General features: G+C 45.8%; 1 long non-coding RNA gene across 1 annotated transcript; it reads left to right on the forward strand.

Moving 5' to 3' along the window:
* Positions 1-25,732: 25,732 nt before the first annotated feature.
* LOC138366597 (uncharacterized) lies at positions 25,733-53,610 on the forward strand. Its single transcript, XR_011229172.1, has 3 exons — positions 25,733-25,945; positions 30,430-30,657; positions 52,535-53,610. It is a non-coding gene; the product is annotated as an uncharacterized lncRNA (long non-coding RNA).
* Positions 53,611-72,089: the final 18,479 nt, after the last annotated feature.

Below are 72,089 nucleotides of genomic sequence, written 5' to 3' on the forward strand. Positions count from 1 at the left end.
CGAACGGATCAATTTCCGAGGCATAATCCGGGTCACGCAGGAGGTAAGCTGCAAAGGCCGCCCGTACCACACCAGGTTGGATGCGATAAGCCGAAAACCTCTGGAAAGATGGAACCGACATACCCGGGGGAACACGGAACCGAACCCGAGGAAGGGCCGACACCAAATCCAACTCGTACGCAGAGGGAGGAAAAGAAAACCCCACTCCTTGTAACAATAAGCCCTACTCAGAGGGAAGAAAAACCTAGGCGGGGTCCAGCGGGGCCCAAGGCCCCCAAGTCAGCCCCTCCCCAGCCTCGAGGTCCTTCACCACAGGATCCGAGGCCGAGTCCTCTCCCCAAGCCCCGACCCTACAAGACAAGGACGGTGCAGCCGTAGAAGCTGGAGGAAGGGGAAGCCCACTAGTCAGACCCAGAAGCTTCGACTGGGAGACAAGACTTGAATGCCTCTGCCGCTGCCCCCCCTGGAAGGGGCACCCCCCGAAGCTGCCTGAGTCTCGAGATCAAGTAACCCCCGCTCCGACCCCGAAACCCTTAGACGCTTCGGGGCCGGAAGCAGGGGGGGGGGGGGAGGACCAGAACGAACAGAAGGGGAAGGACGAGGAGGTGCGGACTGAACCAGGATCGAAGCGACCCCCACCCCCAAGTCCGGGTCTCGAAAAGCAAAGCGGGGCAGCCCCGGGGCATCCGGGTGAGCAACCAACCGAGCGCGTTGCAACAGACGAAACCTAGACTGCAACGCACGTGCCGCCTGTACCCAAATAGAATCATCAGAGGATTGGGTAAATTGAGTCACAAGCAAGCAGCAACACTCACAGGACTCAGGGTCGAAAGTATCACTGACCCAACAGGCAGTGTGGCAGAGGCAAAAACAATGAGGGGTCACCCAGAGACAAGGGGACCGAGCAACCCTCAAACTCGCACACAGCGAGCGGGGACTCCGGGGCCACATCCATCGGACCTACGCGCCCCCTAGGGGATTCCCAGGGTCCTGAGCGTTTACTTTAAGAGGACTCACGCTCAGGTAGTCCCAGGCAGGGCGCTGCTAACCGGCGCCCAAAAAAAACGGTTTTTGCTCTACCAGGCAAAAACAAAAAGAAAAACAAAACCCCGCAAGAGGACAGCGAACCCCAAGGAACAGAGCCAGCCGCTATGTCGGGAATACAAGCTGTGCAGCACCCTGCGCCCCTACCAGTGCAAAAACCGCCTCTTACCTGCTGGTACCAAGGGAAAACAGAACACCCAAGAGCACAACAGGCGGCCGAAAAACCAAAAAGGTAGAACGGACCAGCAGAGGCAGACCCCGAGGAGCCTGTGGAAGGTGTCCCCAAGCCCCAAGGGCAGAACTTACAGGGCACCTAGGAAAAGAAGCCCTAGGCGCATGCAGCCCGAGTACTGAAGATAACTCCTGGCTCTCGCACCCACAAAAACAAACACCACACGCAAAGCACAGGGCTGTAGCGACACTGGAGCCAGAGCACACGACCTTCGCCTGTAGCATCAGCCTCAAGAACTGAGGTGTGGGTAGCCAGCGTGGAGGGTCTGGGGCTCCCCCTTCCCCCTCCCAGGGAGGGGGGAGCTGCGCAGACAGCGGTGCGTTTGCTTGTTTTTCTGTTGGGGAGTTCTATCCACTAGTTCGGCTTTTGGTAGCAATTTTAATCAGAATAGAGGTTTGTTTTGAGGCGCTAACCTTTCTGGGTGCCTGTTCCGGTCGATGGCAGACATAGAATGCTTCCAACCACACAGGGGTTGCTATAGGCTATTGCTCCCCTTGCCTCTCTGAGGGGGCCCGGTTCTGGCCGTGGTCCCCGGTAAGCCTAAGAACTCCATACACATGACTGATGCCAAAGTTTGACATTTGCATATCAGCCTGGGAAAGGTCCGGAGAGCCAACGGGGGTCCCTCCAGAAAAATTTATACCAAAACAGAGGTGCAGAACTAGGAAACAGGATTGGTTCAATAGAAATTGCGAGAGGGCCAGAGACCAAAAGACACAAAAATGGAACCAATACAGGAAGAGGCCAAACCCTCAAACATACCAGCGATACAAAGATGCAAGAAAGAACTGCACGGCAGTGAGGAGAGAGGCAGAAAGAAATTTTGAAAAAGGGATTGCAAACAAATGTAAAACAGAACCAGGTCTATTCTATAAATTCATAAACAATAAATTGCAGGTAAAGGATAATATTCAGAGGTTGAAAATGGGAAACAGATTCACGGAAAATGAAAAGGAAATGTGTGAAACACAAAACGAAAAGTTCCAAAGTGTGTTTGTACAAAATGAAATCTTTAGGGAACCAGACACAAAAGGAATTCCAGAGAACAACATTGAGCACATAGAGGTGTCTAGAGAAGAAGTGGAGAAAATGCTCAAGGAGCTATTAACCCTTCAATTGCGCATCGCACCATATGATGCTTTGACCGACTTGCAGTAAATTGTGCATCGCATCATGTGATGCTTTGGAGTACTACGCAAGATTTAAACGGCCCGCGGATACACAGGGTTCATCACACCTTCATCAGGGCTCTTGTAAACAGACGCCATTTTTTAAAAAAATCGTGGGCCAAACTCTTGGGTGTTAGGGGCCTCAGTATTGAGTGAGCTACCAAGCCTGGCGCATGCAGCATGAGCTCACAGCACTGCTGTTCAGCTTGTGACCACAGCATCGCCTAAAAATGCCATAATATACTTGTTCATGCTATTATGTAGCGATGATATTATTACAGAAGACCCCTGACTGTGATAAAACTGACCACAGGGTTCTGATAATAGCAGGATTGTGGTGATATTTAGCGCTGTGCGCCATGGAGGGAGGAGTAATGCTGTGGGAGGGAGGATGGTGGCGTTGTCTTTTGAGTGTGTGTGGCCACCTTTTATTGACTGCACTCACCATACCAGCTTAATGGTTCGCTATGGTGAATACAAAGGTAGATACTTATATATAACGTGTGTATAGTGTGAGATAACAGTGAGAGTAGGAGGTTGGGAGCCGCCATTTTGGTGAGGGAGGAGCGTCGTCTGCAAGACTTATCATGTTGTTTACTGATGACCACGATGGTCTTTGGGCACCATACCAGTTTACTTGTACAAGTATGGTGAATAAAACAGGTAGATATTTATATATAATGTGTGTATATAGCGTAATAACACCACAAACAGTATTGTTGTAGGAGAAATATTAGTGCGTCTGGCCTTGAGGGTGGCCGCCACCAGCTGTGTGTGAGAGTAGCTACGTCTCTGTGCCTTTACTCACCATACAAGCTTAGATGTACAGTTATGGTGAACAAAACATGTAAATACTTATATATAACGTCTGTATATAAAAGCAACAACAGTATGGTAGGTGGAGAATGGTGGCAAGTCAGGTGAGGTGAGGTGAGGGAGGGAGTGGCAGCCAGTGGCAGCCAGTCACTGCCTGTTATTGCCACTCAGCATACCAACTTAGTGGTTTGTCATGGTGAACAAAACATGCAGATACTTATATATAACCTGTGTATATAGTGTAATAACCGACAAAGTATTTGTTCTCTGTTTGATGAACATAATTGAATCAACAATATGCACACCATATTTTTGAGTACAGCGATGATTCACTCATTTTATTATATAAATATATCACACTATACACACTATTGAATAATATTACAGCAAAAAAAACTACGAAAAATCAATCAGAGACATTGAAATAATTAGGTAATTATCTCTTTGTGGAAACTCTGGCCTGACAGCTGGCGATCAACAGACCGCCTGGGACGCACGCTCAGTCAGCGCCTGATTTTTGCCATATTTCCCCGCCCAATAGTTGGCAATATATGCCACTTACGATTTTTTTATTATTTTTCCCGTGATCAGTGAACACAAATTAACAGGTTAGGAAGAAAAAATAATTTTTTTTTTTTTTTTTTTTGGTATGCGCCTGTGGGTGTCAAATGGTATATAGCTATGCGCCATTTAAGGGTTAAATAAGAACAAAGCAGTTGGTCCAGATGGAGTTTCACCATGGGTTCTGAGAGAATGTGCACCTGAGCTCAGCATTCCACTTCAACTGTATTTTCAGGCATCCCTGTGTACAGGAGTTGTAGCTGATGTGTGGAAAAAGGCTAAAATAATTCCAGTCTACAAAAGTGGAAGCAGGGAAGACCCCCTTAACCCTCAAACCGCTAGGGGCCCAAATGGAATTCACACCCACAGGCGCAACAAAAAAAAAAATTCCAAAAAATTCTTTCGTCTTATAGAAGTATTCATTTTTGTTCCCTGATCACGGAAAAAATAACAAAAAAATCGTAGGTGGCATATTTTAGCCGCAATAGGGTAGGAAAGTGTGGCAAAAAAGGGGCGTTGGCAGAGCCTTCGCCAGATGAGGTCTACTCCGCCCGAGCTGTCAGACGGCAGTTGCCACAAATATATTATTACCTAATTATTTCAATGTCTCTGATTGATTTTTTCTTAGTTTTTTTGCAGTAATATTATTCCATACAGTGAATTGTGGTATATTTATATTATAAAATGTGTGAACCATTGCTGTACTCAAAATTATGGTGTGCATATTAGTGATTCAATTATTATGTTCATAAAACAATAAACAAATAGTTTTGCTGTTGTTACACTATATACACAGGTTATATATAAGTATTTGCATGTTTTGTACACCATAACGAACTACTAAGTTGGTCTTGTCAGTCAAAAAGCAACGAGGAGTGACCGCCAAACACCAGCGAGCCACTCCCTCCCTCAACACCACCTCACTCACCCTCATTCACCTCCTACAATACTCTTTCTGTATTTATTCACTATACACAGACGTTATATATACGTATTTACATGTTTTGTTCACCATAACTGTACATCTAAGCTTGTATGGTGAGTAAAGGCCACAAAGACGTAGCTACTCACACAGTCAGCTGATCGGCGGCCACCCTCAAGGCCAGACGCACTAATATTTGTCCTTCAACAATATTGTTTGTGGTGTTATTACGCTATATGCACATATTATATATAAGTATCTACCTGTTTTATTCACCATACCTGAACAAATAAGCTGGTATGGTGCCCAAAGACCATAGTGGCCATCAGTAAACACCATGCCAAGACGTGCAGACGACGCTCTTCCCTCACCAAAATGGCGGCTCCCAACCTACTCCTCTCGCTGTTATCACACTCTATACACACGTTATATATAAGTATCTACATTTGTGTTCACCATATCGAACCACTAAGCTGGTATGGTGAGTGCAGTCAATAAATGGTGGCCACACACAGTCAGAAGACGACGCCACAACCCTCCCTCGCACAGCCTTACGCCTCCCTCCACGGAGCACAGCGCTAAATATCACCAAAATCCTGCTATTATCAGAATCCTGGTCAGTTTTATCACAGTCAGGGGGCTTCAGTAATACTATCACTGCTAAATAATAGCAGTATCATATATATTATGGTATTTGTAGGCGATGCTGTGGTCACAAGCTGAACAGCGGTGCTGTGAGCTCGTGCTGCGTGCGCCAGCCTTGGTGGCTTGCTCAATACTGATGCTGTAACACCCAAGAATGATGGCCTGGATTTTTTTTCTAGGTGGCATCTGGCAACTATCGGTCGTGGCTGTACTATAGCTGCCCTTATCCCAGGCGGGGAGTTTAAATTATAGCGCTAGACACGAAATCATATATAAATGGTGTGCGCGGTTTCGGTTTTGTCACTGATATCATTTATATATGATATGCGCGGTTTTAAGGGTTAATTATAGATCTGTATCATTGACAAGTGTAATAGTCAAAATATTGGAAAAAATAATTAAAACTAAATGGGTAGAACACCTGGAGGAAAACGATATAATATCAGACAGACAGTGTGGTTTTTGATCTGGAAGATCCTATGTAACGAGCTTACTCAGTTTTTATGATCGAGCCACAAAGATTTTACAGGAAAGAGATGTTTGGGTTGACTGCATCTATCTGGACCTAAAAAACCAGCGTTGAATGTAATGAAACGCCATTTTCTGGGTGAGCCCCGGAGGCTCCCTGGAGCTTATCGGGCTAATGTATGTTATGTTAGACCGGGACATTAGCTAAGGAGTTCAGACCTACCAGGGACCAGCGCCAGAACCTGGCCCCTTCAGAGAGGTTTCAGGGAGCAATGGCCCTGGAAAACCCCATATGGTTGGGGGTTTTCCTTATCTGCCATCGACCGGGGTTAGGCACCCAGAAAGGTAGGCATAACAAAACAAACCCCACATGGTAAGAAACTACAACAAAAACCGAACAGAGAGGTAGAAAACTCCCTACAATCCCAAGGAAACAAGCACACAAGCAAACATCACACTTTACTGCCGCGCCGATCGTCCGCGCAGCCCTCCCCACCCCGGGAGGGGGAGGGGGGAGCCCCGGACCTACCGCGCCGGCTACCAAGCTCTAGTTCGGCAGCTAAGCTTCAACCAACGCGAAAAAACCGCCGACCGGTGGGAGGGAGGGTTTCCAGGGAGCCTCCGGGGCTCACCCAGAAAATGGCGTTTCATTACATTCAACGCTGGTTTTCTGTGGGGAGCCCCTACGGCTCCCTGGAGCTTCATACCCAAAGAGAAGGAAAAGAAAGGGCTAACCCGGGAGGCGGCCGCCACAAACTCTGCAACGCAAAGCCAAGACAACCGGTCGCAAACCTGCGACCCAAGGCAACAAGAACGCCCAAGAACAGACGCACATATGGATGGGCGGCCAAAAACCTGTGCGACCCACAAATCCCTGCGCCCGAAACGAGCCCGAGACGTCACCAACACAGCAGCAAATGCTGCAAACGTCTGAACAGCACGGGCGCAAAGACAGACCGCAGGAAGAAGGAAAACACTGCGGACGACCTGGGAGACCCGAGCCCTGAAAACAGGAAACAAAGGAACCGGATCAACCACAGCGCATCCCCAGGCACGGTACGCCGGCAACAGCAAAAAGCACAACCGGACAACACAGGACGCACCCCCCGGCCAAACCAAACAAGTACCAATACCCCAAGAACCCCTCCGGAAAGCAGCCGTCTCGACCGTCGCCAGGACAGAGAAAGGCTGCACACCAATAAAGCTACCACCAGTACCAAAGAGGAGGAAACTGAAACTGAAGGGGCTACCACAAACTGAGGGGAAGATAAGGCACCCTGAACAGGGACCAGGATGGCTCAGGCGACTCACGAGCAGGCCGGAGGGGAAACAAAACGCGAGAAAACGTAATAAACGTCATACTGTCTCCAAGACGAAGCTCGCAGGTGGGACACCATCAACAAAGCCACCTGAACACCATAGAGATGGTGATACCTGCGTCAAAATACCAGACGCGAAGAGCCAAAGAGAAGGCTGAACCAGTCACGGACAGGACCGATTCGGCCTGCTGAAAGAGGCGAAGCCTCAGGAAAAACGCCCCGGGTACGGACACCTATCAAGCAGCGTCTGAAAAGAAGGCCGGGCCGGCCACCGTGGAACCATAAGGACTGTTCTCGTGGGAATGGGCTACAACCGAGCCAGAACCCGAAGCAACAGCTGGACCGGGAGAAGAGGTACAGGTACCCCCCACCTCGACCAGGCCTGCCGAAAGCCTCCACCGTGAAGTCCTCGCAGGTGGGAAGGGCGCCACAAAACGGGCGACGCCTAGACCACGCCGACCCGAAGACGTCCATGGCCAGGAGTCCATAAGCCCAACAGAGCCAACAAAACGAATCGGCGACGACTGGCCAACCCACGAAGAGGAATGAACCGAGACAGCTGTCCTCCAGGACGCAGGACACACCCCGGACACGAACCACACGGTTAACCAAACCCCCTGTGGTTCCGGCAAGAACCACCAGAGAACAGTCCAAACAGAGCTGAATGGTAGAGTACCTAGTGACCCAAACCCTCCGAAGCGCAAACCAGACAGCCATGAACACCTGAACCGGGCTGTGAGCCCGACGGACAGACAGACTCCATCAACCTCGGCCGACCTGGTGAGCACTGGTCACAAAGCCCCAGCCGAGAGACGACCCGTCCGTGAACACATTGAGCGAAGGCTCGGGGAGGTGCCAAGGAACGGAACCCCGAAAACCCCAAAGAGGAAGCTGGTGACGCAGCACCAACACCAGATCCCCAGAGGAACCCAAGGAATGCAAGAGGCGGAAGGGGAGTCTCCGTAGGAACCAACCGACGCCGGAGCCAAACCCAACTCCGCGGGCAGACAAGCATGCCGAAGTGCAAACTCCCGCACAACCGCCCAAGCAACCGCTGAGCAACCCGGGACCCCCTCCTGAACAGCCAAAGGCGGGACCACAGCCGCAGTAACACTTCTGGAGGGAAGACAATGAGGGGCCCAAGAGCCTGAAACAAGGCCCAGGTCCGAACCCGGGACGGAAACAGAAGGTAAAACCTCCAGATCACCAGGAAACCAAACCCAGCGATCTGGAAAGAACCATCCCCTGGCGAGCAGACAAGCGGACTGACTGGGAGCCCACTCCAGCCAGTCGTCGAGGTAGGCCAGACACCGAATCTCAGACGCAGACAGGGCACTAAGATCCGGTAAAGATGCAAAGAGTATACAAAGTGCCCTTCACAAAATAGGGAAGGCAATAAAAACAGCAAACCTGAAGCCCCACCACCAAAGCATTATATGACAATCATATTAAGACATATTATGACATATGACAATCATTATATGACAATATGACAATTATAATCAAAGCATTATATGACAAAGAGTGCTGGGAAGACGGGACACCACGAGAGTAGCTCTCATCCTGTAACTACACTTAGGTAAGTACACATAGGTAATTACCAACCGTGCTAGCCCCAGAAAAACTGGAGAGGAACGTGCCAAGAAGTGACCTGGAGGTCCAGGTCCACCATCCATGCACCCGGCCCTAACAGAATCCGAACAGGAGACAACAGTCCTCCAAGCAGGGCAGAGGATCCAGGGCGCAGACTGAAGTAGTCCAGAAGAACTGCAGACTGGAAAAGCTCATGACTGCAAAGAGCAGACGGGAGACGCTCATGACTGCAAAGAGCAGACGGGAAGCCCAGAAGGATGGGGCGGATCGACCACGCCCCACGCACCCACGAAGAGGAAATGACGAAGCGCAGGGGAAGAAGCCCACCCCGCCAGCTCTGAACCCCCCCCAAGGGGGAGAAGCCGTCCTCCGACGCCAGCAGAGGCCGGAAGACAACCCAAAGCGCCCACCAACAGCGGGACCAAGCGAGAGGCAACAGAGCAAGCTGCTCCCCCAGCGCCCAGTCAACAGAGAAGGGAACAGAACCCCTTCAGAAAGAAAAAGTACACTACCGAAGTCATGAGGAGAGACTACGGGAATGAAACCACACTTTGCTGGAAGAGGAAGTGAGGGGAGACCTGATCACCACATACAAGATACCCAAGGGAATCGACAGGGTTGATAAGGACAGGCTATGTAACACAAGGGGCACACGCACTAGGGGACACAGGTGGAAACTGAGTACCCAAAAGAGCCACAGATAGAATTAATTTTTTTTTTTTTTTTTTTTTTTTTTTTTTTTTTTAAGTGTCAGAATGGGAACGGGAAAGCACTAAGAAGTAATGTGGCGACTCCTCACACAAGTAACGAGGCTGACCCCCATACAATATCACATGTAGACATGACAGAGCCCAAGAGGCACAGGAACCGATACACCTGGGTTTCAAAAGGTGACACCCCTAGGGTCAACACTTGCAGCAGAGGAGCTCCAGCATATTTCAACAATCCTAAGTATTGTAGTACAGGTTGATGGTAGTGAGTGGTGTCCCAGAGAACATAAAGGTATAGTGCTCTTGAAAAATAGGTGAGATAACAGGAAAGTGCTAAGGGAAGTGAAAAATCGGATGAGAAAAAGTTGCCCTAGTGTTTACAGTGCAGAGAAGAACATTCAAGATGGCCACTGGCAAGGGGAAAAACAAAACAGAGCTTGATTTTGAGGGATTCAATGAAGAAAGCATTGATATTAGCAGTCTACATAACAAGTTGGTAAATTTAGATACTATAGTGAACTCTCATGTAGAAATAATTAGTAAATTGAAAGAAAGTAATGACCATTTGAATAGCAAAGTTTTATGTCTTGAGGGTTTAGTGAAAGACTTGCGCAAGGATAAGAATCAATTGGAAACAAATTGCAAAGCCATGGAAGAAGAAAATAAACTCTTAAAAATAGCTTTGGAAGAAGTTAAAGTAAATTTAAACATAAATGACTACAATAGGTTAGGCAAGGAAATTCAACAGGAGAAACAGCTTTTGTCAGCACAGATGGAGGAAGTTACACAGGAAATAGAACAGTGCAAGAAAGATATGCAACTCACTTATGCACAAGTGGCCAAGGAGAAGGAAAAAATAGAAGAAGCAGTAAAGGAAGTCAAACACTGCAGCAACCAAGATAAAACAAACATTAGGCTAGAAGTGAGGAAAGAATTGGCATCTAACCCGAAGTTGGTGCAAAACACAGTTGATCGGAGTAAGTCCCTGATCATTTTTGGCTGCAAAGAAAAGGCGATAACATCTAGGTCAGAAAGAGCTGTAGAAGAAGCTAAAGTAGTAGATAAAATTGTTGGCCTCGTGGAAGGTCTTACAAACAGAGAGAATGTGTGCGACTACAGGAGAATAGGCAGGTACGTAAAAGGGAAAGATCGACCTTTGAGGATCACCCTAAACGGTGCCAAACAGATGGAAGAAGTACTAAGGAATGCTAGAAAATTGCAAAGGGATGAGGATGGGAAAGGGTGGTCGTTAAGACGAGATCTTTCAAAAGAAGATAGAGAGAAGCTGAAACTGAACCTCGCCGAGGCAAAACATTTAAATGAGAGCAGGAATGAAGAAGAAATAAATTCTTTTTTCTACAAAGTGATAGGGGTAGGCAAACCAGTAAAGTGGTACATAAAGGCAAACCAACAAAATCAATAGAGAGAGGGGGAGTGAAGAATAAGGAGAGGGGGAACAAGTTCCTGAAGATTGCATACACCAACATAGATGGAGTGAGATCGAAGATACTGGAGTTAAGTGATGTAATACAGCTGCAGACACCAGACATTGTTGCACTCACGGAGACAAAACTTGAAGATGTAATTTTAAATGAGGTCATATTCCCAAGGGGCTACTCAATTTGGAGACGGGACAGAAAAATTAGGAAAGGCGGTGGCGTTGCTGTGCTGGTAAAAGAACACCTAAAGGTGAAGGAAATAATGACTGCCAATCCACAAGAAGTTGACATAATAGCACTAGAGATCTGCTATGAGGATGATAAACTAATGATGATAAATGCATATAGTCCACCGCCAAGCAGCACATGGTCAAAGGAGGAGCTAGATAGTAAACGTGAAGGTCTTATAACAATAATGAGAGAGATTATAGCGAGAGCGGATAACGATAGATCACGACTGTTGATAGTCGGTGACTTCAACTTGAAATCCATAGACTGGGAAGCATATGAAGCTAAAACAGAAGATTTTTGGACCTGTAAATTTGTAGACCTCATCCTGGAAACATTCTTGTATCAACATGTTAAACAAGCTACGAGGATGAGGGAAGGGGACGTTCCCTCCATGCTAGATTTGATATTTACCAGGAAGGAGGAAGAGATATTTGACATTCAGTACCTTCCTCCCTTGGGTAAAAGTGACCATGTCTTTTTGGGAATAAAGTATGCAATGCGTTATAAGCTGGAAGAAAATAAGGAGGTTGAAGCAGTTGAAAAACCAGACTTCAGGAGAGGACATTATGGTGACCTTAGAAATTTTTTTAGTGAGTATAATTGGACAGACTTGATGCTAGGCAAGGAAGTGAATGAGATGTATGGCAAGTTTTGTGAAATATATGATAAAGGCACAAAAAAATTTATACCAAAACAGAGATGCAGAACTAGGAAACAGGATTGGTTCAATAGAAATTGCGAGAGGGCTAGAGACCGAAAGACACAAAAATGGAATCAATACAGGAAGAGGCCGAACCCCCAAACATACCAGCGATACAAAGATGCGAGAAACAACTACACGGCAGTGAGGAGAGAGGCAGAAAGAAATTTTGAAAAAGGGATTGCGGACAAATGTAAAACAGAACCAGGTCTATTCTATAAATTCATAAACAACAAATTGCAGGTAAAGGATAATATTCAGAGGTTGAAAATGGGAAATAGATTCACGGAAGATGAAAAGGAAATGTGTGAAACACTAAACGAAAAGTTCCAAAGTGTGTTTGTACAAAATGAAATCTTTAGGGAACCAGATACAATAAGAATTCCAGAGAACAACATAGAACACATAGAGGTGTCTAGAGACGAAGTGGAAAAAATGCTCAAGGAGCTCGGTAAGAACAAAGCAGCTGGCCCAGATGGCGTTTCACCATGGGTTCTGAGAGAATGTGCATCTGAGCTCAGCATTCCACTTCACCTGATCTTTCAGGCATCCCTGTGTACAGGAATCGTAGCAGACGGGTGGAAACAGGCTAACATAGTTCCAATCTACAAAAGTGGCAGCAGGGAAGACCCCCTCAATTATAGACCTGTATCATTGACAAGTGTAATAGTGAAAGTATTGGAAAAACTAATCAAAACTAAATGGGTAGAACACCTAGAGAGAAATGATATAATATCAGACAGACAGTATGGTTTTCGATCTGGAAGATCCTGTGTATCGAATTTACTCAGTTTCTATGATCGAGCCACAGAGATATTACAGGAAAGAGATGGTTGGGTTGACTGCATCTATCTGGACCTAAAAAAGGCTTTCGACAGAGTTCCCCATAAGAGGTTGTTCTGGAAACTGGAAAATATTGGAGGGGTGACAGGTAAGCTTCTATCATGGATGAAAAATTTTCTGACTGATAGAAAAATGAGGGCAGTAATCAGAGGCAATGTATCAGAATGGAGAAATGTCACAAGTGGAGTACCACAGGGTTCAGTTCTTGCACCAGTGATGTTTATTGTGTACATAAATGATCTACCAGTTGGTATACAGAATTATATGAACATGTTTGCTGATGATGCTAAGATAATAGGAAGGATAAGAAATTTAGATGACTGTCATGCCCTTCAAGAAGACCTGGACAAAATAAGTATATGGAGCACCACTTGGCAAATGGAATTTAATGTTAATAAATGTCATGTTATGGAATGTGGAATAGGAGAACATAGACCCCACACAACCTATATATTATGTGAGAAATCTTTAAAGAATTCTGATAAAGAAAGAGATCTAGGAGTGGTTCTAGATAGAAAACTATCACCTGAGGACCACATAAAGAATATTGTGCAAGGAGCCTATGCTATGCTTTCTAACTTCAGAATTGCATTTAAATACATGGATGGTGATATACTAAAGAAATTGTTCATGACTTTTGTTAGGCCAAAGCTAGAATATGCAGCTGTTGTGTGGTGCCCATATCTTAAGAAGCACATCAACAAACTGGAAAAGGTGCAAAGACATGCTACTAAGTGGCTCCCAGAACTGAAGGGCAAGAGCTACGAGGAGAGGTTAGAAGCATTAAATATGCCAAAACTAGAAGACAGAAGAAAAAGAGGTGATATGATCACTACATACAAAATAGTAACAGGAATTGATAAAATCGACAGGGAAGACTTCCTGAGACCTGGAATTTCAAGAACAAGAGGTCATAGATTTAAACTAGCTAAACACAGATGCCGAAGAAATATAAGAAAATTCACCTTCGCAAATAGAGTGGTAGACGGTTGGAACAAGTTAAGTGAGAAGGTGGTGGAGGCCAAGACCGTCAGTAGTTTCAAAGCGTTATATGACAAAGAGTGCTGGGAAGACGGGACACCACGAGCGTAGCTCTCATCCTGTAACTACACTTAGGTAATTACACTTAGGTAATTATTACCTGTTGATGGACGGTTGAGAGGCAGGACCAAGGAGCCAGAGCTCAACCCCCACAAGCACAACTAGGTGAGGACATATATTGTAAAAGCACAAGCAGCTGACTAGTGGCAGAGAGCACTACGCCGGCCAGGCAAAGAAGGCACAAAACTGCATCAAAAGGCCCACCTCGACAGCAAAACCACAAAGTCCCAGCACAACCACAACATGTGCCAAGACCCAAAAAGCTCAGTCTGCAAGCCAGGAAGACCCCGGAACCCCAAAAGGCAGAACGGGGTCACACGAGGAAACAAAGTCCCCTGAACCCACAAAAGGGGGCCCAAGAGGAAGAAACCTCCAGAACGAAACCAAGGAACCCAAAGGAACCCAGAATCGAACCAGGGGGAGCCCAAACCACCACATTTGCCGGCGGAGAACACCACTGAAAGGCAAAGCACAGACCCCAGCAGAACGCCCTGGGAAAACGGTCCCAACAGACCGAAAACCAAGGGGCAAGGTGTGGGAGCAAGCATACCAGCCAGGGGCACTGAGCCTAAACCCATAGGCTCAGACCCAAAATCAACACCCAAACGTTCCCAGAGGAACAGGCAACGGCAAGAAAACACCAGAAAAACAAAGAAACGACAACAGGAGAACAAAAACCCTGAAAATTTTTTGAAAACTCACCAGAGACGCTCGCACGCACACCCAGACGCATGTAAACAAACCGCAACGCTGGCGTGGCCACCAGGAAACCGGCAGACGAAAATGGCCGCCAGCAGGGGCTGTGACTGACGCTTAATACACAAAAACACGCCAGCAAATGTGGGAAGCTAGCAGACTGGAAGGGCAAAAAACGCCGCCCAACAGCAGAAAAAAGCCTGAAGGGGCAAAACCGCCCCAGAACTGCTATCAGGCAACCCCCACAGCCCCGGGAACCAACAACAGAGGCCCCGGGGCAGAGCCGTCCTCCAAGCCCTCCGCCCTTAAAGAAAAGCAAGAGCCCATGGGAAAGGCAACAAGAAAGGGCCGCTGGTAAAACCCAGAAGCCTTGGCAGGAGGCACAGGCTCAAACCTCCGTCTCCAACCTGAACGGGGTATCCCCCGAAAACCGCCCGAGTCTCTGCCGCAACTAAACCCCGCCCCGACCCCGAAACCCGCAGACGGTCCGGAGCCGGGAACATGGAGAGAAAGGGGCGAGCAGCACCTAACCAAACGGGGCGGCCACGGGGCATTCGAGTGGGAAACCAACCTAGCATGTTGCAGCAACCTAACCTAGCTTGCAACATGGATGCTGCCTGTACTCTGAACAGTAATAACATCAGGAGAGTACTGGAGAACAAGCAGAGAAACACTCGCAAGACTCCGGGTCAAGGTGTCAGTGACCCAACAGGCAGCACGACGGAGGTAAAATTGGCGACTGTCACCCGGAGACAAGGGAACAGCAACCAACGATCCCGTACAAGACGGGTTGGAACCCGGAAGACACATTCAATGGTCCCCCGAGCCCAGACAGGGGTTTCCAGGGCCCGTAGGGTAACAACTACGGGAAGCCCGGGCAAGGTGTTGCTAACCGGTTAAGAAACCCAAACATAACAAGAGGGTAGATTATAGCACTGAAAACCCCTGAGACGTGTACAAGCACGGGGGCCTAGCAGAGGGCCGCCAAACACTACCAGTGGAACTATAACCACCTTAGGCAGACCCCCACCAGGCAAGAAAAATGAAAAACAAAAGAAAAACCCCGCAAAAGTACACCGTCTCCAGAGGCAACAGAAACCGGCCGCCGCTTAGGTGGCAGGCTGCGCAACACCTTGACGCCCTAACCAGCACAATACCAATCCCTACCCAGGGCCAAACAAGGGCCCCAAGCCCCAGCTGGCCCCAAGCCCCAGCTGGCCCCAAGGGCGAGGCAAATGCCGAGCAGCAAGAACCTCTACGGGAATGGTTCCCGAACGCCCCAGGGAAGATAACCCTGTTACGCAAGGGCAGTACTCACAGGGCGCTTAGGGAAGTCAGCCACTAAGCACCTGCAGCCCCGGCACTGATGAAGTACTCCTGGCCACCGCACACTGTGGGAACCGACCTGTGAGATTTATATTTATTTAATTTATATGAATTTATATTTACGTTAATTTATATACTTCGATAGCAATTTGTATGATGTTAAGTGGACTGTATTTCTGCAATAATCTCATAATCTCACAAATCGATCCTCTACACATTAGGGGGGGTTTATTAGTTTATATATATGCAGCCAATCAAACTACAGTAATAGCTACATACATTGATGAGGTTCCTTATCTTATAGTACAGCAGGTTAGTCCACCAGGTATAACTAGGGTGTAGACACCAAATTATCCTCTTTGAGGTAGCTTCCATATCACCCAGTAACTGGTGCACAAAATCTTGCATCCTCGTCTTGACCTGTCAAAAGTGCGCTAGCTGTGAAGCCAGATACCTATATATGACAAGTATATCAGAGAAAACAGTACATGGAACATGAAGACCTGGCTTAATTACCTTTAGTTTGAGGCTTCCATGTGATCTAACCGGGTCACCCTATATAATGACATTAATGGCCACTAATGATAAATAATGGGTTTCGGAAAGAACACTTAACTTGATTTGTTGACAGCGTGTTGACAGATGGTACACCTTTGGTATCCATAACACTACGTCCAAGTAAAATTAACAGGAGCCGAATTTGCTCCCGTGTGAGCCTCTGGTCTCGTATAAACAATGACTGTTTAACACTCCATACTATTGACGTTACTGGCCGACATTGTCCAGAATGATAGGAGCCGAATTTGCTCCACACGTCTCGGAGGTGACACAACAATGGCTCCCTCCTTCCTCCCTCTCGCCTGGCCTACTTTGTCCAGATTTCCAAAGGTGATAGAAGGGTCACATTTACTCTACTTTAATATTAATAATTAAGTTAATTTATATGAGATGTTTTATGATGGTAAAGTCCAAAGACTAATGTATTTAAGAATAATTCCCAGCAGAATAGCTGGTGAATTATAATAGTATGTGGTGATGATATCCCGTTTTCTTTAGACGGTAATTCCACTACAAGTTACGTTTTCTATGGATAACTTGTTGGTAATACAGCAGCACTTATTATCTGTCTGTATGATTATTAAATGGTGTCGGATTTTCCGACACACACCACAACACACGGCAGTGAACGCCACACAAGGCAAACACCGCCTAGGAAACTGAGGCCAGAGAAGCGTCAATCCCGGTTGGCATTAGCGAACGAACTGAAGCTTGGCAGCCGGCGCGGTAGGTCCTGGGCTCCCCCCTCCCCCTCCCGGGGTGGGGAGGGCTGCGCGGACGATCGGCGTGGCAGTAAAGTGTGATGTTTGCTTGTTTGCTTGTTTCCTTGGGATTGTAGGGAGTTTTCTACCCCTCTGTTCGGTTTTTGTTGTAGTTTCTTACTATGTGGGGTTTGTTTTGTTACGCCTACCTTTCTGGGTGCCTAACCCCGGTCGATGGCAGATAAGGAAACCCCCAACCATATGGGGTTTTCCAGGGCCATTGCTCCCTGAAACCTCTCTGAAGGGGCCAGGTTCTGGCGCTGGTCCCTGGTAGGTCTGAACTCCTTAGCTAATGTCCCGGTCTAACATAACATACATTAGCCCGATAAGCTCCAGGGAGCCGTAGGGGCTCCCCACAGAAAAAGGCTTTTGACAGAGTTCCCCATAAGAGGTTGTTATGGAAACTGGAACATATTGGTGGGGTGACAGGTAAGCTACTAACATGGATGAAAAATTTCCTGACAGAAAAATGAGGGCCGTAATCACAGCAAGGTATCAGATTGGATGAATGTCACAAGTGGAGTACCACAGGGTTCAGTTCTTGCACCGGTAATGTTCATTGTCTACATAAACGATCTACCAGTAGGAATACAGAATTACATGAACATGTTTGCTTGATAAGATAATAGGGAAGATAAGAAACTTAGATAGTCATGCCCTTCAAGAAGACCTGGACAAAATAGGTATATGGAGCAACACTTGGCAAACGGAATTTAATGTGAATAATGGTCATGTTATGGAATGTGGAATTGGAGAACATAGACCCCACACACAACTTATAAATTATGTGTGAAATCTTTAAAGAATTCTGACAAAGAAAGGGATCTAGGGGTGGTTCTAGATAGAAAACTGTCACCTGAAGACCACATTAAGAACATTGTGCGAGGAGCCTATGCTACACTTTCTAACCTCAGAATTGCTTTTAAATACATGGATGGAGAAATACTAAAGAAATTGTTCACGACTTTTATTAGACCAAAGCTGGAATATGCAGCGGTTGTATGGTGCCCATATCTTAAGAAGCACTTCAACAAACTGGAAAAGGTGCAACGACATGCCACTAAGTTGGTCCCAGAACTGAAGGACAAGAGTTACGAGGAGAGGTTAGAGGCATTAAATATGTAAAACCTAGAAGATAGAAGAAAAAGAGGCGATATGATCACTACGTTCAAAATAGTAACAGGAATTGATAAAATTGATGGGGAAGATTTCCTGAGACCCAGAACTTCAAGAACAAGAGGTCATAGATTTAAACTAACGAAACAAAGCTGCCGAAGAAATATACGAAAATTCACTTTTGTAAACAGAGTCGTAGACGGTTGGAACAAGTTAAGTGAGAAGGTGGTGGAGGCCAAAACCGTCAGTAATTTCAAAGCATTATATGACATAGACTGCTGGGGAGATGGGACACCATGAGATTAGCTCTCATCCTGTAACTACACTTAGGTAATTACACTTAAGTAATTACCTAACTTGCCAACATTACTCCTCACACAATACTGTTTGTGGTTTTATTACACTATATACACACACACACACGTTATATATAAGTATCTACATGTTTTATTCACCCATACCTATGCAACTAAGCTGGAATAGTGTCCAAACAACATAATGGCAACAAAAAATTGAATGGCAAGTCACACGGCAGTCAGCAGACGACACTGCTGCTGTGTGACTCCCTCCCTTTGTGTGATGTCAGGTCTGCTCCAGGACGCTCTCTCTCTCCTCACCAAGATTACTCCTCCCACTATACTATGCACATTGCTAAGTCTCACCCCAATACTGCTATTATCAGAATCCTGGTCACTAAATCCTGGAAATGAATAATTTTCCACAAGTTTATTTTGTAAAGACAGGCTCTTCTGTAATACTATCATGGATGAATAATACCAGTTACATATATATTTTTACATTTTTAGGCGATGCTGTGGTCACAAGTTGAACAGCAGTGCTGTTAGCTCATGCTGCGTGCACCACCTCGGCTCTCACTCTCACTCTGTGAGAAAGGCTCTCACACCCAGGAATGTTGCCTACGATTTTTTTTTAAATGGCTTCTGACTTACAAGAGGTCTGAGGAAGCTGATGTGAACCCCGTGTAGCCGCCGGAGTTTTGAATGCTACGCTATACCTACGAGCGCCCTGAGGCACCCTGCGTATCATCGATCTAGTGCCTCAAGGCACATTGCGCAGTGCAGTGGTTTAAGAGATTGTTGGCTGTGTGGGCAGTCTCACCCTTGGCTAAGGAGACTTCAACAACAGTTTCCTGTCTCTGACACTGGTGCAATATACCTCCATCACTGTCTGCATGACTAGTCAAAGCTTGTAAGTAGGTACCCCCCTCCCCATCCGGCCCGTTGGTGTCGTGAGGGGGCTTGGTGGACGGCTGCCGGAGTGTGATGCTCCGTTGGGCAGTCCTCTGTCCTTTTCTAGCCTTGTGCTCCTGCTGCTGTCTTCTCCAATTGTGCCGGATCGCTTTTCCTTTTCCTTGTTTCGTTTTTCTCCCCCTCTTCTCCTATCTGCTTGTCGTTTCCTGCCGACCTTTTGCTTGTTTTGGATTCTTTCTTTGGACTTCTTCTATTTTGACGCCCGGGTGCTTGAGGAGGCATACTCTTGAACCCGTAGAACTGTAGTACCCAACGTCTCGAGCGAGGGGAACCTTTTATTGTCAATCCCCCTTTCGTCGCTGAACCCGATCTCGACGGACTGACGGTTCTTAAGGTGGCGTTTGTGGGGCGTATACTCACGACGCACCCCTAGGGGGCCCCGGCATGATCGGCGATAGCTTCCTGTTGGGTGTCCTGCCTCTAATTGTGGCTCCATGGTGGGTATGGGGGCACATTCGTGGGTGAATTTGTCACTTTTCGTCTGTCGTTGAATGTTTCCGTTGTACCCTCTCAGGCTCGTGGGGTGGGCGACCAAGCCCCCGAGTCGGCCTGTATTGGAAGACCAGGCTCTGTAGCTCCCGCTGCGTTGGGCCCCGGCCTTGCTCCTCCTTTGACCGTCCTGACTTCTTCCCCCAGCTCCCCTCCCTCCTCTGTGGTTGGGTCGAGCCTCCAGCCCCCGGTGGTGACCACTTCGTCCCCTGGTGTGGCTAAGTCTTTCGTTGTGACTACTGCGCCTTTTGACCCCTCTCTCTCTAGGGGTTCTCAACGCCGTTCGCGCCCCAACCGCACTCGCTCGATTCCTTCTCGTGCTGATGCGTATCAGGCCTTGTTTGGTCCTGCTTCATGGGCCAAATACTTTGATCTCCTCCCTCTTGATTCTGCGCCTCCTGACGATTTCTCCCTCCATCGGCATCTTGTAGATTCCGTGGATGCGTCTGTTACTTTCAACCCCACTCGTCTCGGTACACGTGTCGTTGCTGCTCCTTCTCAGGATGCGGCTTCCCGCTTGGCTGCCTTATCTTGCCTTGGCGAGATCCCTGTTCGGGTCTCCAAGAACGTTCAGATGAATGCCAGTGTTGGCACTATTCTCCTCCCACCCCATGTTGCAACCGGTGTTCGGAATCTGCAGGATTGCCACGATGATATTCGGCATATCCTTGATGCCCAAGGCCATTCTGTCCTCCAGGTTGACTCGTTTACTCGTCCCCCTCGTGGTCGTCGCCGTCAACCCCTTCGCGTTGTGAAGATCACCTTTGATGGTAGGACCCTTCCATCCTCTGTCATTCTTGCTGGTGCTAGGTGCTCTGTCCAGGAGTATATTCCTTCTCCTCGACTTTGTAACAAGTGCTGGAAGGTTTGGGCATGGTGCCCTACGCTGCTCTGGGACTGTCTCTCTCTGTCCTTTGTGTGGGAGTGAAGGTCACTCTAAGTCGGAGTGCACTTCTCCCCAGGCTCGTTGCCTCAACTGCGGTGAGGCCCATCCTACCTTCTCCCGTGCGTGTGTCCATTACAAGCTTGAGGCAGCCGTCCTCGACTTGAAGCACCGGGAGCGTTTATCTTTTCCTGAGGCGAGGCGCCAGGTTCGCCGGCTCCCGCTTTTTGCTAATATCTCTTATGCTCGCGTGTTGCGCTCTTCCTCTCCTCGTCCTTCCCGCCTTCCTCAGACTCACAACCGTTTCCGGGCCTTGGACCCTGATGCGCCCACTGCCCCTCCTTTGTTCCTTTGGGTTCTCTCCCGAAGGATCCTCCTCCTGGTCCTCTGTCTGGGGTTCCCCTTCCTTCTACCCGGTCTGTCGTGTCTCCTGTGTCTTCCTCGTCCCCCTCCGGTCCTCCTTCCCATCCTCTTCCTCCATCTATCGGCTCTCCCCACCGCCTGTCGGTACGGGCGGATGTCCATCGCTCTCCTAACGGCCGTCGTGTGTGCTCTCGTTCGGCTTCTCCTGTTGACACTGGAATCCGTTGCCCGGTACATAGTTGCTGGGACACCGGTCTCTTTAAATCAGAAGCGAAAGCCTGGCTCCTCTCCCTCTTCCCCGGCGGGTAAGAAGGCTTCGCTTTCTTCCTCAGCTCCTACTTCTGGCTCTGTTGCTTCTTCCCCTCCCGTTTCAGTGATTGCGCCCCCTGTTCCTGCTTTGGGGGTTTCTTTGGCCCCTGCTTCCCTTTCGGTTGCTGCTCTTGCTGAGGTGCGCTCCCCTCTTTCTACTCCCCCCTCTTCCTGCTGCTGTCCTTGACTGCTCCTCTCCGTTGTCTCCTCCTCTTCCTCCTCCTCCTCCTCCGGACCCCGCCCGCCCACCTCTTATCTGTTCTCCCGTTTCCTTCCCTCCGTCTTTGCTCAGTTTACCCATGCCCCCTAACCCTGACTTTGCTGACCCTGATCCCGACCCTGATATTCTTTAACGTGCTCTGTTGCTCTTTCGCCTTTGTTTCTTCCTTGTTCTGTTTTTGTCCTTTCTCTTCTCGTCGTTGTCCATTCTTCAATGGAACGTTCGAGGTTATTACGCCAATTTCCTCTAACTCCAACTTCTGATTTCGCGGTTTTCGCCCCTTTGTGTCTGTCTCCAGGAGCCAATGCTTGGTGCTCGTCCTGGTCGTTTTCGTGGCTATTCCTTTCTCTTCCCCCCCCCCCCCCCTCAGCCATTGCTGGGGCTTCTAATTCTTCTGCTCTTGATTCGTGCCGATGTTCCCTTTGTTCCTTTGCTTTTTCCTTCGCCTCTACATTGTTCTGCTGCTCGTATCTTTGTGGGGAAATGGTACACAATTTGTTCCATTTATCTCCCCCCGAGTGTCCCGCTCTCTTCCTGATTTGAAACGCCTCCTAGACTCCTTGCCGGAGCCTGTGCTCCTGCTAGGTGACTTCAATTGTCGTCATTCTCTTTGGGGCGAAGTTCTGACGAATACCCGGGGTCGCCTCCTTGAGCCGTTTCTCCTCTCTTCTTCCCTGTCTCTTCTGAATTCTGGTGAGCCCACTCATTTGGACTCTCAGACTCGCACCCTTTCTTGTCTTGATCTTTCTCTCTGCTCTTCTTCTCTTTACTTAGATTTCACGTGGCAGGTTCTTGATGACCTCCATGGAAGTGATCATTTCCCCATCCTTGGTTTCCTTTTTTCTCTTTTCGCCCTTCCCTCTTTCCCTAGATGGCAGTTTGCTAAGGCAGACTGGACCCTATTTACCCTCAGTGCTGCTCTCTCTGACCTCTCCCTTGTGCCTCTCTCTCGCGCTCTCCTCCTTTTTCATGACACTGTCTTCAACGCTGCCCTCCGCTCTATTCTTTGCTCTTCCTCTCGTGGTCCACGGAAGTGCGTTCCCTGGTGGAATGCGGACTGTGCTCGGGCTGTCCGCTGTAAGCGTGCAGCCTGGAAGAGGCACCGCCGGAGGCAGACGACCGATTCTTTTCTTTTCTTTCGGAAAGCAAGTGCGGTGGCCCGTAGGGCCATCCGTACGGCTAAACGTGAATGTTGGGCATCTTATGTCTCAACAATTACGTCCGAAACCCCTCTGGCCCAGATTTGGAAGCGTATCCGCAAGATAGCGGGTAAGTTCGTTCCCGATGTTTCACCGGTCCTTCACCTCCATGATACTCTTGTGGCGGACCCGTTGCAGGTCGCTTCCGAACTGGGTTCCCACTTCATCTGTTAGCTCTGGTCTTCATCTTCCCCAATCTTTCCTTCTTCGTAAACCTGTCCTTGAGTCTCGTCCTTTAGATTTCTGCACTCATCTTCAGCTTCCCTATAATGATCCCTTCTCTCTCTCTGAACTTCGTTCTGCCCTGGCCCTCTGCGGTTCTACGGCGGCGGGCTCCGATGGTCTTCATTATGAGATGCTTCGCCATCTCCCTCCGAGCACGTCTCAGTATTTACTGAGTCTGTATAATCGGATCTGGGAGTCGTCGTCAGTCCATGAGGACTGGCTCGATGCCGTTGTCCTCCCTATTCGCAAACCGGGGTCTCTGGGTACTTCCCCTAAGGACTTTCGCCCTATTGCTCTCACAAGTAGTGTCTGCAAACTCTTTGAACGTATGGTTAACGTTCGTCTGATGTGGTTCCTGGAACACCATCACCTCCTCTCCCCTTCTCAATTTGGTTTCCGCAAGTGCCGCAGCACGACAGATGTCCTGGTGAACCTGGAGGTCTATATTCGTACTGCTTTTGCTGCGAAGACCTCCGTTGTTGCCGTCCTTTTTTACCTGGAAAAGGCTTACGACACCACTTGGCGTTATCATATCCTATCTCAACTTCATTCTTTTGGCCTTCGTGGTCATCTCCCTCTCTTTCTCCGCGGCTTCCTCTCTCGTCGTTCCTTTCGGGTGCGCCTTGGTACCGCTCTCTCTCCCTCTTTTCAGCAATACGAAGGTGTGCCCCAGGGTAGTGTTCTGAGCACTACTTTTTCTGGTTGCCCTCAATGGTCTTCTTTCCTCTCTTCCTTCTGGTGTCTTCTCCGCTCTCTGTCGATGATCTTACTCTTTGTTGTCAGGGTGATGATTCGCCTCTCCTTCAACGCCGGCTTCAACTTGCAATTGATGCCGTGTCGTCTTGGGCCACTGATCATGGCTTAAAGTTCTCTACTTCTAAGACTTGTGCCATGACTTTTACGCGGAAACGGGTTGTTCTTCGTCCCTCTTTGTCACTTTATGGTCATCCCATTGAATACAAAGATTCCGCAAAGCTTTTGGGGTTATTCCTTGACACTCGTTTGTCTTGGTCTCCCCATATCTCTTACCTCCGTGTTGAGTGCTCTAAGGCCCTTACCCTCCTTCGGGTCTTGTCCCATACTTCTTTGGGGGCAGATAGGCGCACTCTCCTTGCTTTACTTTCCTCTCTCGCCCTGTCTAAGCTCGATTATGGTTGCCCTGCTTACTCGTCTGCTTCTCCTTCTACTCTTCGCCGTCTTGATGCTTTGCACCATACTCGGTTGCGCCTCAGTTCTGGTGCCTTTCGTTCGACTCCCGTCCTTAGCTTGTATGTTGACACTGGCTTCCTGTCTCTCCAGGACCGCCGTGATCGCTACTGTCTTCGCTATCTTGCGCGGTACCCTTGCAACATCCTTCCTCTCGCCTCTGTCGTGCTTTAACTTTTACCCCTCCTGCGGTTCCTGTTCCTCTTCACCACCTCCCTCTTTCTGTCCGGTTATCTCGCCTGCAGGATTCTCTCTCCGTTCGTATTTCTGATGTTTCTCCTCGTGTTCCTTCTTTGCCCCCGTGGAGGGTCCCTCTTCCGCGGTTTTGTACATCCTTGACCCGTATCACTAAAGCTTTTACCCCTCCTACGGTTCTAAAACGCCTTTTCCTCGAGCACTTTTCTTACTCCCGCTCCGTTTCTGTCTTCACCGATGGGTCTAAGTCAGCGGACGGTGTTGGCTACTGTTGTTTTTCCTGATCGCACTTATGTGTCGCTTGCCTCCGGAGACTAGCATCTTTACAGCGGAACTTTATGCTATTCTCTATGCTCTTCGTCTCCTACTTTCTCGTTGTCAGTCTTCCTTTGTAGTTGTTGTTGACTCTCGTAGTGCCCTCATGGCTCTCGGGTCCTTTAATCCGGTTCATCCAGTGGTTGTCGAGATCCAGCATTGGCTGTTTCTCGTTCACAGTAAATTTAAGTCGGTTGAGTTTTGTTGGGTTCCCAGCCATATTGGTGTCTTTAAATGAGCGTGCGGATGCTGCCGCCAAGGAAGCTGTCCGCTCTTGTCCCATCTCTCGTAAGGGCATTCCGTATTCCGACTTTTACCCGGTTATCCATTCCTCAGTCCTTACCCGTTGGCAGGCTTCTTGGTAGTCCGTTACTGGTAACAAGCTACGTACTCTTAAATGTTGTTTCCTCGTGGCAGTCCTCCTTCCACCGTAACCGGCGGTGGGAAACAGCTCTGGCGAGGTTGCGTATTGGCCATACTCGCTTAACCCATGGTCACTTGATGGAGCACCGCCCTGCTCCTTATTGTCCTAGTTGCATTGTCCCTCTTACGGTCGTGCATGTCCTTCTTGAATGTCCTGACTTCCAGGACGAGCGTGTGTCTTGCTTTCCGACCGCCCCTCGCGGTCACCTGTCCCTCGATAGAATTCTTGGTGACTCGGATACTTTTGGTATCGTTCGCCTTATGCGTTTTTGTTCTCGTATTGGCATCCTTGGTGATATTTAGCGCCTTCTGATTATTTTGCGTATATGATGGTGCTACATAGCCTTCCCGGTTTGGTGCCTTCTTTTGATAATTACTTACTTACTTGTAAGTAGGTACCATCACTAACTTGGTTAATCACCATTTGTCAACAGGAGCCTCGACGACCGTGACCTCAGGAGCCTCGACCAGCTTGACCACAGGAGCCTCGACCAGCTTGACCACAGGAGCTTCGACCAGCTTGACTGCAGGAGCCTCGTCCAACTTGACCACCGATGACAAGGATACCATCACAAAATCAGCAGTGACAAAAAGTGGGTGAGTATAATCTTGATGTTTATCATATTTCTCAACACAGTATTTTATTTCAACGTTTAATTGTAACACTTAACTCATAGACAGTGGCTATAGCAGGAATAGCTATGGATATCGGCTAAAAATTTAATAATTTAAAAAATAAATTATCATACAGAAGTACAGTGGCACCTCGATTAACGAGCGGCTCTGTCTACGAGCATTTCGAGTAATGAGTGAGCCACTCGCAGCAAATTTTCCTTTATTGACGAGCTTCACCTCTATTAATGATCAAAACCACATGGTGCTTCCTAGTGTCTTGCGGGTTCTCGCAAATTCTCGGACGCCTCCGACACCAGTGTTGTTGTTGTATCGCGCACGACAAGCATCCCTCTGCATTTATTTACGCTTTTCTTTGTTTTTTTTTGTGGTTTTGTGACTACAATTTGTAACGCATGATGTTGCTAATGAAGCTGCTTGCTAAAGACAGTGTTGGGAAGGGGAAGAAAGCAACAATTACCGTGGAAGTGAAGGAGGAAATCATAGCAAAGCACGAGTGGGGTGTCCGTGTGACTGATCTCGTCATGGAGTATGGCAGGACCTCGTCAATGATTTGTACCATTCTGAAGAGGAAGGAACAATTTAAGACGCTTGAAGTGGCTAAAGGAGTTACCAAGGTTACCAAGAAATGTCCAAAAATCCTAGAAGAGGTTGAAAAGCTACTGCTGGTCTGGATGAATGAAAGACAATTACATGGCGATAGTGTCTCTGAAGCTCTTGTTTGTTCAAAGGCCAAGAAGTTGCATGTGGACCTTGTCAGGAAAACACCAGGTGCATCGTCTGAAGAGGAGATATTTAACCCTTTAACTGTGCAACGCGCCTTCAGGCCCAGTCTTCATGTGCGCAACGCGCCTCCGGGTGTTTTATTTTTCACGTTCTATTCAAAACTCCCGTGGCTACATGGGGTTCACATCAGCTTCCTCAGGGCTCTTGTAAACAGATGCCATCTTTAAAAAAAATCGTGGTCCACATTGCCGGGTGTGAGTTCACATCACCCTCATCACATCACAGTGGGTTCACATCACCCTCCTCAGGGCTCTTGTAAACAGATGTCATTTTTTTTTAAATCATGGGCAACATTCCCGGGTCTGAGAGCCTCAGTACTGAGTGAGCCAGGCTGGCGCACACAGCATGAGCTAACAACACTGCTGTAAACCTTGTGACCACAGCATCACCTAAAAATGTCAAAAAAGCAGCATTGAATGTAATGAAACGCCATTTTCTGGGTGAGTCCCAGAGCTATCCAGGCCGATATGCTAATGTCAGACTATGGCATCAGTCATGTGTATGGAGTTCTGTGGGCCTACAGGGGACCACGAGCCAGAACCTGGCCCCCTCAGAGAGGCATAAGGAGCAATGGCCTATAGAAATCCCTGTGTAGGTGGAAGCATTCTATGTCTGCCATTGACCGGATTGGGCACCCAAAAATGTAAGCGTCCCAAAATAAACCCGATTCTGGTGAAAATTGTCACAAAAAACCGAACAAGTGGATAGAACTCCCCAAACAGAAACAAGCAAACGAGTATGATATCACACGTCGCCGTAGCGCAATCTGCGCAGCTCCCCTCCTCCCTGGGAGGGAGAAGAGGGAGCCCCAGACCTCCGTGCCAGCCATCCACGCCCCAGTTCTGAAGCTGGATATCAAAAACATGCAAAAACTACCGACCGGGGTAAGGGAGGGTTGCCCGGGGGCCTCCGGGACTCGCACAGAAAATGGGGTTTTATTACATTCAACGCGGGTTTTTTGGGGGGGGGAACCCTGTCAGCTTCCTGGAGCTACCTACTCAGACGAAAACTATAGGGACTTACCCGGGAATAAGTCCCTGCTCACTCCTTAACGCGAAGTTGAGACAACTGGCTGCAACCGCCGACCCAAAGCAACACATGCCCGACTAGGCCCCTGGAACGTCTACCAAGTAATCCGCAGCCAGGACCCTGTTCAACCTCCAAAAACGCTGCGCCCGAATGTCAACCCAGGACATATTACCAAACACAGTAGTAAGAACAGCAAACTTGCGAATGTCATGGGCACAGGGATAGACCACAGGCTGGCTAGACTGAAAAACCCAACAGACGACCTGGGACACCCGCACCTTGAAACAGGAAAGAAGGGAAACTGTATGAACCCTGTGCGCATCCCTGGCTACAGAGTCCGTGGCGTGCAAATAACGACAAACAGCTGCAACCGGACACAACACATGATGCACCCCCCGGCCTGATGAACCAAGCATCAACAACCCAAGGACCCCACTGGAAAGCAGCAGTCTCATTCTTTGCCAGAAAAGAAGGAAATGGCTGCAAACGAACAAACCTACCATTAGGACTAAACAAGCAGAAACCCCTGCGCTGGAGGAGAGCATGAAGCTCCCCGACCCAACCCCCAGAGGCTAATGACAACAAGAGAAGAGCTTTAGAGAAACAGTCCTGAACCAAAGGGGCCACTACAAACCAAGGAGAAGAGAGATAAGAGAGCACCCTGTCAAGCGACCAGGATGGCTCAAGTGGTGCATGAGCAGGCCAGAGATGAAACAAGGCACGAGACAGCTTTCGAAACTGCGCAGAAGTAACATCAATACCAAAAGCAAGCTGCAGCACCTCTGCCTGCGCCGCACAATAGGAGGCGACAGTATTCGGCATAAGACTATGGTCCTGGAACAACCAAGAAAGAAAGGACAAGATAATCTTAACCAACAGCAAAGTATACCTACGAAGCCAAAGAAAGAAACGGAAGGATCGCCAAGAGACTTCATACTGCCACCTAGACAAAGCCCGCAGGTGGGACACCAACAACAAAGCCACCTGATCACCATAGAGATGATGATGGACTCAAGTCAAAAATACCATACGTGTAGCCTCGCGGAAAAGACCGAACCAGCTACTTGACGCACCGAGTTGATCTTCAGCCGATCTTCTGAAAGAGGCGGACCCCCGCGGAAAATCATCCGGGTCCGGACACCGTGCCAGCAGCACCTGAAACCAAGGCTGGGCCGCCCACCATGGGGTCAAGAGGACAACTCGCCCCTGGTAAGTCTCTAAGCGAGCCAGGACCTGGAGCAACAGCTGGACTGGAGGAAAGAGGTATAGGAACCCCCACCTCGACCAGTCCTGCCGAAAGGTGTTGATCCCGACAGCCTCGCAGTCAGGGAAGGGCGCAACATATACCGAAAGACACCTCGACCACGCCAACGTGAATAGGTCAACCTCCGGGCACCTGAACGTCTGGCAGAGACGTTCTGAGACAACTGAATGAGTTGGCGTTGACCGTCCATTCCATGGAGAGGGGAACAAACTGGGACAGGCCGTCCACCAGGATGTCGGACACCCCCCGGACGTGAACCGCCAGGAGAGCCAAACCCCAAGAACTCAGCAGATGAGTCATCCGAAGCGACCAACCCCCAAGAACCGCATCGAATCTCCTTGGTTCAGGCAATGAACCACCAGGGAGCAGTCCGAATGGAGCCGGATCGTCAATTCCCAGGCGACTCAAATCCTCCAAAGTGCAAACCACACCACCGCGAACTCCTGCAATGTGCTGTGGGCCCGACGGAAGGATGGACCCCACCGCCCCTGGCCGGCCTGGTAAGCACTGGTCACAAAACCCCAGCCGAGAGACAACGCATCCGTGAACACATCGAGCGAGGGTAGGCGCCAAGGCACTGAATTCCGAAAAACCTGAAGAGGAAGCCGCAACAGCCGACGTAAAGCCCCCGGATGTCGAACCCAGTGATAACCCAGTCAGTTACTCAAAACTTCATAGGCAGTTTTGCGCAGTTTAACGGTTAATGTAAGAACTGTCCAGATCTTCAACTTTTATGTTGATTGGTGTATTAAGTGAATGTTGTTCATGGTGTCCTTTCAAGACTTCATAAGTTTCTTTGTTGTCCCTGTATGAACCAATTTTTTTGTGTGTAAAATGCTGTGTAGGTTTGTTATTTTGATTTTACATGTATTTACTATTTGTGTCTGCAGACTTGAGCTATTGGCCCTTGGATCCTGCCTTTTTAACCAATCTATTTTTCCTCTATTATGTTTACTACGTATATTTCTAAAACACGCCCACACATGCACACATCCCCAGATAGCAGCCTGTAGCAGTTGTCTAAGTCTCTGGTACCTATTTACTGCTAGGTGAATAGGTGCATCAGGGTGAAAGAAACAATGCCCATTTGTTTCCGCCTCCGCCGGGGATCAAACTTGGGCCCTTAAGACTATGACTCCAGAGCACTGTCCACTCAGCTGATAAGGATTATCCACTCAGCAGATAAAGTGATGCCATGTGACATAGTATTTTATGTGTGTTACTTCTTCTTGTATAGCTTCCTGTTCCATATGCATTTTTCAGTTTGGTATAATCACTTTAGCTTCTACTCTATTTCTTCAGTGTCCCTGTTAATATTTACTAAATGAGAACTGGATTATAAAATAATTTATTTGTCTTATCTTCTCAGTTATGGTATTTCTTGGGACACTGACAAGTCGCAGCTTTGAGGCAGACAGCAGCCACCAGGGAGGTAAACAGTAAGCAGAAGTCAACTGGGAAATCCTCATTCAAAACTATCAAACAAGTTCCCATTTTTAGCCACAAATCCAAATTTGTACAAAGCAGACAGTAATCAAGACAAATCTCTGATGAAGACAACGACCTTTTTGGATATAGCAAACAATACATTAAAGAGGTAGACAGCATCTGTCATCGAAACAAATTTAGTTTTCAGGATATTAATGTGTGGCTCTAAGGCAGGTAACACTTGTAAGTAACACTTAGCAGGCTGGCCTGCTAAGTGTTACTCATTTCTGTCTTGGGCTGTGAATGACTATTTAAGACTTGTATGTTGGACTCTGAAAGATTATGGCCAACAACTTCTGCATTGTTAAATCTCAGATAAAATTAAGTTTTGTTGGTAACTTTGCATTGAGTTATATTATGAAACAGTGGTTTGGTATATCTCCTTAATACTAACATTTCCTCTCTTCATCCGGAACTTATAAGCTCATGCACATGAGCCTGATGCAGGGTATTGAAGCCTGATGCAGTTGCAGCTACTCCCTTATGGTTGCTATTAATCTTTTGTATTGTTGTGTGTCTAATTATTTCTTAATCTGTGATAAACTGTGGTATATGTTAACCAAACCACACACTAGAAGATGAAAAGACGACGACGTTTTGGTCCGTCTTGGACCATTATGAAGGGTCATTTGTTACTGTGTCAAGTCTGTGGTATGTAATTATCTACATTCCTTTTCTTAGTTGCAAGTTTTCCAGCAGCGTCTATAATGTCATTCCTTGGTACTCATACATGGCTTGGCACCCAGTGGTAAATATTTGACAACTTTGTCGTTTGAATTATTGCCATAGCATTTGTGAGTAGATGTTGTCTTGGAAGTGATCTTGCTGCAGGGTTTGAATGGTATTCTCAAATCTGTATTAATGATAACATGTCCTAGAATGCACCAAGTGACCAAAGTTCACATGCCTGAAAGCAAAAGACAATCGACTTGAGAATGGTCCAGGACGGACCGAAACGTCGTCATCCCTTCACCTTCTAGTGTGTGGTCTGGTCAACATACTTTAGCCACATTGTGACTCATCACCTGCATATGCCTGAAAGCACTTTTCCAAATCATATAATTATTGGCCAGAGCCTCCAACCATTAACCACCGTGCTGTGCTGCCTTAAAATATGACATTCCCACTGTGCACATACACAAAATTCTTTGCAAAAAACCAGCGTTGAACGTAATGAAACACCATTTTATGGGTGAGACCCGGAGGCTCCCTGGAGTTATACCGGGCTGATGTGCATATATTAGACCATGGCAACAGTCAATCAATAGCGTTCTAGGCCTTCCGGGGACCAGAGCCAGAACCTGGCCCCCCTCAAGAAGAGGCACGAGGAGCAATGACCTAAAGACACCCCCGTGCAATTGGAAGCAATCTTTGTCTGCCATCTACCAGGCCAGGCACCCAGAAAGGTAGGAATTCCAAAACAGAGTACTGCTAGTCAAAAATTGCAAACTGAAATCTGAACTTGCAAGCAGAACTCTCCATTAAAAAACTAGCAAACAAGCATGACATCACTCTCGTTACACGCTGGCTACTCTACTCAGTTCAGAGGCTGAATATCAAAAACACACAAAAAAACGGCAACTGGAGGGAGGAAGGGATGCCGAGGAGCTTCTGGGTCTTGCCCAGAAAATAGCATTTCATTACATTCAACGCTGGTTTTCTGTGGATAGCCACTTCGGCTCTGTGGAGCTACCTAACCAAAGATAAAGAAGAAAAGGGAATTACCTGGGAGGCGGTTGTCACTCGCTCCTCAACTCGAAGTCGAGACAACTAGCTGTAACCTGTGACCCAAGGCTACACACACCCGAGAAGTGTCAGGAACATTAACGAAGTACCATGTGGCCAGGATCCTGTTCGACCTCCAAAAGCCCATCTCACCTGAATGTCAGCCCAGGACATATTACCAAAAAAAGCAGCCAAAGTCGAGAACTTACGAGCGTCATGGGCACGGGGATAGACTGCAGGCTGGCTGGACCGAATAATCTTGCGGACGACCTGGGAGGCCCGTGCCCTGGAACAGGGAAGAAGGGAAACTGGATCCACTCAAAGCGCGTCCCCTGCCACGGAAGACGCGGCGTGCAAATAACGGGGAAGAGTCGCAACTGGACACAAAACATGATGCACCCCCGGCCGAACTAACCAAGCATCAACAACCCAAAGACCCTTTCGGAAAGCAGCAGACTCATTCTTCGCCAGAAAAGGAGACAGCTGCAAACAAATGAAATGACCACCAGGACATAAGAGCAGAAACCCTTGTGCCGGAGGAGAGCATGAAGCTCTCCGACCCGACCCCCATAGGCCAATACCAACAAGAAAAGAGCCGTCAAAAAACAGTCCTGAACTGAGGGGACCACCACAAACTGAGAGAAGACAAAAAAGAGCACCCGGTCCAACGACCAGGACGACTTTGGCAGGATGGCTCACCTCCGACCTTTGAGCAGGCAGGAGGTGAAACGACGCCCGAAAAAGCTTGCAGAATGGAACAGAAGTGACATCCACTCTGAATACAAGCTGAAGAGGCTCTGGCAGCGCCGCATGATATGAGGCGACAGTATTTGGCATAAGATGATGGTCCTGAAACAACCAAAAGTGAAAGGGCAAAACAACCCGATAAGGAATCAAAGACAACCTACGAAGAGACAAAAAGTGCCGAAAGAACCGCCAGAAAATTTCATACAGCCGTCGAGATAAAACTCGCAGGTAGGACATCATCAACGAAGCCACCTGATCATCATACAAGTGGTGATAAACCCGTGTAAAAAAAAAAAACGGACACGGAGTGTGGAGGAGAAGATCCAACCAGCCATGTACCGTACTGTATCGATCTGCTGAAAGAGGTGAGCCACGGAAGGTCCTAGGGTTCGGACAGTGAGCAGGAAGTGCCTGAACCCAGGGCTAGACCGGTCACCAAGGGACCAACAGAACTACTCTCCCCTGGTAAATCTCGAAGGGAGCCAGGACCCAGAGCAACAACCGAAATAGTAGGAAGAGATACAGGTAACCACACCTCGACCAGTCCAGCCAAAAGGTATTGACCCCGACGGCCTCGTAGTCTGGGAAGAGCACCACATACACTGGAAGTCATTTCAACCATGCTGATGTGAAGAGGTCCACCTCTTCACATTGAGCAAGGGGCTCTGGGAGGCGCTACAACACAGAACCCCCAAAAACCCGCAGAGGATGCCGGCTACACACCTGCCGATGCAAGGCTCCTGGCATCCGTATTCAGCGATCACGGGAGCGGCGGATGGGACATCCCCTTAGGAACCAGAACAGCCGTCGAAGCCAGATCCGACCTGATGGGTAGACCAGCACAGCAAAGTTCAAGCTCCTGCACAGCCACTCGAACAACTATCGTGTGACTCAGGTGCCCTCCAAAAACAGTCATAGGCAGGACCGCAGCCACAACAATGCCGCAGGAGGGAGAGACGAGGACGTGGCCTGAGAGTCCCACACAAGACCCAGCCAAGTCCGAACCTGAGAGGGAACCAAATGCGACTTCCTCCAGTTCATTAAGAACCCAAACCCAGCGAGCTGGGAAAAAAACAAATTCCTGGCGAGCTGACACACGGACTGGCTGGGAGCCCACCAACCACCAGCCAGTCGTCAAAGTAAGCCAGAACTTGAATCCCTAAAAGAAGCAAACGGTTCACCACAACCCGGGGAAGGCGTGTGAACACAGGAGGTGCCAGATTCAAACCGAATGGAAGGCAACAATAGCGATAAGCCTGTTGCCCCACAACAAAACTGAGCCAGTCCTTGAATCCCGGATGAATCGGGACATGCCAATATGCGTCCCGGAGGTCCAGAGACACCATCCAGGCATCCAGCGCCAAAAGCATCCATACCTGAGACAGAGTGGTCATCCGAAAGGAGGAGCAAAAGACCCAGGGGTTTAGACGGGACAAGTCCAGTACGAATCACAGATTTGCACAGTCCCGTTTCGGAATTGAAAACAGGCAGGAAACCCACCTGAGAGATGCTGTCGTTTCCACCACGCCCAAGTGAACCCAGTCCATGATGACCCAACAGAGCGTAGGAAAAAAGGCGTACCCTGCCAGCCCCAATTCCCCCCCCCCCCCTCCCCGAAGGAGGAGGAATGACCCAATGCCACTGCAAGCCAGAGAAAATGACCCAAAATGCCCACGAATCGTGGGACCAGGTGAGAGCAAACAGTGCGAGCCTCCCCCAGGAAGAGGGGAGGCTTGTTCATTGCCCCTTCAACGTTCACTCGTCTATCACCCCGTCAACGTTTACTCGTTCAGTGCCCCATCAATTTTCACTGGAACATTGCCCTGTCAACAGGGTGAACCGCAAAAGGGCCGACGACCTCTACAAGAGCCCAACCAATGCTCAGAGTAATCACTGTGTTGACTAGATGCAGACGGCTCTGCAGGAGGGGTCGGTCTTGAATCTGACACTACTGGCTTACGATGACTGAAGGAACCCCCGAGACCTGGCACAACCATTCCGTGCAGAACCACCACTGCACTCCCCCTCCCCCCCAGAAGAACCAAGTCTGACATAGGTCGGCAATTAGACAAAGCCGCCTGCAGAAAATGCATCACCACAGACTCTGCAAACAACGACGAGATAAAAAGGGGACGAAAATCTAAGAGCCAGGGCCCAAACAGATTTGAAAGAGTAGACAATCACTGCCTGTCGACATGTGAGGCGAGAAGCAAAGAACAGACACTGCCTCCCTCAGAATCTGCACAAACAACTCCAACAAGGCAGCCAATGCCCGAGCTGCCGAAGCAAACACACCGGACACTGGCCCGGATTCCAACTCCTCCACATCCTCCCCGAGCTAGCCCGAAAACAGCTCCAGCAGGGAAAAAGAAGAGTAAGACCAAAGCCAAATGCCCACTGGCACACAAATCCTTGGCCACCAGTGACGCCGAAAGGGAGGGAACCGGCACCTGAAGTTGCACTTGGCCAACATCACCAACATCATCATGCCAGATTTCACATGATACATGTTGAAACAGTTCAGCACTGCAACGTCAATGAGGTGGAAAACAATTTCTTCATCCACTTCACAGATTTTTGCATGAACTCGACAGCACCAACCATCATGTCACATTTATCTACTCTGTAATTGCATATTTACATTGTAGTCAATGACACAATTAGGTTTATACATTGGCAGCCTTGTTGCACAGTTCACTTTGCCACCATCCAACATGGCACCAGTGTGAATAGTTGTCAACATATTCACCTCATGTCTGTCCCTCCAGCGCACGGATAACATTTTATCACACTTTCACAGCTGGCATTCACCCACTGCAATACCAATGCCAAACACTGGCATTACCCTCCTGTGGGCCTTGACAGTGCCACATAGACTGGTGTTGTGGTCAAGGAGGAATCTGGTCAGCGAGGGGCTGGTATAGTAGTTGTCTGTGAACAGGATATGCCCCTTGTTCAGCAATGGTTCTATGAGTGTTTTCACGACACTGCCTGAGAACCCATGTGGATCTTGACCTGGTATGTCAACGTCTGTACCTGAATACAATATCATGACCATGATCATACCAGTTTTACAGTCACAAAACACGAAGAACTTTAGTCCAAACCTGTGCCACTTTGATGGTATATACTGCTTGAACCCGAGTCATCCCTTGAAGAGAACTAGCAATTCATCTCCCCCTCCCTGTTCAGCCCGTTGACACCGTGAGGGGGGCTTAGTTGGCGGCTGCCGGAGTGTGATGCTCCTTGGGACAGTCCTCTGTCCTTTTTTAGCCTTGTGCTCCTGCTGCCGTCCTCTCCAATTGTGCTGAGCACCTTTTCCTTCTGTTTCATTTTTCTCCCCCCTCTTCTCCTATCTGCTTGCCGTTTCCTGCCGACCTTTTGCTTGTTTTGGTTATTCCTTTGGACTTCTTCTATTTTGACGCCCGGGTGCTTGAGGAGGCATACTCTTGCACCCATAGAACTGTAGTACCCAACGTCGAGAGCGAGGGGAACCTTTTAGTGTCAATCCCCCTTACGTCACTGAGCCCAATCTCGACGGACTGTCGGTTCTTAAGGTGGCGTTTGTGGGGCGTATACTCACAACGCACCCCTAGGAGGCCCCGGCATGATCGGCGATAGCTTCTTGTTGGGTGTCCTGCCTCTAATTGTGGCTCCATGGTGGGTGTGGGGGCACATTCGTGAATGAATGTTGATTTTTCGTAGCAATGATATTTACTGTTTCTGCTGTTTCTCCATTGCCTTCTCAGGCTCGTGGGGTGGGCGACCAAGCCCCCGAGTCGGTCCATGTTGGAAGACTGGGCTCTGTAGGCTCCGCTGTATTGGGCCCTGACCTTGCTCCTCCTTTGGCCTCTCTGACTCCTCCCCTTGGCTCCACTCCCTCCTCTGTGGTTGGGTCGAGCCCCAAGACCCCAGTGGTGACTACCTCGTCCCCTGACGCAGCTCCATCTCTAGTTGTAACTACTGCGCCTTTTAACTCCTCTCTCTCTGGGGGTTCTCAACGTTGTCCTCATCAAGGGCCACCCTCGCTCGATTCCTTCCCATTCTGATACCTATCAAGCTTTGTTTGGTCCCACTTTGTGGGCCAAATATTTTGATCTCCTCCCTCTTGATTCTGCGCCTCCTGACGATTTCTCCCTCCATCGACATCTCGTTGATTCCATGGATGCCTCTGTTACCTTCAACCCCACTCGTCTCGGTACACGTGTCGTTGCTGCTGCTCCTCAGGATGCAGCTTCTTGCTTGGCAGCCTTGTCTTGCCTTGGCGAGATCCCTGTTCGGGTCTCCAAGAATGTTCACATGAATGCCAGTGTTGGCACTACTCTCCTCCCGCCCCATGTTGCAACCGGTGTTCGGGATCTGTGAGACTGCCACGACGATATTCGACATATCCTTGATGCCCAGGGCCATTCGCAGGGTAGTCGCTGTCAACCCCTTCGGGTTGTGAAGATTACCTTTGATGGTCGGACCCTTCCACCCTCTGTCATTCTTGCTGGTGCCAGGTGCTCTGTCCAGGAGTACATTCCTTCTCCTAGGCTCTGCAACAAGTGCTGGAGGTTTGGGCATAGTGCCCTCCACTGCTCTGTGACTGTCTCTCTCTGTCCTTTGTGTGGTGGCGAAGGTCACTCTTAAGTCGGAGTGCACTTCTCCCCGAGCTCGTTGCCTCAACTGCGGTGAGGCCCATCCTACCTTCTCCCGTGCGTGTGTCCATTACAAGCTTGAGGCAGCCGTCCTCAACTTGAAGCACCGGGAACGTTTATCTTTTCCTGAGGCGAGGCGCAAAGTTTGCCTGCTCCCGCCTTATGCTAATATCTCTTATGCTCGCGTGTTGCGCTCTTCCTCTCCTCATCCTTCCCACCTTCCTCAGACTCACAACTGTTTCCGGGCCTTGGACCCTGATACGCCCACTGCCCCCTCCTCTGTTCCTTTGAGTTCTGTCCCGAACGATCCACCTCCTGGTCCTCTGTCTGGGGTTCCCCTCCTTTCTACCCGGTCTGTCTTGTCTCCTATGTCATCGTCCTCGTCTTCCTCTGTTCCTCCTCCCCATCCTTCCCCTCCGTCTCTTGACTCTCCCCACCGCCTGTCGGTGCGGGCTGATGTCCATCGCTCGCCAAACGGCTGTCGCGTGTGCTCTCGTTCGGCTTCTCCTGTTGAGACGCTAGAATCCATTGCCCAGTACGTAGTTGCTGGGACGCATGTCTCTTTACGTCAGAAGCGTAAGCCTGGCTCCTCTCCTTTCTCCTCCCCGGCGGGTAAGAAGGTTTCGCTTTCTTCCTCGGCCCCTACTTCTGCCTCTATCGCTCCTTCCCCTCCCATTTCGGTGTTTGCGCCCCCTGTTCCTGCTATGGAGGTTTCTTTGGCCCCCGCTTTCCTCTCAGTTGCTGCCCTTGCTGAGGTGTGTTTCCCTCTTTCTACTCCCCCTCTTCCTGCTGCTGTCCTTGACGACTACTCTCCGTTGTCTCCTCCTCCGGACCCTGCTCGTCCCCCTCTGGTCTGTTCTCCCGCTTCCTTCCCTCTGTCTTTGCTCAGTTTACCTATGCCCCCTAACCCTGACTTTACTGACCCTGATCCTGACCCTGATATTCTTTAACGTGCTATATTGCTCTTTCGCCTTTGTTTCTTCCTTGTTCTCTGTTGTTGTCCTTTCTTTTCTCGTTGATGTCTATTCTTCAATGGAACGTTCGAGGTTATTACGCCAATTTCCTCGATCTCCAACTTCTGATTTCGCGGTTTTCGCCCCTTTGTGTCTGTCTCCAGGAGCCGATGGTACTCGTCCTGGTCGTTTTCAGGGCTATTCCTTTCTCTCCCCACCCCCCCCCCCCCAGCTGTTGCTGGGGCTCTTAATTCTTCTGCTCTCTTGATTCGCACTGATGTTCCCTTTGTCCCCCTTACTTTTTCCTTTGCCTCTCCATTGTTCTGCTGCTCATATCTCCCCCTTACTTTTTCCTTTGCCTCTCCATTGTTCTGCTGCTCGTATCTTTGTGGGGAAATGGTACACAGTTTGTTCCATTTATCTCCCCCGAGTGTCCTGCTTTCTCTTCCTGATCTGAAACACCTCCTGGACTCCTTGCCAGAGCCTGTGCTCCTGCTAGGTGATTTCAATTGTTGTCATTCTCTTTGGCGTGATGTTCTGATGAATACCCGAGGTCGCCTTCTTGAACCGTTTATCCTCACTTCTTCCCTGTCTCTTCTGAATTCTGGTGAACCCACTCATTTGGACTCTCGGACTCGCACCCTTTCCTGTCTTGATCTTTCTCTTTGCTCTTCTTCTCTTTACTTAGATTTCACGTGGCAGGTTCTTGATGACCTCCATGGCAGTGACCATTTCCCCATCCTTGTTTCCTTTTTCTCTTTTTGTCCTCCTCTCTCCTTCCCTAGGTGGTAGTTTGCTAAAGCGGACTGGAACCTATTTACCCTCAGTGCTGCTCTCTCTGACCTCTTCCTTCTGCCCCTCCCTCGTGCTCTCCTCCTTTTTCATGACATTGTCTTCGACGCTGCCCTCCACTCTATTCCTCTCTTCCTCTCGGGGTCCGTGGAAGTGGTGGAATGGAAGACTGGTGGCATCACTCTGGTGGAATGCAGAGTGTGCTCGAACTGTCCGCTGTAAGCGTGCAGCCTGGAAGAGGCACTGCCGTCAGCAGACCGCCGATTCTTTTCTTTTCTTTCGGAAAGCGAGTGCGGTGGCCCATAGGGCCATCCGTATGGCTAAACATGAATGTTGGGCATCTTATGTCTCCACAATTACGTCCGAAACACCCCTGCCACAGATCTGGTATCCGCAAGATAGCGGGTAAGTTTGTTCCCGATGTTTCACCGGTCCTTCACCTCCGTGGTACTCTTGTGGCGGACCCGTTGCAGGTTGCTACCGAACTGGGTTCCCACTTTTCTTCTGTTAGCTCTGGTCTTCATCTTCCCCAATCTTTCCTTCTTCGTAAACCTGTCCTTGAGTCTCGTCCTTTAGATTTCTGCACTCGTCTTCGACTTTCCTATAACGATCCCTTCTCTCTCTCTCTGAACTTCGTTCTGCCCTGGCCCTCTTTGGTTCTACGGCGGCGGGCTCCGATGGTATTCATTATGAGATGCTTTGCCATCTCCCTCCGTGCACGTCTCAGTATTTACTGACTCTGTATAATCGGATCTGGGAGTCATCGTCAGTCCCTGAGGACTGGCTCAATGCCGTTGTCCTTGTTCGCAAACCAGGGTCTCTGGGAACTTCCCCTAAGGACTTTCGCCCTATTGCCCTCACAAGTTGTGTCTGCAAACTCTTTGAACGTATGGTTAACGTTCGTCTGATGTGGTTCCTGGAACACCATCACCTCCTCTCCCCTTCTCAATTTGGTTTCCGCAAGTGCTGCAGCATGACAGATGTCCTGGTGAACTTGGAGGTCTATATTCGTACTGCTTTTGCTGCGAGGACCTCCGTTGTTGCCGTCCTTTTTGACCTGGAAAAGGCTTACGACACCACTTGGCGATACCATATTCTATCCCAGCTTCATTCTTTTGGTCTTCGTGGTCATCTCCCTCTCTTTCTCCACAGCTTCCTCTCTCATCGTTCCTTTCAGGCGTGCCTTGGTACTGCTCTCTCTGCCTCTTTTCAGCAGTACGAAGGTGTGCCCCAGGGGTAGTGTTCTGAGCACTACTCTTTTTCTGGTTGCCCTCAATGGTCTTCTTTCCTCTCTTCCTTCAGTTGTTTTCTCCGCTCTCTATGTTGTTGATCTTACCCTTTGCTGTCAGGGTGATGATTCGCCTCTCCTTCAGCGCCGCCTTCAACTTGTGATTGATGCCGTGTCGTCTTGGGCCACCGATCATGGCTTCAAGTTCTCTACTTCTAAGACTTGTGCCATGTCTTTTACTCGGAAACGGGTCGTTCTTCATCCCTCTGTCACTTTATGGTCATCCCCTTGAGTACAAAGATTCCGCGAAGCTTTTGGGGTTATTCCTTGACACTCGTTTGGCTTGGTCTCCCGATATCTCATACCTCCGTGTTGAGTGCTCTAAGGCCCTTACCCTCCTTTGGGTATTGTCCCATACTTCTTGGGGAGCAGATAGGCGCACTCTCCTTGCTTTACATTCCTCTCTCGTCCTGTCTAAGCTCGATTATGGTTGCCCTGCTTACTCATCTGCTTCTCCTTCTACTCTTTGCCGTCTTGATGCTTTGCACCATACTGGGTTGCGCCTCAGTTCTGGTGTCTTTCGTTCGACTCCCGTCCTTAGCTTGTATGTTGACACTGGCTTCCTGTCTCTCCAGGACCGCTGTGATCGCTGCTGTCTTCGCTATCTTGCACGGTCCTTACAACATCCTTCCTCTCTCCTCTGTCGTACTTTAACTTTTACCCCTCCTGCTGGTCCTGTTCCTCTTCACCACCTCCCTCTTTCTGTCCGGTTATCTCGCTTACAGGATTCTCTTTCTGTTCGTGTTTCTAATGTTTCTCCTCGTGTTGTTCCTTCTTTGCCCCCGTGGAGAATCCCCCTTCTGCAGTTTTGTACATCCTTGACCCAAATCACTAAAGCTTTTACCCCTCCTACGGTTCTAAAATGCCTTTTCCTTGAGCACTTTTCTTCTCACTCCCGCTCTATTTCTGTCTTCACCGATGGGTCTACGTCTGCGGACGGTGTTGGCTACTCTGTTGTTTTTCCTGATCGCACTTATATGTGTCGCTTACCTCCGGAGACTAGCATCTTTACAGCGGAGCTTTATGCTATTCTCTGTGCTCTTCGTCTCCTGCTTTCTCGTTGTTAGGCTTCCTTTGTAGTTGTTGTTGACTTACGTAGTGCCCTCATGGCTCTCGGGTCCTTTAATCCGATTCATCCAGTAGTTGTCGAGATCCAGCATTGGCTGTTTCTTGTTCACAGTAAATTTAAGTCGGTTGAGTTTTGTTGGGTTCCCAGCTATATTGGTGTGTCTTTAAATGAGCGTGCAGATGCTGCTGCCAAGGAAGCTGTCCACTCTTGTCCCATCTCTCAAAAAGGTATTCCATATTCCGACTTTTACCCGGTTATCCATTTCTCCATCCTTACCCGTTGACAGGCTTCTTGATCGTCTCTTACTGGTAACAAACTACGTACTCTTAAATGTTGTGTTTCCTCGTGGCCGTCCTCCTACCACCGTAACCGGCGATGGGAAACGGGGACTGGTCAAGTCGTATACTGCAATTTCGGATACCGGGCTAGAAACAACTTCGTTCACTGAGAAGTTTGTACATACAAACCATTCCGTTCGTATATGCGCTGGTTTGTGTTCGCTGTTGTTCTCGTCTGAATAAATACATGGCACTTGTTCATATAATTAGCGCTTCCATTATTAGAATTATTTATCCATTATTAGAATAACAAGGTGCAAACTATACCCCCCTTACAGTTGAAATCTATTTATTTATATACAAGAAGGTACATTGGGTTGCGAGAGTACATAACATATATTAAGAGGTACATTGTAGCAAGATTTGAGATTAAAGGATTTAAGACTAACACGTTTAGAAACAAGGCGCCCCCGAAGGAGGCTATTATTTGTTATGCACCCCATACTCAACCAGTAAGTAGTGGAGCAAAACATAGATTACATGGTCATAAAGTCTTAATCAGGCCAATTCAACTCTATTTCTTTCTTTATTATGCACCCCATACCCATCCCGTGGGCGGTGGTGTAAAGGATTACAGAGGCACATAATCAGTTCAGGAACTGAACCCTCTAGTTCGTTTAGCTAAGCAAATAACAATTTGTGACACTAGTTACAAAATTATTAATATTATATATACATGTACACACTCTCATACATACATGTACATATATATATACAATGAAGGTGAAAACATGGGGGGATACATAAGGGATAAACATAGGGGCTGCAGAAGGCTTATTGGCCCATACGAGGCATCTCCTATCTAAACACAAAGATTAATCCAGTGTAATTGGCCTGTTATGTTGGACATTGTCTTCTGTGTTGGCATCGATATGTTCTTGTCTTGTCCTTACTCTCATGGTGGGTAGAGTAAATAGTTCCGTGATTTGGGTGTTCATGGTAGGTCGCTCTATTCTTATGTGAATTGCCTCAAGAATTTGTAATCTTCTTGAATCTTGGGTTTTGTCTATTATGCAAGTATTCTTGTTCAACATTTCTCTTGTTAGAGTAATGTCATGGGCTTGTCTCATGTCTCTCGAAATTATTGACAACACTGAAGTATTAATTATTAATACTTCATACTATTAATACTGCTTAATTACTTCCTCTTTCCTCACTACGAGCAATAAACAGTTTGCAATCAAGTAATAACGTGCTTGTCTTGGAAGCTAGACGTAGATATATAAGAATACTTAGCAACCTTACCTTGAGGTGCTTCCGGGGCTTAGCGTCCCCGCGGCCCGGTCGTCGACCAGGCCTCCTGGTTGCCGGACTGATCAACCAGGCTGTTGGACGCGGCTGCTCGCAGCCTGACGTATGAGTCACAGCCTGGTTGATCAGGTATCCTTTGGAGGTGCTTATCCAGTTCTCTCTTGAACACTGTGAGGGGTCGGCCAGTTATGCCCCTTATGTGTAGTGGAAGCGTGTTGAACAGTCTCGGACCTCTGATGTTGATAGAGTTCTCTCTCAGAGTACCAGTTGCACCTCTGTTTTTCAACGGGGGTATTCTGCACATCCTGCCATGTCTTCTGGTCTCATGTGATGTTATTTCTGTGTGCAGGTTTGGGACCAGCCCCTCTAATATTTTCCACGTGTAAATTATTATGTACCTCTCCCGCCTGCGCTCAAGGGAGTACAGTTTTAGGCTCTTTAGTCGGTCCCAATAGTTTAGATGTTTTACTGAGTGGATTCTAGCAGTAAAGGATCTCTGCACGCTCTCCAGGTCAGTAATTTCTCCAGCTTTGAAAGGTGCTGTCATTGTGCAGCAGTACTCCACTCTAGAGAGCACAAGCGTTTTGAAAAGTATCATCATCGGTATAGCATCTCTAGTGTGAAAAGTTCTTGTTATCCAACCTGTCATTTTTCTTGCAGTTGTGACGGCTACTTTATTGTGTTCTTAAAGGTAAGGTCTTCCGACATGAGTACACCCAGATCCTTTACATTGCCTTTTCGTTCTATGTTATGATTTGCCTGAGTTTTGTACGTGGTTTCCGTTTTTATATTTTCATTTTTTCCATAGCGCATGAGCTGGAACTTATCTTCGTTAAACACCATATTATTTTCTGTAGCCCATAGAAAGACCTGATCTACATCTGACTGGAGGTTCGCCGTGTCCTCTATGTTGCCTACTCTCATGAAGATCCTAGTGTCATCTGCAAAGGATGATACAGTGCTATATGTTGTGTTCTTGTCTATGTCCGAAATGAGGATGAGAAAAAGTACTGGAGCAAGCACAGTACCCTGGGGGACTGAGCTCTTCACGGTTGATGGGCTGGATTTTATTTTGTTGACTATTACACATTGGAGGCTGACTCCATACACAGTTTCAAATGCAGATATGATAGAGCCCAGTAGGTTCAGGAATCTGTACATCAGTTGATTGCCAGTTGAGAGGTGGGACCAAAGAGCCAGAGCTCAACCCCCGCAACCACAACTAGGTGAGTATACACACAAACACACACACGCACACACACACGTACACACACACACACACACACAGACACAAACATACACACACTAATGCCTCTATTCACCTTGCAGTAAATAGGAACCTGAAAGTCAGGAAGCTGCTAAAGGCTGCATCTTGGGGATGTGTGTGTGTGTGTTAGATAAAAATATATGTTGTTTAGATATGATGGAGGAAAAGAGGCTGAGAGTTGGTACATTAGACAACCGACGCTTAGAAAGGCGGGGTCCAAGAGCTAACAGCTAAATCTTGGGAATAATAAATTAAAATATTTAATACACACACATACATGTTTCACATGAATTTGGCTGAGGGCTGATGGCCCCGTCGACGGGGCAGGAAGTCGGCGGTTGATCAAAGGCCTCCCACATCCTCCACATACCTGAGGATTATTCCGGCTGAATTTTAAACGGAAGTAATGTCTTGGTATTTACGGCTTCAGCGGGTGGGTGGGTCCGTGGGTTTATTACACTATGAGTGAAAACAATCGCCTATTCTCTATTTTATATTGCCGCTTGTAGAGCTAGAAGCTGTTGCCTCTTGTGTGCGTTGCACAAGGGGATTAATATCTGGATTAATATCTTTCAATAATTCCAGTATTTTTTAAGGTATCGCTTAAATACCGAAGATACTGCTATTGGACACCGCTTAATTGACAATGTCTCAACAACGCAGGCTGAAGATGTGCGTGGCTCCTGCTACTGCAATGATGCTCATTTGCTTTGCTTTTCAATGATGCGCCTTAGTTGTCCCCTCTCTAACTTACCGTTCTAAATACCCCTTCTCCATCTCTCGCAAACATTCCCCCTCATACATCTCCCCCCCTTTCCTCCTGTCCCCCTGTCCATCTTTGTCCCCCTGTCCCTCACTTTGTCCCCTTGCCCACATTTTCTGTCCTCTGTCCCCGATCCCTTTCCCTTTGTCCCCTTGTCCCCCCTTTCCATCTCTCTGTCCCCCTGTCCCTCTCTATCCCATTGTCCCTCTCTCTGTCCCCCTGTCACTCTCTGTCCCCCTGTTCCTCTATGTCCCCCTGTCCATCTCTGTCCCCCTGTCCTCTCTGTCCCCTGTACCTCTCTGTCCCCCTGCCCACTCTTTCTGTCCGCTGTCCTTCATCTGTCCCCCTCCCTTTCCTCCAGTCCCCCTATCCATCTCTGTCCCCTTGTCCCTGTCTCTGCCCCCTGTCCCTCTATCTGTCCCCCTGTCCGCCCTTTCTGCCCCCCTGTTCCTGTCTTTCTCTGTCTGTCCCTGTCCCTCCCTCTGTCCCCCTGCCCACTCTTTCTATCCCCTGTCTCTCCTCTGTCCCCTCTCTCTTGGTCTCCTGCCCCCCTCTCCTCCTTCTGTCCCCCGGTTCCCCTCTCTGACCCTGTCCCTCTGTCTCTGTCCCTGTCCCCTTCTCTGTCCCTGTCTCCCTCTCTGTCCCACTGCCCCCCTCTGTTCCCCCGTCCCTGGCCCTGTCCGTCTGTCCCTGTCCCTCTGTCTCTGCCTCTCCTCGTTTCTGCCATTCTCTGTGTCAGCCTATCTCTCTGTCTCTTTCCTCGCTCTATCTCTGTCATTCTCTCACTGATTTTGCATATCCTTATCTATCCGTCTCTGTGTTTAACATTCTCTCCCTGACTCTGTCTATATCTATTTCTCTGTCTCGGTCTTCATCTCTTTCTCTCCTTACATACATACATACATACATACATACATACATACATACATACATTTATTTAACACATGTGGTACACGCACAAGGGGACACAGGTGGAAGCTGAGTACCCAAATGAGCCAGGGAGATTATAGAAAGAACTTTTCAGTGTCAGAGTAGTTAATAAATGGAATGCATTAGGCAGTAATGTGGTGGAGGCTGACTCCATATACAGGTTCAAATGTAGATATGACAGAGCCCAGTAGGCTCAGGAATCTGTACATCAGTTGATTGACGGTTGAGAGGCGGGACCAAAGAGCCAAAGTTCAACCCCCGCAACCACAACTAGGTTAGTACATACATACATACATACATACATACATACATACATACATACATACATACATACATACATACATAAGATATAAAACAGTGGAGGATTCCCAGGTAGAACAATCAACCACAATGCCCATTACCCCTTTACCCTGTTGTCCTTAACTATACAACTATACAAGAGTCATTAACACGTATAATGGCTGATCCCCCATCACGATAGCATGAAGACCAATTGCCTGACCCGCAGTCCGTCTTGCTCCTCAAATAATTTTCGGGTTAACATGAAAACGTCTCTCGAGTTTATCTCTCTAATGTTGTTTTCCCATCTTTCATTTTATCAGCTTAGTGCCTTTATTATGCCCCAATTACTCATCCATTGAGCGGTAGTTAAACTGAACCCAAATTTAAAAAAAGTTCCTTTTGCTAAGCAAGCTACAGTCTTGATAATGTCAGATATATTGTTTTTTAACACATTTCTCAACAATGAACAGTCAGTTTTATCAAGCTAACATATCCTAACACAACGAGTGAGAGTATTAACTGGTCTAATTATTTTATTAGACCAGTATATATTATTAGATTATACTGGTATAATTATATATATATATATATATATATATATATATATATATATATATATATATATATATATATATATATATATATATATATATATATATATAATATATACCAGTATAATTATACTGGTATAATTATATATATATATATATATATATATATATATATATATATATATATATATATATAATTATACCAGTATAATCTAATAATATATACTGGTCTAATAAAATAATTAGACCAGTTAATACTCTCACTCGTTGTGTTAGGATATGTTAGCTTGATAAAACTGACTGTTCATTGTTGAGAAATGTGTTTTTTATTTATTTATTTATTTATTTATTTATTTATTTATGCATATACAAGAATGTACATAAGGAATGTAAGGATACAAATATGGTAATTACAGTCTTGTAAAGCCACTAGCACGCGCAGCGTTTCGGGCAGGTCCTTAATCTAAGAAAATTTTAAGGAGGTAAATACTTGCAAAGTTTATAGACAAAAAAATGAAAACAGATTACATGGAATGAAAAAAAAAGATGATGAGAGAAAATTATAGGTACAGTATATTAAAGCACATAGGTAGCTATGATTGATTGCAATGACAGCTTAAAATGGTAGTTGACAACAAATTGGTAGGCACAATACAGCAGAAACAATATATAATTGATTGCAATGACAGCTTGAATGGTAGTTGACAAAAATTGGTAGTCACAATACAGCATATGGCTAGCACATAAAAGAAGACAGCAATGAACACAATGATAAGGTTGTTTGATATTACATAAAAATTAGGAGATTAGGTAACACTAGGTACAGAGCAAATTTAAAGCTCAGTGTAGGAAACTAAATAGATGAAGTTAGGTACTTTTTGGTTTTGCTTTTAAATAAGGCAAAAGTTTTACAGTTTTTCAATTCACTAGGGAGTGAGTTCCATAGACTAGGTCCCTTAATTTGCATAGAGTGTTTACACAGATTAAGTTTGACCCTGGGGATATCAAAGAGATATTTATTTCTGGTGTGGTGATAATGGGTCCTATTACATCTGTTAACAAACGTGTTAACAAACAATATATCTGACTTATCAAGACTGGGGGATGGGATGGGGAGGAATGGTGCCAAACCACTTGGACGGCGGTCGGGGATTGAACGCCTAGGACTGCTACTGTGCATTTAAATTACTAACTTACCTGAGGGTCTATATCCCTACATGTCAATGTTTGTGTATACTGGTAATGTGAGGAACATACAGAAGATAAGGGTAGCTGAACACCACAAAATGCTGATGGACAACTTTATTAAAGTTGCATAATGAAATGTGTAAGTACTTCATTCATAATGATGTGCTGCCCGAAATCTTAGCGAAGTATCAAAAATTTGCTTACTGTAGGTAATGCATGCACATGACTGTAAAACTGCCGCCCAGTTGGGTGGGTGTGGAGCACATGACTGTAAAGCTGCCGCCCTGTTGGGTGGGTTTGCAGCAAGACTAGTAACTGTGTGACTCACTATAGATGTAAAGTGCCTTTTATAGTGACTGTTGTGAGCCTCTTGTTGATCACCTGTGACACAAAGATTATTGATGTGTGTATTTGTGTAGGTGATTAAATATGTATGTGTATGTATATATGTATACGTATATATATATATATATATATATATATATATATATAATATATATAATATATATATATATAATTTTGTAACTAGCGTCAAACATTGTTATTTGCTTAGCTAAACGAACTAGAGGGTTCAGTTCCTGAACCGATTATGTGCCTCTGTAATCCTTTACACCACCGCCCACGGGATGGGTATGGGGTGCATAATAAAGAAAGAAATAGAAGAAATTGAAATTGCATAATACGGTTATTGACATTCAATAATAGTAAGATAAAGCAATGAGGACCAAATGGGAGACCAGTGATCAGATGAATATTACAGACTCAAGGGTAGCCTTCTCTTCTTGTATATAAATGAAAAAATAAATTCGTTTGTTTAATTCTAATGCTTGTAGGCGAGAACAGTTGTGAACGCCAGCTAGCGCACAAGTACATGAGCGCCCAAAATACTTTTACACAAAAGACATGTACAGACAGGCGTGTGGCTTCTGACTTCTTTTTTATTGATTAATATTAAATATTAGGCGCTTACCTATAATAGTTATCATTTTATACATGTATAACTCTCACATAATAAATATAAAAGGAGTTTATCCAAAAACTGACAGAAGTGTTGTGTTTTGTGCGTTGTATCGTGTTTGTAGGCATTCGGGTGTGTTGTGTTTACGCTGGCGGGCGGCGTCCTTACCAACTCCGGATTATGTCTATTACATCACTAAACTTCATTTAATAACTATATGCCTGTTAAATAGAAGATTTTAATTGTTAATAGCATTATATTGTCGTTTTAATATGGAACACGTACACATATGCGAAACGTCGAAAGCTGGTGTCCGAAGTGGTAAAAATATTAGTGTGCGATGGTGTCAATGTACGGAGTGTCTTGTATCCTGGGAAACAGCTCTGGCGAGGTTGTGTATTGGCCATACTCGCTTAACCCATAGTTACTTGATGGAGCGCCGCCTTGCTCCTTATTGTCCTAATTGCATTGTCCCTCTTATGGTCGTGCATGTCTTGACTTCCAGGATGAGCGTGTGTCATGCTTTCCGACTGCCCCTCGCGGTCGCCTGTCCCTGAATAGAATTCAGGGACATCCGAGTCTTGGTGACTCGGATACTTTTGATATCGTTCGCCTTATGCGTTTTTGTTCTCGTATTGGCATCCTTGGTGATATTTAGCGCCCTCTGATTATTCCGCACATTTGATGGTGCTACATAGCCTTCCCGGTTTGGTGCCTTTTTTTGATAATTACTTAGCAATTCATCTATCACGACATTCTGTGCTAGTACAAAATAGTCATGGAACTTTCCTCTCAAATCACTAAATATCATTTTAGTGATTTGAACTAAATTTGATTTGAACTAGTGATTTGAACTAGTAATTTGATCTTTTTAGTGATTTGAACCACACTTTCCACATTCTGTTGTCTCTCTTCATTAGCATTGTTTTCAAAGTGCAGGCACCTGAGAAGTAGCAAGAACCTATCACGTGACATGTACCTGTTGAACAAGGGGGGTTGGAACAAGACTGTCTTTGCTCCAATAATCCTAGATCACGTGTTTATCTGCATCCCTCATCATCATGCACAACATTAAAACACATACATTTCCTCATTAGTCGTGTCTTTCCAACGTGTCAATCAATAGGTAGGTAAAATTCCAGAGTCAATAAGTTCCAGAGCAGATTGGTTCGTCTCTGCAACGAAATAGTCCATGAATGGCTGATCGAAATATGCCATACAATAATCAATTTCAGGCATATCATCACCAGTATATGGGAATAAGGGTGTTACACCAGCATCAGTATCATCAAATGCTGGAATTTGTGGGACAAAATTCTCACAATCCTGCCACACAAGTACACCCATGTTTTTGGTTTCAGCACCAGCATGAGCACTAACACCATGACTCATTAGTCTTGTGCTAGAGCTGCGTATGGGTTTGCCAAAAGATATATGGCTGTTCTGCGTAGTATAGGCCTACTACAAACACCTGATGTCAAGGGCACACTGTTGTCATTGTCCTCGGGCCACGTGACATGCAGGCGCTTGCATCGGGAAGGTGTTGGGGCAGCAAAACTCTGCCTAGTAACACCATAGCCACTTGCACTTGGTTCCTCAACACTGCTTGTATATGAGCCTATGTCAATGAACCCAGAAAATTACTCGTCACATGTAGACTCACCAAGTAGACTCAGGTCAGGTGACACAGATGGTGATGGTAACTCCAGTTGTGTTGACCCAAGCCAGTGTGGGAGGCCAGACGAGGCGCATGTACTGTGCACACATTCGACATCATCCATTGCATTCTCCCCATCACTCGTGTCAGACCCTTGTTTTAGGTCTTTATCAGGACTATAGTCTAAATCATCAGTAATTGGTCCATCATATAACAATATGTTGCGTATTTCATCCTCTGAGAGTTGTTTTACAGCACCATGGCTGACAGTGGACCGGGAACTCATAAATGATGCATCAGATATGATTGCTACCTTGAAACTGAGGCTCCTTATGGCCGTGGGGCATGCCAGTATTTTTTTTCAAAATCCTGGACGATCACTGGAGGCCTCAGGCATTCATTTCGTACCCAAGTCACTGTGCGCCAGTTTTGAATTGTACGCTATTCCTGTGAACACTCGGAGGTGCTCTGCACACTCCTGATCTACACCCTCAATGCGCTCTGCACAGTGCGGTGGTTAAAGCAAGTCCTTGGACTCGAAACCTCCAACCTTTAAAGCAAGTTCTTGGACTTGGTACCTTGAACCTTTAAAACATTAAGTCCCTGGACTCGGTACCTCCAACCTTTAAAACAAGACCCTGGACTCAATTAATGCTGCCAGAAGTTGGCAGAAGAATTAAATATCACCTTATGTAGTTGCTTTCAAATTTGGCAGTTATACTTCCTTCAAACCCGATGCTCATTCTTTACATCTATTTCTATGATTTTTATTCCTGAATGTAAGCACTGATCAAGCCATGCCTTAGGAAACATGCTAGACCTCTTGAGACCCACTTATGCCTACTTGGTGCCAGGACAAGAATCTGATTCCCTCAACAAGGAAGGGAAGCTCGGGATCAGAAATCTACTTCAAAATTGAGAAAAACACCAGAAGCTGTAAGTGCAACAAAATAAGTCACTGAAAGTCAAAAGATAAGTAGAGGTTAGTGACAATGGAGGCAAATAATAATTTCTGCAATGTAAAGCTAGTGATGGTGTTGTGGCCACTCAACACCCAAGGTCCCTGATAGCTTCCTCACTTACTCAACAGGTCTTGAATGAGACCCATAAGGTCAATAAACGTGTTGTTGTTGTTCCTTATTCTTCTTCATGCTTGTGCTTTGTCACCCACACAGCATGTACTCTGGTTTATTATTTCACTCTGACCTTGTACCAGGGTTGGTTACTTTGTGCTTCCCTTGCCCCACCACAGATACTTGCCCCCACCATGGATACTTGCCCCCACTATGGATACTTGCCTCCACCACGGATACTTGCCCTTACCAGGGATACTTGTCCCACCAGGGATACTTGCCCCCACCAAGGATACTTGCTCCCACCATGGATACTTGCCCCCACCAAGGATACTTGCCTCACCAGGGATACTTGCCTCACCAGGGATACTTGCCCCACCAGGAATACTTGCCCCACCAGGGATACTTGCTCCATCAGGAATACTTGCCCCACCGTGGATACTTGTCCCACCAGGGATACTTGCTCTGTGAAATTTGGTTTCCTCCTCCACAATCTAACTACTCATGCTTGCAGGAAGTGCATGGGACGTATACACCACTGCAATCCCGTGGATGGGAAGTAAATGGTGAAGATGGTGTCTCACCCCCCAATGGGGATTATCTGGACCACTGTTCTCAGGTAGGCTGCTATACCTGGCTGAAGCGCTATGCGTGTTAGTGGCTTTACAAGAATGTAAAAACATCAATGCTGTGTACTCTCATAAACCCAATGTACCTTCTTGTATATATATAAATAAATAAATAAATAAAATTTTGCTTTCTGGTCAGACCTGATACTGCTGTTTGAGGTTTTTCCCAGCCTATCCTGCTAAAGTGAAAGTACTTATAATAACTCTATGGTTGAAAGTACAGTACCAACCTATAGTGATGGACCACGAGAAAGTCGACTTTTGTATAGTTGAATTTTCACAAATCAATTTTTTTTAACTATTACATAAATATAAGAGCTAAGCTAACCTCTCCTAGCAATCCTAGACTTAATACAGGCTATCTTAGGCCTAATACAGTACAGTGCATATACAGTAAGTGATATACTAAACCTAGAAATATATAAGTACAGTATTTTTAAGGTATATTTTTTCTGGACTCTATCAAATTAACAGTATAAAAGGAAGTTTACTGGTGGTCCATCACTACATATTGATACTTTCTACCAAATAATTACCATAAGTACAGTACTATTGTTAGGATTAAGGTATTTTGTGGGATTAAATACTACATAGGTGTATAATGTTTTGAGCAGATGCTCTTTTTGGATGCTCTTTTGATGATGTAAACTGTTCACTCTTTATTTTACAGTTTGCCTGAGGTAGTGATTTTCATGTAATGAACTTGGGTTGTAATACTAAGAAGTTTATTTAATATAAATTTACCTGTAAGGTATATGAATTCTTTTAACTAATTGTTACTTGGAGTTGCAGAGATTAGTTTTGTGTTAGCTGTATATTACAGCTTCCATTCTTATGCTAGAGATAATTTTGGTGTTTGCAATTTGTAGAACAAGAATTCACAACAAGCTATAGTTTGTATTTTAATAATAATGCTGTAATGTTTATTATCAACATGTTTTAAATAAAAATCAAAAGGTCACTACTACTAATTCAAAACCTAACTTGTTTTACTGTACTTGTATTTAGTATGAATGGACTGTAAGTAATGATTTTGTGTATGTATTTGGTTGATTAAACACAGAGTATAGGGCTTTCTGTAGGGAGCCCCTACGGCTCCCTGGAGCTTATCGAGCTAATGTATGTTATATTAGACCTGGACATTAGCTAAGGAGTTCAGACCTACCAGGGACCAGTGCCAGAACTTGGCCCCTTCAGAGAGGTCTCAGGAAGCAATGGCCCTGGAAAACCCCCTTGTGGTTGGGGTTTTTCTTTATCTGCCATCGACCGGGGTCAGGCACCCAGAAAGGTAGTCATGACAAAACAAACCCCACATGGTAAAAAACTAAAACAAAAAACTGAACAGAGAAGTAGAAACTCCCTACAATCCCAAGGAAACAAGCAATAAACATCACACTTTATTGCTGCGCCGATCGTCCGCACAGCCCTCCCCGCCCCGGGAGGGGGGGAGCCCCGGACCTACCATGCCGGCTGCCAAGCTTCAGGTAATAATAATAATAATAATAATAATAATATTTTATTTACAAGAAAGTACAATGGGTAGGTGCGATTACATTAAAGTGATATTTTGACATTCTTGCAAAGTCACTAACATGCGTGGGGTTTCCGGCAAAAACTTGGAACTTTTGTAGCAGAAGCTAAAACAACTGAGGGCTACTAACACAGTGGTCTCAACGAGGACAGGAAGTCTGCGGCTTGTCAAAGCCCCCTTAAGTTAAGTTCAGTTCTTAAGCTAATGTCAACCGGGATAGACGCTTCTCTGGCCTCAGTTTCCTAGGCGGTGTTTTTCCTTGTGTGGCGTTCACTGCCATGTGTTGTGATGTGCGGTGGCCAGGAGTACCTCATCAGTGCTGGGGCTGCATGCGCTTAGTGGCTGACTTCCCTAAGCACCCTATGAGTGCCCTTGCATAACAGGGTTATCTGCCCTGGGGCGTTTGGGAACCATTCCCGTAGAGGTTCTTGCTGCTCGGCATTTGCCTCGCCCTTGGGGCCAGCTGGGGCTTGGGGCCCTTGTTTGGCCTTGGGTAGGGATTGGTATTGTGCTGGTTAGAGCGTCAAGGTGTTGTGCGGCTTGCCACCTAAGCGGCGACCGGTTCCTGTTGCCTCTGGAGACAGTGTGCTTTTGCGGGGTTTTTCTTTTGTTATTATTTTCAATTGCCTGGTGGAGGTCTGCCCAGTGTGGCTATAGTTCCACTGGTAGTGTTTGGCGGCCCTCTGCTAGGCCCCCGTGATTGTACACGTTGCAGGGGTTTTCAGTGCTATCCTCTACCCTCTTGTTATTTTTGGGTTTCTTAACCCCTTAACTGCGTTGCCTCCAAATGTGACACCCCCGCAGTGCGCAGGAAATAAATTATCTGGAAAAAATTCTTTTTTTCTTTTTAAAGTGTCAAAAACCCTTCCCTCAGTATGGGTATGTAAAAAAAAAATCGAAATTGTACTTACTTTGGCTGCTATGGGGTCCGGAAGTTGGGGCGTGACGTCATCATTCCCCGTGCGCCCGTGTCGTAAGCTCTCGGGGGCGGTGGGGCGCTCGGGGCGGGGCGTGCGAGTTGCCGCGAATATATTTTCGTTCATTTTTTGCGCACCTTTCCAAATACATTTTCATTGTTTTTATGTGCCAATCCAATGTATAATGAACACATACACTATAATATCGCGGTACAACATCCGTACTGTCCGTAGACACTGTTACGCGCATGAAACTTGTGTACACATATGCAGCACATATTTACTATGTATCATGCTAATTTGTGTATATATACAATCTATTTACACACTATACACTGTCACTATATACATTCACCATCAACACATTCAGAACACCGCGTAGCAGCTGCCTCGTATGGGCCAATAGCAGCTGCCTCGTATGGGCCAATAGCAGCTGCCTCGTATGGGCCAACAGCAGCTGCCCCGTATAGGCCAATAGCAGCTGCCCCGTATGGGCCAATAGCAGCTGCCCCGTATGGGCCAATAGCAGATGCCCCGTATGGGCCAATAGCGGATGCCTCGTACCAATAGCGGCGGGTCACCCTAATTCGGTCCATAGAATTACCCCAATCACCCCAAATCAGGCCAAAACTACCCAAATCGTCCTAGCATTACGTAAGTAATGAAGAAATATGGCATATTTACTTACTATAATGTTGGTGCTACACATAGAACATGATCAAACCTATTTTTACTCTGAAATAATCTAATTTCATAACGAAATTAGACGTAAATATGTGAGAGGTGACGCCATAGGAAGTCGACGGTCCAAGCGACAATTGTGTGGAGCGACTTATCCAAGAAATATGGTCGCCTGGAGAGTGTTTGCTGCCATATCAGCCTCCTGTACACAGTGATCCAGTCCTTTTCGTTCATTGAACACCGAACCCTACACGCCCTCTGATATATTGCTTAATTAACAAATATTCACAAATAAAGATTATATTTGTATATGTTATCAGAAAGGCAGATATAAAATAGTTTTTGTGAATCCATCACAGAGATTATACCTTATTAGAGAGGAAAAATATTCATACTTTAAACAAGGCTTCATGGCCGACGCTCTCCTTACCGATATGGGAACTATGATCTTCCGAAGATCAATGTTAATTTAATCTAGATATTGTAATAAACGAAGTTTTCTATGTCATCATAAAGACATAAATATAAGCTGCATGTTAATACTTTGACATAAATATAACTGAATTGAAAGTTAAGATATATGCCTTTTTATAGTTACTTGATGGCTCGCTCAGGGAGTGTGAAGGCCTCCACACAAGCCAATCAATTTTATAATTACTTTGCATATATGCAAAGTAACGCCATAGGTCTTTATGTCAGAATAAAGCCATGTAGACGATAATGTAACTACATTTCAAGGAAAACATATCTTAATATAATTATTAAATGAATGCAAAGTTATGGTTAAATAAATAGCCAATACCACACAATCGCCGGTGTCCGGACACATGAATAGTCGCATTAGGTGAAAGGAAATGTACCCAACCATTTCCATTTACCCAACCAGTTTGTGCACCCTATACTCATCCTCTGTGCGGTAATTTATTGTGCATCCCATACTCATCTTGTTACCAGTAGTTTGTGCAACCCATACTCATCCTGTGACCCGTAATTTATTGTGCATCCCATACTCGTCCTGTTACCGGTAGTTTGTGCAGCCCATACCCATCCTGTGACCTGTAATTTATTGTGCAACCCATACTTATCCTGTGACCTGTAGTTTATTGTGCAGCTAATACTCATTCTGTGAGTCATAGGACATTGCGCAACCCTTTCTCATCGTGTGAATCTTTGTTTACTTTGCTCTCCATATTCATCCTCTGCGCGATAGTTTCTTGTGCAACCCATACCCATGATGTGAGTGGTAGTTTATTGTGTACCCTATATTCATCCTGTGAGTATAGGGTACACAATTCTTGTAATGTTATTTGTCTATTTGTAGTCACAGTATTTGTGCGCCCCTTGAGGGACTTGAATTAGAGGGGGGTTGAAATAGCCTAAGCTACTCTATCCCTTTGAGATGTATTTATTGCTTATCTCAATAAACATACTTGAACTTGAACTTGGGTACACAATGAGTTCATTTGTACTCCATACTCATCATCAAGAAGTGTATTTTTCTGACCAGGGGGAGAAAGATACTGGCAGTATGGGGCGTTAAAGTTTATTGAAGATTAAATTCTGCAGAACATGTAAATGTATAAAGTTCAAATATAAAGTAAGTAATTATATAAAGTTTATATTAAACACGGTTTATATTATAGGCTTATAACAAAGTTGATATTATTAAACTTAATATTGAACATGTAAATATATAAAGTTTCAAAATATATAATTTAAGGACTATATAACGTTTATATTAAAATATATAAAGTAAATATATAAAGTAAGAATTAACAGTAACAATTCCAAGTCCGAGGACTAGATTTAACTTAAAAGGTACACACGTAGTAAGTATGAGACCTTAGCCTATAGTGACATGGAAACTAATTCTGCAGAAACCTAAAGGTTAACTGGTACTAGAATTAAGGCCGAGTGCAAATGTGTAGTAATTATATAACACTAGGATATAACAGGCAGGACACAAAGAATAACTAATAAGTGAGAGACCACATAACATGTAATGTACCCGGCCAAGAGGCCGTAAAAGACCTAATGGATAAGGAGAAGGGGGTGTGACTACAAGTAGGGCTTACTAGCACCTAGACTGGGCAAAGTATTAGCTGCGGACAGCGGGACACTTGGGGACCGGCGCTGCACCCCCCTTCCCACATGCAGTGGGGAGACAATCGGGACAACTGTGCAAAGCATGACGGGGGTACAAAAGCAGCCGCTTGCAAAAGGGGGGGAGGGTGGGGTTTTGCGAGGGCAGCGGCGAGGGCAGGCGGAGTGAGGCAGAGCCCCAGTGTGCGCCCGTATTTATACAGGCCCCAAACTGCCCGCGCAACGCCGCGGGACGCGCTGCGCAATTGTTTCTTTCTCCCCCGCCAGAAAAATCCCCGCTTGCGATCAAGCAGTGACCATTTACCAGCATTGTAATATAAATTAAGAATAAAAGCTTAACTGGATTACGGACCCATAATCAAAATAAGAGTCATCACTAATTATCATGACAAATTCTCTAGGCTACACTTCCGCCTTCAACAAGCTGCCGCCGGATGTGGGTATAGTTTATTGTACACCCCAGCACCCCCAGTCCTGGGAGGGCGGGCATTGGGATGTGGGCATGTGTACCATTATACCCCCCCCCCACACACACACACACTCGATCCTCTCCTGTTAATAATAATACTAATAATAATAAAAATTAAAAATAATAACGTTAATAAATATTATAATTAAAACACTTACTGTAATACCCTAGTGCTTGAATGAAGGTGAAGGAAAGACCCAATAAATGTGTAAGTGTATTAAAAACCAAATTTTCGTTGGGTGAGCTGGCAGGTGAGCACCACCTGCCAGCTCACCCAGTAATGAACATCACCTGCACACTGCACCGAACCACTTGCCAGCAGGTGCAGAAGTACGATGGAGAGAGCAAAGTATACAATATTTCAAGTATAATATTAAAGATATATTTAGGATTTAATGTTTTCCTATAAAGTTTCAATAATACCTTTATTTGATTTTTTGTATTATTTTCTACCACAGACGTGGCCACACATTAACAATGCTAACCAGCATATATACATTTTCTTCAGTCCGCCATGGACTCTAACCCTTTCCACTACCGCCCACAAGATGGGTATAGGGTGCATAATATAAGAACTAAACTAACTAACTCCATTGATAGGGTTAGAGATTTGTTAAACATATAGTTCAGGGATTTATTGAACAATCAACCACATAAGGTGATTGTAGTGTTTTTAAAATGCTAGGCTAAGCTACATACGTAAATACATAAATACACAGATTTACGTATGCCCTACATAAAGTGTTCGATGTGTCTTTTACATAGTGTCATTAACGTGCATTTACAAAGGTGAAATTGAATTCTGACCAGCTTCCACATATACTTTATACACATCATATACTTTATACACATATATAATATTGGGATACTTTATACACATACATATACACACACAGACGTATGCGTACATATACATATATATACATACATATATACACACATACATACACATATATTTGTCTCTTTTACTCTGACAAGGTGAGATAACTGATAGAGAAACTAGTGTGCAATTAAGCACTTAATCACTGAAGGTGATTAAGGTGCTTTCACAAGCTCAGGTTATAGAGTTACATCACATACATTCATTGTATAATTGATACGTTACATGGTCAATCTAGGGTACAAGTTCAATATATCATCAAGTGTTCCAGTACTCAAATAGTAATTACACAGTTCAGCATAGCGTTTCATTCATGTATGTACGAGAGAAAATTGTTCAAATATATTACATGCACATCCGGTACATCGTCCACCTTCTTCTACAGAACCGTCGGTATAGCACTGATACACATCGTTACCCATACTCTGAGTACTTTCAGTGATGCTTCACAGTGTTAACTGTTTTAATAATGTAGAGTGTACATTATCTTTCTTGGGTGCATTTACAAAATCAACTGCTAGATCCAAGTTATCCCATGGAGTAATTGGTTGATTAATCGTTAATTGAGTTGGGTACATATTTAATATTTTGATGGAGTTGGCTACCTTGTAGAACCAAAATGCATTCACGCCGAAAACTGTGCTAATAGACAAAATTATGTTAGAGATATGGGTCTATAATTATCTGAGTGTGCTTTGGGGATGGGAACAATGACACTGTCCAATCATCAGGTAATACTCCTTCACTTAAACTCATTCTGTACAACACTAAAAGTGGATTACCTGGTACTTGTGAGACTAATCTCAGTAAACTGTAAGTAATACCGTCCTCTTCAGGAGCAGTAGACTTATTTTATTGTGCTACACAGCCTTCCCGGCTTGGTGCCTTCTTTGGTAATTACTTATCAAAGGCAGCTCCATACGAGGAGCTGCCTCGTATAGGCCAATAAGTCTTTTGCAGTTACCTTCATTCTTATGTTCTTACTTACATTTATTGAACTTTATCATCATCATCATTTACAGAAATAAATTAACATAAAAAGTAGTCATTTTAATACACAAAACAGAAGTAGATATTATGTAAATTATGATGCAGGATAGGATCACTATTAAGAACTTAATTATAAACCACAATATGTTTTATATCGTCAGAAATTCGGAAACATACCATATATTTTCAAATATTTACAATTAAAGTATTTATTTAGGAAATAAGTATTTTAGTTACCCTAGTTAGCTCTGAGAACACACATTCTTGCAGCAAGAATTTCTTCCTACTAATCTGAGCGATGCTAATGAGACCAGTCTCGACCCACTGGACAGGTCATGAACAACAATCAACTACAGCACCATCTATGTCAGAAGATATTCAAAATATTCTTGATATCATTCAAATTGTCAATACGAGAACAGAATACATAAGTTGAGTGATGTCAAAGGAATCATATTGACTGACCGAGCCCCATTGTAAATATCCGTGGCTTCCTGACCATAAAGGTACCGCCGCGGTCGAGGGTAAGAGACCGGATGTACCCATATACCTATGAGGCCATCAAAAATAGTGAGTCACGCCAAACACAAAGAAGTACTGGTAAACAGGTCAGACACAACCAGTACTATGATGATGCTAAACTGAAAGAGCTTAAATCAATTGCTAGACAGACAGGTAAAGCATATAAGAGCCTTAGAACTCCTCAAATGTTAAAACTGTTTCAGGCCGCGCTTGCAGCGGCAAGGGAGAGAATGAACTGAGACAAAATGAATGGGAGGGTTTTGTTAGTGGACTTAACCTGCATACTCCCCTGGGCAAAGCCTGGAAAGGCATAAACAAAATTATTGGTAAAAATAGTAGACAAGTTTCACACCCAAACCCGCTACAGAAAGCCAATCAGTTAATTGCAAAATGGGCTCAGGTTTCCAGCCTTGGAATGCTACCAGCTAGCACTGGGGAGAAATTGCAGGCGAGGTCCACAGACAGAAATTCTCTCATAAATTTCATGTTGAGCAAGCAACATGATGAATGTGATGTTCCATATACAGATTATGAATTGGATGCAGCCCTCTCCAGGGGCAGTAGCACTGCTCCTGGTGAGGACGGTATCACCTATGATATTCTAAGACTCCTACATCGTGTACCCTGTAACCCATTATTAGAATTGTTTAATGCCAGCTATGTCACTGGGCAGTTGCCTGTATCATGGACCACCAGTCTTACGGTACCTGTACCAAAGCCTGGCCAACCTGATGCTTTCCGTCCCATCTCACTGACCAGTTGCATGTGCAAAACCTTTGAGAGAATGGTGCTTAATAGATTATTGTATAGAGTTAAAGAGCACATGTCACCTGATATCAATGGTTTCACACATGGTAAAAGTGTACACAACTGTATCACAACCTTTCTTACTGTTCATGGAGATAAAAGGCACAAGTACACAACATTTCTTGATTTAAAAAATGCCTTTGATATTGCTAATAGGGAAGTGATTATGTATGAATTAGCGAGAATGGATATAGGGGGACATTTATTACAGTGGATACGAGGCTATCTTACCAACCGGAAGTCCTCTGCGCTGTTCCAAGGCTACAAGAGTGAAACTAAAGTAATGCAACTAGGCACCCCACATGGAAGAGTACTTAGTCCTACCTTGTTTAATGTTCTAATTAATGCTTTACTAAAATCAATCCCAACTAGTCCGGCAAACATCACTATCAGCTATGCAGATGACATCCTTGTGCATACTAAAACCCACCGCAAAATGCAAACAGTCTTAAATTGTATACATACAGCTTGTGAGAGCCTTGGTCTTGTAATCAACGCTGCTAAAACTAAGGTATTTAACAGACAAATTGGCAACCGCAAAAGTGGACCACGAAAACTTAAGATAGACAACATACCAATAGACTATGTCTCTTCTTTCAAATACCTTGGTGTCTCTGTCCCTTGTACCTCAAGTACAAGAACTTTTTCAGTGTGAAAATAGTTAACAGATGTAATGCATTACGCAGTAATGTGGTGGAGGCTGACTCCATACACAGTTTCAAATGTAGATATGATAGAGTCCAGTAGGCTCAGGAATCTGTACATCAGTTGATTGACAGTTGAGAGGCGGGACCAAAGAGCCAGAGCTCAACCCCCCAAGCACAATTAGGTGAGTACACACACACACACTCACTCTCTCCCTCTCATAAGGGAGGTGGTGGCCGAGTGGACAGCGCTCTAGACTCGTGGACCTAGGGAGTAAATGTTACTCCTACTGCTATGTAACAAGATTTTGTTGGTACATTTTCATGTAAATTCACAACTCTTCGCGCCGGAAACAAGTCATGAGAGAGCCACACAATAATTTTCGGATCTAACCTTCATTCTTTCTCAATGTGTTGTATACAATGAAATGATTATACATTGCTCTGTTGTGAACATTGTATACAGTACCTCAAGATATACATCCCACAACAGTTAACTAGCTCCCAGATACCTAATTAATTCCCTACTCTCTGTAAATGTTAATGTGATGTCACCGAGCAGTAAATAGGTACCTGGAAATTAGACAGTTGCTACGGGTTGCTTCCTGGTGTGTGTACTCACCTATTTGTACTCACCTATTTGTGCTTGCGGGGGTTGAGCTTTGGCTCTTTGGTCCCGCCTCTCAACTGTCAATCAACTGGTGTACAGATTCCTGAGCCTACTGGGCTCTATCACATCTACATTTAAAACTGTGTATGGAGTCAGCCTCCACCACATCACTGCCTAATGCATTCCATCCGTTAACTACTCTGACACTGAAAAAGTTCCTTTTAACGTCTCTGTGGCTCATGTGGGTACTCAGTTTCCACCTGTGTCCCCTTGTTCGCGTCCCACCCGTGTTGAATAGTTTATCCTTGTTTACCCGGTCTATTGTTTGTGTGTGTGTGTGTGTGTGTGTGTGTGTGTGTGTGTGTGTGCGAGAGAAAATGGTCACTGCTTGCAACACAAGCGGGGATGTTTCTGGCGGGGGAGAAAGAAACGATTGCGCAGCGCGTCCCGCGGCGTTGCGCGGGCAGTTTGGGGCCGTATAAATACGGGCGCACAACGGGGCTCCGCCTCACTCCGCCTGCCCTCGCCGCTGCCCTCGCAAAACCCTCTCCTTCCCCATCTGCTCAGCCCTGTCCTTAAGCTCCCCACCCAGTCGACGTGAGGTATGCTGTTGGGCGTCTTCTGTTATGCCGTTATTTATTATTTACGTTCTTTATATGTCCTTCCTTACAGTCTGACTGTTAGTCAGGGTGTGTTTCCTCACGCTACAATATTTACTGTAATTTTACCTTTGCTTTCGCCCCTAGCTTTAATTTTCATGGATTTGTATTTTCATAAGTTCCTTAATTTATTAATGTATTTAATGGTGGCAAGCTGCATGTTTCTTTTGCAGGCTTTTCATTCAGGTCTGTTTTAACTTTTGCTTATTGCCTATAAGTTATTAGGTAAAGTCAGCTAGGTTAGGCTAGCTGCCGAGTCACAGGCCTCTGGCCACCAGCTTTAAGTTTAATGGACTAGTTTTTCCATAAGTTTCCTTAACTTATTAACGAATTTATTGCAGTGTCAAGCTCCCTGTTTCTTTTGCAGGTTGTACATTTAGTTTTATTTAACTTTAGCTTATTGCCTTTAAGTTATTAGGGAAAGTCAGCTAGGTTAGGCTAGCTGCTGTGTCACAGGCCTCTGGCCCCTAGCTTTGTTTTCATGGACCTGTTTTCCCACAAGTTTCCTTAATTTACTACTGAAATTTATGCAGTGTTAAGCTGCATGTTTCTTTAGCTGGGTTTAAATTTAGGTTTGTTTTAACTTCTGGTCATTGCCTTTAAGTTAGTAGGTAAAGTTAGCTAGGTTAGGCTAGCTGCAGTGTCACAGGCCTCTGGCCCCTAGCTTCGTTTTCTGGATTTGTTTCCATAAGTTTCCTCATTTTATTATTGAATTTTATGCAGTGTCAAGCTGCGTGTTTCTTTAGCTGGTTTTACATTTAGGTTGTTTTAACTTTTGGTCATTGCCTATAAGTTATTAGGTAAAGTCAGCTAGGTTATGCTAGCTGCTGTGTCCCAGGCCTCCGGCCTCTAGCTTTAAATTTTCTTGGACTTGTGTTTTCCATAAGTTTCCTTAATTTATTATTGAATTTAATGCAGTGTCAAGCTGCATGTTTTCTTTCGCAGGTTTTACACTTAGGTTTGTGTAACTTTGCTTGCCTATAAGTTATTAGGTAAAGTCGGCTAGGTTAGGCTAGCTGCAGTGTCTCAGGCCTCTGGCTCCTAGCTTTGTTTCATGGACTTGTTTTCCATAACTTTCCTTTATTAATGAATTTTATGCAGTGTCAAGCTGCATGTTTTCTTTAGCTGGTTTTACATTTGTTTGTTTAACTTTTGCTATTGCCTTTAAGTTATTATGTAAAGTCAGCTAGGATGTGATAGTTGTCGGGATCGGGCCCCTTGCCTCTTGCTTTAAGTTTCTTCTGGCCCTGCATTTATGTTTAGTTTCCTCAGCAAATGTCCTGCATTTTACATTGCCCTTGCTGCATGTTTTTACTTTACTGGTTTACAATTGTTTAACTTATGCTTCACCTTTAAGTAAAGTCAGCTAGGATGTCCTAGATGCTGTCTTCGGGCCTCATGCCTCTCCCTTTAAGTTTATCTCGGACTCGTATTGATTAGTTCCATCAGCAATTTATTACTAATTATGCATTGCCTAAGTGCATGTCATTTTACTTACTGTTTTACCTTTATACTTGTTTCCTTGACTTTGTCAAAGTTATTAAGTACTGACGCTAGACAGTACCAGTTTCGTTTACCAGTACCAGTAAACGTTTTTACAGTCGTTTTGTCTGCCCGGTGTAGCCCAGAAGAATCTGCAGCCTCCCGGCTGCTGGCTTATCCAGACATGTGTGGCCTCCCAGGACGCTGGTTATCAGACGTATTGTCTGCTCGGTGTAGCCCGGAATATACTGCGGCCTCCCAGGCCGCTGGTTATCAGACGTATTGTCTGCTCAGTGTAGCCCGGAAGATACTGCTGCTTCCCAGGCCGCTGGTTTATTCAGACGTTTAGTCTGCCCAACGTAGCCAGGAAGGTTGACAGCCGCTGCCGTCTTAGCTGACTGCGTTCAGGGGCTGCTCCCCAGCCGACGTCCTTCCTGCGATGAGTTAAGCCGACGTCCTTCCTGCGATGAGTTAAGCCGACGTCCTTCCTGCGATGAGTTAAGCCGACGTCCTTCCTGCGATGAGTTAAGCCGACGTCCTTCCTGCGATGAGTTAAGCCGACGTCCTTCCTGCGATGAGTTAAGCCGACGTCCTTCCTGCGATGAGTTAAGCCGACGTCCTTCCTGCGATGAGTAAAGCCGACGATGTTCTACAGGTATTATATTTATATTGGTCATATAAATACACGGCCTTTCTGGCCGCGGGTTTATCCAGACGTGTTGTCTGCCGGTGTAGCCCGGAATCTACTGCGGCCCCCCAGGCCGCTGGTTTCTCCAGACGTTTTGTCTGCCCAATGTAGCCACGAAGGTTGTCATAGCCGCTGCCGTCTTCGCTGTCTGCGCTCGGGGGTTCATGTCCAGCCGACGTTCTTCCTGTGGTGAGTTAAGCTGGCGATGTTATTCAGGTATCTTATTTACATTGGCCATATAAATATGTGGTCTTTCAGGCCGCTGGTTTACCCAGACGTGTTGTCTGCCTGGTAGCCCGGAAGTCACAGTGGGCCCCCCCCCCCCCCAGGCCGCTGGTTTATCCAGACGTTTCATCTGCCGGTGTAGCCCGGAACGTTTCCACAGCCACCGACTGTGGAAACTTACAAGTGTTAATCCCGTTTCTCTAACGAATTATAGTCCAGCTTTATTTTGAGCATACTTTGTTTTGCAATTTATAATTATTTGTTATAATTGTATTAATTGTAATTATGTTATAATAGCACAGTTTGCCTAGTTTCCTCAGTAGTTACAGTACTTTCGTTTGGCTCTTGCAGTTATTCACGTCGCTTATTTGGTTATATTTATGTTATGCATCTCCTCTGTTCCCTTAATGTAATATGGCTATATATCCACGCCGATTGTATACCCTTATTTTGTACTTGCAGATACCACGTGCCATGCCTTGCCCTATTCATAATTATGTTCTACATCTCGGCGCTAACATGCCTCCTGTTTCAGGTTACCTCGGACTTTCTTTCCCAATCAGCCTCCTTAATTTACTCCGACAGTTGATGCGTTGCTCATGTCGCATGTTTATTTTTGCGTTGCTGTGTCCAGTATGCTTGCCCACTTTTACCCTGCCTTACGTCATCAAGTAAAGACAGCCAGGATGTGCTATTTGCAGAGTTACCAAGTAATTTATTAAGTAAAGTCAGACAGGCAGTGCTAGTTGCAGAGTTACTAAGTAAATTATTAAGTAAAGTCAGCCAGGATGTGCTATTTGCAGAGTTCCTAAGAATTATTAAGTAAAGTCAGACAGGATGTGCTATTTGCAGTATTCGCGGGCCCTTATTTTAGCTTCACGTCTCCTGGCCCTGCATTTTTGCCTAGTTTCATCGGTAGTTACAGTAGTTTATGCTTAGCTTTGCAGTTTAGTTTCCTCAGTGGTTACAGTATTTACGCTTGGCTCTTGCAGTTTATTCACGTTACTTATCAGGTTATATTTGTTATGCTTTCCCTCCGTTCTCTTAATGTAAAAATGGTTATATATGCACGCCGATTGTATACCCTTATTTTGTACCTGCAGACTTCACGTGCCATGACTTGCCCTATTCAGGTGACCTGGACAGGGGGGTGGCCCCCACGTTGCCTGGGGCACGGTACACTCCAGCAGATGGCGGCGTCGAAGCGTCGTCGGGAACGTCGTATATTTAATGATATCCCGTTCTTTGCCTTCCTAAGACAATGTAAATTAAGATTTTATACGCTTATATGGAAGGTTTCTTATTTTGTACTGGCAGACATCTCGCGACATGCCTTGCCCTTCCTCTTAATTACGTTCTACATTTCAGCACTAACATGCCTCCTGCTTTCAGATTACCACGGATTCCTTTTCCCAAACAGCCTACCTTAATTTACTCCGACAGTTGATGCTTTGCTCATGTCGCATGTTTAATTTTGCGTTGCTGTGTTCAGTATGTTTGTTCATTTTCCTCGCCTTACGTCATTACGTAAAGTCAGCCAGGATGTGCTATTTGCAGAGTTACTAATTAAATTATTAAGTAAAGTCAGCCAGGATGTGCTATTTGCAGAGTTACTAAGTAAATTATTAAGTAAAGTCAGCCAGGATGTGCTATTCGCAGAGATTCCTAAGTAAATTATTAAGTAAAGTCAGCCAGGATGTGCTATTTGCAGAGTTACTAAGTAAATTATTAAGAAGTCAGCCAGGATGTGCTATTTGCAGAGTTACTAAGTAAATTATTAAGTCAGCCAGGATGTGCTATTTGCAGAGTTACTAATTACTAATTACTAGTCTTTTGCTGGGCTACCTTTATGCTTCTCCCCTTTCTGTCTAGGTATGTTTAGGTATGGCTAGCGGTGCGCGAGCCGCGGCTTATCGGTTCCTCCTACGTCTGCGTGTCTGTTAATTTTGTTATTGTTGGACTCTCAATTTGATTTGTATTTATTACGGAAAAATTTTTCTCCCGCAATTTACTCTTTGTTTAAGTTTCACGTTCAATTTGTTATTAAGGGACTATCAATTATGATTTGTATTAATCTATTGCTTTGCCTCTGTGCCTTTAAGTTATTTTCAGCTAAGGTACGCTAGTTGCAGTGCATTCGGGTGGCCCCCCCCCACAATTTTTTTTTTTCTCCGGTTATTTCGTCCTATTACACTCGTTTCCCTCATTATATATTCTATTCTGAATTTTGTGCATTATATCTGACCACCCATTCTTCATCGTATCGACAGTACATTAAGTTACATTTGGATGCTACCGAGAAGTTTAGCATGGCCTCGCGCACGGTGTCATGCAAAAAACTGGCCATTCGGCCTTCCTTTCGGCAAGCTCAAGCCAGTCAGTTAGCATGACGTCGGCCAGCTTGTGGTTGGCCAGCGCAGCCAGCATGCTGTTGGCCATAGGTCGCTAACGTTCTTTGGCCATCTGGCCTTCTGGGCTATTTTACTCTTCTTGTTCCTTCGCCATTGTTGTTTCCTACTACGTAATAGTATTCTATTTAATTTTACCTCATCTATCATTAGGTTAGGGGCCCCTTACCTCCAACCGCTATTCCTTCCACTGCGCTCTGCCCGCTTGGCGCTCAATGCCGGTTTCTTCTGTTCCCTTTATTCGCAGCCACGACAAGCCGGAACCCCCCCCCCCCCTTCACACCCTACTGCGGCGAGGAAGAGAACGCGAGCCGGATATTCCTCTGATCACCATCAACGCACGCAGCGGTGCAGGGATGCAGCCGCCCAGGGCCTACGTTAATACTATTATCTTCTCTTTATTTGCTGGGCTATATGGCAGTATTAATATTACTCCGTACCGTTACTGTCATTCCAGTATTATTTTATTAAAATATAAATTGTTATTATGGTTTGGCGTTGCTTTCTTAATTTCTTCCATTCTGCGGCACTTGCCGTCATCTGTTATTTACGATATTACATTGTATTCTTCATTGTACGATTATTTACGACATTGTATTCTTATTATTATCCTTATTACAGCTACTGAATGGCAGCTCCCTGCCGTCGATTTCACTTTGCTCCTGTTCTAAAGATGTTGCCGAAGTTCACGGCGTACTAGCTGCGGCTCGCAGACGCTCATTGACAACACAAGACTACACTCAGCGGCCACTCAAGGCAGACTCCTTGGCTTCTATCCAGCCCAATCACCCGTCTGGAGGCAGAGATGGGATAGAGACCAAGGGTAATGTTCCCCGCTCACATTCTACATCCGATTAGGACACAAGCATGTTATAGATTTGGCTTTAAGAATTGGTTCTTATTCCATTTTATTGTTTATGTATATGTTGCTTAGTTGTTATACCCTTTCTTGGTATATGTATTGTTTATATTCAAGATTTATAGTGTTTCGTCTTACCCTGTTATAGTTGCTTTGTGCCTCCTTGCTGTTCTACCGGTTTTCTCCCACCTTTGCTCTTAGCAAAGGTACTTCCCCCTTCCGTTTGCTGGAAGATTCTTAGATTTGTTAGCCCCCCCCTTCATTGCTACAGTATAATTATTCGGATGCTCTTTATTCATCCAGGATTGTTAATTAAGGTTTCTCTTAATTCCTGCTGCCGGGCTCCCTCCCCCGTTTTTCGTCTCCGTATTGATTCAGCTAGGGTTTCCCTCTCGTCTGTGCTCTTGCCTGTCACGATAACACTGCACGCCGCTTCTGCCCACTGTTACGACCCTGGGTTCTCCAGTGGAAACCAGAGGTCAAAATTGAGCTATTAAACTTCCTAAGTAGTACAGTTGGCGCATTTCGAATGGAAATTGTTTGTATCTTCCCTGCCAGACGTAAGACTATTATTGTTTCTCAAAGCATTTAAAGACTGAGCTGGGGGTTGATTATTAAATAATAACATAGGCACCAACTTTGCTTACTAATACTTTCTAATCATTCATAAAGTAACAATACGTTGCATAGGGGAAGATCTTTAATGTGCTTAGCTGCACGATCAATTAGGCTCCTTCCGGCACCACGACATGAGGGAGGCCAGGTGGTCGCGAGGAGCTCGGTCTTCTCTTGGCTGGTGGCGTGAGGTTAAGACCTACTCTGTGGCTGTATCCCTACTCTCCTTCCTTCTCCTCTTACTTATTTCCCTTACCTGAAGTTCCTGTACCCTTAAGTTAAGTATTATATGGTGTAAGTGTGCCTACTCTGGTAGTAACGATTGGGGAGACCTGGGGATAGTATTTTGCCAGTGTTTGGGTACCCCTAAGTGTTGTGTTTTGTATTAGGGTCCCACGTGGTTTCACTACCCTAAGCTGCATCCAGCTTCAGTGCTTATCCAGTAGTACTTTACCCTAGCTTGTTATTAGCGTAAACCTTGTATCCTGCCTACGTGGACCAAGGCTTTTAACGTAAGATAGTGTGGTAAAGTTATTATTATTGTTATTGGTGTGAGTGTATATGGGGGGTTGTTAACGGGTTAATAAATAAGTACATGAATTACAGAGTATCTCTTCTTCCAAGGTGGGAGCGCAGTGATCAACCCTTAGACTAACATATTTGGTCTTGTAGCAAGTTATTACTACTGTGGATAGTTTATTTTGGGGGCCGGGCCTTTTAGCTCTCCCATATTTGATACTCCTGTCTTCTAACTACCTATACCCCTTAATAGTACCAGTACCCCATAGAAGCCCCACTCATATAAGTTGTAACAAGTGGTTGGCCAGTCCGGGAGGAACATTATAAGTGAAAAAAAATTAGATTCTTGAGTGCCAAAATTAAAATTTTTTATTTCCGCAGAACGGTTGTGTGCTAGCCTAGGGTCCAGCTCATCTAGCAAAGGACATTCTTGCACTGACTGGACACCCAGCTGGATCCCTTCACGATTAAGGTTAGTGTGGCCTTGTGTTAGGGGCCGTGCAAATTTTTGTTTTTTTTCCAATTTTTATTTTTTAATTTTTTCTTTGGCTGGGAGCTAAAATTATTAGTGATGTCTTCTGAAATGCAGAACCTGGCAAGGGAGCCTTCAGTGGTAGAGATAAAGAAACTTAAAAAGTCTAATTTAGTATTGTTAGGCCAGGAATTTGGCCTAGAATTAAATGTCGCAGATAAAAAGTGGACTTTGGTGAATGAAATATTACAACATTGTATTGATGAACAACTATTGGCAAGTGATACACCTTTATGCCAGCCTAGCCAAGCAGAAAGTGCAACTCATAGGGAAAGTGAATTAGCTTTAGAGTTAGCAAAAATAAAATTAGAGGAGCAAAAACTCAAAACCGAGGAGGCTAGAATTAGAGCGAATGCCACTGGAACTCCACCTGCCGGGGATTCAAACCCCAGGCATTATGAGAAAAAGCATAATTTGCCTGAATTTTCAGAGTCTGACCCTGAAAGGTTTTTCAACCATTTTCAGAGAGTGGCCACGTCCATGAACTGGCCAAAGGAAGAGTGGGTGAAAATCCTACAGGGAAGACTTAGGGGTAAAGCACAAGATATTTTTATAAACATGCCTGACGACGAGTGTTTCGAATATGATAAAGTCAGGGAATGTATTTTGCGGGCATATGAAATTACTCCTGAAGCTCACCGCCAAGTTTATCGTAACCTTAGGCCTACTCACAACCAACCGCTCACTGAATTTGTGAATGATCAAATTCGATTATTTGATAGATGGATTCGCTCGGCGAAAGCCGAAACATACGAGGCTCTCAGGAACTTAATTTTAATGGAGCATTTTATAGATGTTATGCCAGAGAACGTATCACAATACATTAAAGGAAGGATAGAGTTAAATTCTAAAATAGGGGATTTGGCCAAGTTGGCAGAAAACTACCAATTGGCGGGCAAAAGGCCCAATAAAAATTATACCCCACAGAGTAGCAAACCTTATACCCACAGCCAGTCCAGACCAGCTCATTCTAACCCTTTATCTAATGCGCCTTCTGTTTCAGACATAACTAACCCTGTTAAAGTGTCTAGCCCAACGGCACCTAAAGGTGAACCGAAGGGTAATTCTGTTAGTAATGTCTCTTCTCCCCGACGTTTTTGTGGTCACTGTAATCGTCCAAACCACACTATTAGCCGTTGTTGGCAACTGCACCCTGAAAAGAGACCCAATGCTCTAGTTGTGACACAGGGCTTGAGGCTTTCAGAAGGGTTAGGGAGTAAGACCTCCAACCCACAGTGGTTGGACTTGCTTACCCCATTCTTATCGAAAGGGAGACTACTTTTGTCTGAGGGTTCTTCC

This window comes from Procambarus clarkii, chromosome 20 (genome assembly GCF_040958095.1).
Source record: "Procambarus clarkii isolate CNS0578487 chromosome 20, FALCON_Pclarkii_2.0, whole genome shotgun sequence".
In the NCBI taxonomy this organism is placed as follows: Eukaryota; Metazoa; Arthropoda; class Malacostraca; order Decapoda; family Cambaridae; genus Procambarus; species Procambarus clarkii.